The sequence below is a fragment of the Pseudorasbora parva genome, chromosome 9 (assembly GCF_024679245.1).
Source record: "Pseudorasbora parva isolate DD20220531a chromosome 9, ASM2467924v1, whole genome shotgun sequence".
Taxonomy (NCBI): domain Eukaryota; kingdom Metazoa; phylum Chordata; class Actinopteri; order Cypriniformes; family Gobionidae; genus Pseudorasbora; species Pseudorasbora parva.
In genome coordinates this window covers 24,057,651-24,109,285 of record NC_090180.1, presented here as the reverse complement: position 1 = coordinate 24,109,285, position 51,635 = coordinate 24,057,651, and the positions used below count along the sequence as shown (strand labels likewise).

The 51,635-nt window shown below is 36.9% G+C and overlaps 2 protein-coding genes across 3 annotated transcripts; one reads left to right on the top strand and one right to left on the bottom strand.

The window, feature by feature from the left end:
• The first annotated feature begins 9,757 nt into the window (after window positions 1-9,757).
• Window positions 9,758-36,853, top strand: parla (presenilin associated, rhomboid-like a). Of its 2 annotated transcripts, none has more exons than XM_067454386.1 (10): window positions 9,758-10,271; window positions 10,584-10,752; window positions 11,214-11,327; window positions 11,417-11,546; window positions 15,670-15,765; window positions 17,664-17,813; window positions 17,911-17,981; window positions 21,044-21,145; window positions 21,238-21,335; window positions 36,088-36,853. In XM_067454386.1, exons 1-10 carry the CDS (start codon window positions 10,192-10,194, stop codon window positions 36,095-36,097), a joined length of 1,020 nt encoding a protein of 339 aa, XP_067310487.1. In that variant the 5' UTR covers window positions 9,758-10,191; the 3' UTR covers window positions 36,098-36,853. The 2 variants fall into 2 exon arrangements, with proteins under 2 accessions (XP_067310487.1, XP_067310486.1); XM_067454385.1 differs by lacking the exon at window positions 36,088-36,853 and adding an exon at window positions 24,491-27,029 and having other exon boundaries at window positions 9,761-10,271.
• crfb16 (cytokine receptor family member B16) lies at window positions 28,820-50,023 on the bottom strand. Its single transcript, XM_067454387.1, has 7 exons — window positions 49,819-50,023; window positions 46,722-46,845; window positions 37,826-38,013; window positions 37,607-37,731; window positions 34,701-34,848; window positions 34,390-34,538; window positions 28,820-29,432 (listed from the first exon to the last, which is right to left on the bottom strand). Exons 1-7 carry the CDS (start codon window positions 49,874-49,876, stop codon window positions 29,328-29,330), a joined length of 897 nt encoding a protein of 298 aa, XP_067310488.1. The 5' UTR covers window positions 49,877-50,023; the 3' UTR covers window positions 28,820-29,327.
• Between the last annotated feature and the right edge of the window lie 1,612 nt (window positions 50,024-51,635).

The window sequence follows — 51,635 nt, the reverse complement described above, 5'->3', positions numbered from 1 at the left end:
ACATTCACCTAAAAAATATTAAGTACATTTTAATATAAAAAGCAAAGAGTATTTGAAAATGCGCACAGATCCCACTTGTTCAGTGGTGGCAGAGACGGTCATTTTGGGATGTTGCTTTTATGTGGCTGACTTATTCTCAGTAAGTTTTGACTTTTAACTGAACGTGAGTTTTAATCACAATAACGGTAGCTAAAGCTAGCTCTTATTGAGAATTAATATAGTATTTTTATGTCACCATTATGGTGATTAGTGTTTTCTTTAGTTGGACAGTTTGATGACTTTTTAATGTTATAGTGTTTCTCTGCCTGCTGTATCTGGGTTTGCTATGGCAAGAAAAGCAAGACAAAACACGATCAGATGCTGTTGGCTGCTTGATGATCAGAATATGATCATTGTGTAGTGGCTTAATTCACCAGTCTTATAACTGAGTATGAGCAATATACTATTAACCTTGTTTTATTCTAGAAAAGATCCAGCACGGCTTTAGAAAAGTTGAATACATTTTATAACAGACTGTACACTAAGCACTTTGAACTCCTGCAAGCTTTTCTCACACACAGAGATCAAGATTCAGCCTATGAATCTCAACAATGGTGACATGCTTAATGCCACAATGCATTCTGGGTGCATCATGCAAAACTCATCCCTAGCTCCCAGAATGCATTGTGGCATGAAGCATGTCACCTTTTAAAATTAAATTTACTTGATTACTTTTAATAAATACAACCTGCTAAATTAAATATAATTAAGTAACAATAACTTAATGTCTTAAGTTAACTATAAATGTAACATTTGTAACTCAAATGTTACATTTATAGTTAAGTACATTTTACTTGATACTGGCAAGTAATGTGTACTTAATATCACAGTAGTAAAATTTACTAAGAAAAATTGAGTGCAAATTGTTACAAAGATTTTATCAAGTAAATCCTACAAGTTGTTTTTATCAGTGTCGGTTGTCTTCCCGGACATAAGTGACCAGACACCTAAAAATTAAACTTCCTTCATCCCAATAAAACCAATGCAATTTATTTTTCTTCAATAATATATTTTTTTTATCTTGAGATTATTTAATGTATTTTATAATATGTATGCAATAATTATGGTCTAGTTTTGCCATTGAAAATTATACACAGTTTTGTATTTTGTATTTATTTTTTGTTTAGAGTTTTTCAAAATAGAGACTAGTCCTTGAAAAAAATATTTGAAATCAGATCAGTGACCTCTTTTTGAATTATTTAAGAAATTTTGCAACCATGTTTAGATGGATTTGAATAACTATTTATTATAAGGTAAAAAAAAAAAAAAAAAAAAACATTTTAAAAAAACATTTTTTAGAAATAGTGATTTTTTTCGATTAATTTTTGTGTTTTTGCAGATTTCCCATTATGGTGGTAATTTTTGACCGAAGAGCACAAGTGGGAGTATTTTTTTTTTTTTTTTTTTTACAATCATGCAATCTCTTGGGTTGGTTTAGGGTAGTGGGGTTGGGGGTTCATATGCATAATACGCCATAAAGTGCGTATCATATGCACGTGAAAAACAGCGTATCATATGCACGCCAAAATGAGTTTTGGCGTATACATTCCACGACATTGCACACTTGTACTATTTATACACATTTTTCGTGAGATCTGGCTGAGGGACCAAATGTCCCCAAGGATAGTAAAACCTGAGATCACCTATATTGGTGAGCCTTTTCAAAAGGCTTGTGTGTGTGTGTGTGTGTGTGTGTGTGTGTGTGTGTGTGTGTGTGTGTGTGTGTGTGTGTGTGTGTGTGTGTGTGTGTTTGTTTGTGCGTGCGTGCGTGCGTGCGTGCGTGCGTGTGTGTGTGTGTGTGAGATAAAGGCATATCTGCGGAAGTAGTATCTCGTTCACAGATTGTTTGTGTACTGTGCATATGTGTGTATGAGTGGATGTGTCAGTATCACACTCTTGATGTTTTAGTTTGTCACCCTTTTACTGCTGTTTACTTGTTTTCAGCATTTTGGCCGAATTTTTGTGTTTTTGACGATTTCCCATTAATTTCATATGGTCGGTCAAACAATTAATTTGAGAAGGGGTTCAATCTTCAACTGGCTGGGAGGAGCCGCCACTGGGTGGTCATGTGACCTGTCAGTGGGTGGTGGGAGCTGCCAGTCTCATTCTGGGTGGTCACGTGATCTGCCGCTGGGCTGGCTGGTGGCTGCCAGTCTCTCAGCCGTTGCTGAGCTATGAGTATAAAATGTTCTCTTTCACTCTCGCTGCATGGAAATACAATATTTTAATATCATAAATATACTCTTAGGAATCTATTATTTTGTATGATTGATGATTTAGACTGGTTTCTCACTAATAAGGCAGTCAAATGTGCGTGATCATGACTGGGTGCTGACGCTTGACTGGCCACGTCCAACCAGCGGCTGTCGAGCTACGAGTATAACGCGTTCTCTATCACTGAAACTACAATGAAATACATACTTTTATTATTGTGAATATAATCTTAAGAATCCATTATTGTGAATGATAGACGTTTTAGACGGGTTTCTCACTAATAAGGCAGTCAAATGTGTGTGATCATGACTGGGTGCTTAATGACGCTTGACTGGCCACGTCCAACCAGCCGCTGTCGAGCTACGAGTAGATAACGCCTTCTCTATCACTGAAACTACAATGAAATACATACTTTTATGATTGTGAATATAATCTTAGGAATCCATTATTGTGAATGATAGACGTTTTAGACTGGTTTCTCACTAATAAGGCAGTCAAATGTGCGTGATCATGACTGGGTGCTTAATGACGCTTGACTGGCCACGTCCAACCAGCCGCTGTCGAGCTACGAGTATAACGCGTTCTTTATCACTGAAACTACAATGAAAAACATACTTTTATGATTGTGAATATAATCTTAGGAATCCATTATTGTGAATGATAGACGTTTTAGACTGGTTTCTCACTAATAAGGCAGTCAAATGTGCGTGATCATGACTGGGTGCTTAATGACGCTTGACTGGCCACGTCCAACCAGCGGCTGTCGAGCTACGAGTATAACGCGTTCTCTATCACTGAAACTACAATGAAAAACATACTTTAATGATTGTGAATATAATCGTAGGAATCTATTATTGTGAATGATAGACGTTTTATACGGGTTTCTCACTAATAAGGCAGTCAAATGTGATCATGACTGGGTGCTTAACAAAGCTTGACTGGCCACGTCCAACCAGCCGCTGTCGAGCGAAACATTCGTTTTAAAGGGGAATTTCCAAATATTTAATTTGTCTGTTTTAATGCGGGTCACTATTTTATATCATCTGTATTAATCATTTTCTTAACAAACGTTAGCCTATATAGGCTATGCAAGTTTTTTTTAATGGCTATATTTTATTGTTGTTTAATTATTTTCATAAAAAGGCTAATAACGAGAGAAAAAAATCGTTTTTTAAAGTATAATTAAAAAGGAAATTGTGAGTTAGGCAATATCATATGAATGCTATTTTCCACAACAAAATGTTACAGGTCAAAGTAGTCTTTCTTTCTTTCTTTCTTTCTTTCTTTCTTTCTTTCTTTCCATTTATATATATATATATATATATATATATATATATATATATATATATATATATATATATATATATATATATATAATATATATATATATATATTTTTTTTTTTTTTCTCACACATTTCATATTTTTGCAATTCAAATATTATTTTTAGAACACAAATCTAAAAATCTCATTACATTATTTGGGCAATTGTGATTATAGCAGGGGCGTAGCTTGGGGGGGGGGGGAGTGACGATTCTAAGGGCCCATGCACTTTTGGGGCTTCCAGAGATCATTTTTATTAGTAGTAACAGTACTAGTAGTAATTAAATATAAATTGTAAATGTAAAAAATCTACCAGAGTAAAAAAAAAAAAAAAAGATGTCTTATTTCTGCATTTCTGGCAAAAAATTTCTCCCCCCATTTAGGCTAGTATGGCTACTGCATGGTTCGGTGCTGTTCTGCGTTGGTGATCAAAACCGAGGCTACAGCGATAGATAGTCTATTCAATAGGTTTTTCACCACTGAAAATAAAAAGAATGTAGAACATCAAATAATCTAAAAAAAAAAATAATAAAAGAAAATAAAACGTTCCGCGGGCTTTGTTCACAGCTGCTGAGCGCGAATTCCAGCACAACGCTTCAGTTAACGGTCACAAAGTGCAAGATTAGATGTGTAAGTTAATTAACTAAACAGCTGTGACAGAGGTTAAACAAGCGACAGAAACAATCAGTTTGCAAAGACTGTGTAAACCAAGGCTCAGCTTTGAGAAGGGAAATATGCAGGGGATATACACAACCGGTCAAAAGTTTGAGAAGGGTAAGATGTTTTTGTAAAAAGTATCTTCTGCTCACCAAGGCTACATTTATTTGATCCAAAATACAGCAAAAACATTATTAGTGTAATATTTTTAGAATGTTAAATATATTTTTTTCTAGTTGAATAGGCCAACAAATATATTTAAATTATTGTGATCAAAGCTGAATTTATCCTCATTACTCCAGTCTAACGATACATAATCATTCAGAAATCATTCTAATATGAGGATTTGAAGGATTCCACAAACATTTATGACTATTATCAGTGCTGAAAACAGTTTTCTCAGGATAATTTAATGAATAGAAAGTTCAAAAGAACAGCATTTATCTAAAATATAAAGCTTTTGCAACATTAATAATGTCTATAATCTCACTTAATCATTTTAATGCATCCTTGCTGAATAAATCATTAATTCATTTATTTAAGTTCTTTCTCAAAAATAATAATAATAATTAATCAAATAATCCAAAAATCAAAATCATTAATGCTTCTTGAGCAGTGAATCATCATATGAGAATTATTAGTGAAGGATCATGTGACACTGAAGACTGGAGTAATGATGATAAACTCAGCTTTGATCACAGGAATAAATTATATATTCCCATACTAGAGAAGTTATTTTACATTTGAATAATATTTCACAATATTATAGCTTTTTTTGTATTTTAATAACATAAATGCTGCATTAGTGAGCAGAAGAGACTTATTTAAAAGCATTTTTAAAAATCCTTACCATTCTCAAACTTTTGTTTGAGTAGTGTATAATTAATGGGCTGACAATGATTTTGGATCGCTATAGGTTGGCCTGTAGCCTATGTTTAGGGGGCCCAACCTCATATTCTTTCATATGAAATACATTATTTTATTATTGTGAATATAATCTTAGGAATATGTTCTTTTGTATAATAAACGTTTGAGAGGGGTTTCTCACTATTAAAGCAGTCAACGCGTTATGGGCCTTTCACACAGAACGCGGCAACGGCACCGCTGCGTTATAGCCTCGTAGCTCGACAGCGGCTGGTTGGACAGTCAAGCGTCATTAAGCACCCAGTCATGATCACGCTCATTTGACTGCCTTATTAGTGAGAAACCCGTCTAAAACGTCTATCATTCACAATAATGGATTCCTAAGATTATATTCACAATCATAAAAGTATGTTTTTCATTGTAGTTTCAGTGATAGAGAACGCGTTATAGGCTACTCGTAGCTCGACAGCGGCTGGTTGGACGTGGCCAGTCAGCCGTCATTAAGCACCCAGTCATGATCACACACATTTGACTGCCTTATTAGTGAGAAACCAGTCTAAAACGTCTATCATTTAACTAAATGGATTCCTAAGATTATATTCACAATCATAAAAGTATGTTTTTCATTGTAGTTTCAGTGATAGAGAACGCGTTATAGGCTACTCGTAGCTCGACAGCGGCTGGTTGGATGTGGCCAGTCAAGCGTCATTAAGCACCCAGTCATGATCACACACATTTGACTGCCTTATTAGTGAGAAACCAGTCTAAATCATCAATCATATAAAATAATAGATTCCTAAGATTATATTCACAATCATAAAAGTATGTATTTCATTGTAGTTTCAGTGATAGAGAACGCGTTATACTCGACAGCGGCTGGTTGGACGCAGTCAAGCGTCATTAAGCACCCAGTCATGATCACGCACATTTGACTGCCTTATTAGTGAGAAACCAGTCTAAAACGTCTATCATTCAAAAAAATGGATTCCTAAGATTATATTCACAATCATAAAAGTATGTTTTTCATTGTAGTTTCAGTGATAGAGAACGCGTTATACTCGTAGCTCGACAGCGGCTGGTTGGACGTGGCCAGTCAAGCGTCAGCACCCAGTCATGATCACGCTCATTTGACTGCCTTATTAGTGAGAAACCCGTCTAAATCATCAATCATACAAAATAATAGATTCCTAAGATTATATTCACAATCATAAAAGTATGTATTTCATTGTAGTTTCAGTGATAGAGAACGCGTTATACTCGACAGCGGCTGGTTGGACGTGGCCAGTCAAGCGTCATTAAGCACCCAGTCATGATCACGCTCATTTGACTGCCTTATTAGTGAGAAACCCGTCTAAAACGTCTATCATTCACAATAATGGATTCTTAAGATTATATTCACAATAATAAAAGTATGTTTTTCATTGTAGTTTCAGTGATAGAGAACGCGTTATACTCGACAGCGGCTGGTTGGACGTGGCCAGTCAAGCGTCAGCACCCAGTCATGATCACGCTCATTTGACTGCCTTATTAGTGAGAAACCCGTCTAAAACGTCTATCATTCACAATAATAGATTCCTAAGAGTATATTTTTGATATTAAAATATTGTATTTCCATGCAGCGAGAGTGAAAGAGAACATGTTATACTCATAGCTCAGCAGCGGCTGAGAGACTGGCAGCCACCAGCAGATCACGTGACCACCCAGAATGAGACTGGCAGCTCCCACCACCCACTGACAGGTCACATGACCACCCAGTGGCGGCTCCTCCCAGCCAGTTGAAGATTGAACCCCTGCTGATTAATTTCCTATGGTCAGTCGGACTGAAGTCAATGAACCCTTTTTTTTCTCTTTTTTTTACGACCAATTAGCATGCTCGAATGAACCATCTTTTTGCGTGTTTACATACCAATGCTTGTTTTTCTTTTTTGTAAACAAACTAATTGAATGGTGCCATCAAAATTACAAATTCAATTTTAACGTAGGCCTATAGAAAATAAGAAACATTAGGAAACCATGGTGTATTTTTAAACCCAGTTTTCTCACCATGGTGTATTAGTGGTATTAGTAGTAGTAGTACAGTACTAGTATTAGTATTAGTAGTAGTAGTAGTAGTAGTAGTAGTAGTGTTGTAGTCCTCGAGATCGGTCTTGGTCTCGAGACCGGTCTCGAGACCACTTTTTAAAGGTCTTGGTCTCGTCTCGGTATCGACCGCATTTTTACTCGGTCTCGTCTCGGTCTCGGGCAAAGATGACTCGGGATTTTGTCTCAAGACCGGTCAAGACCACAGCTGAAGGCATATAAATTGCAGAGAACTCCACTCTGCGCGCACTCTCTCTGTCTTCAAAATAAGCACATAAGCTCTCTCTCATACTTCACATATTAATCCAAATCAAAAGTTCAGAAAACCGAATCTATGTTGAACGCTGCGCGTTCGGACAACTGTTTTAAAGTACCGCTCGGTGTGAATTGCACTCAAAAAACGTCAAAAAGCTAAACAGCTGACATAAATCATACATTAAATAAACAGGAAACAATTTCTATCCAGTTATGAAGTGTTTTCTGTGTGACAAACCTTCCGCGATGTTCTAACAGCCGTGATTCACACACAACGGCTCTGCTAATGTCCGATTCACGACCAAATGACTCATTTGAACCGAATCATTTTAACGACGGTAATCAGAACTGATCTGTTCAACAATGAACTGAACGAATCAGTTTAATAATTTACTCAGAACATCTCAGAAATGAGAACGCAAGTGTGCTTACCCAATTTAGCAAGAGTGGAGAGTAAGATTTATTAGTTTTAACTATCCACAGTATTTCAGCTTATGTATGTTGAATGTGTAGTAAAATAAATAGTCTAAAATCATTTAGTTTCGACTGGAGTGAGGTGAAAACAGAACAAAGTTGTTTGTTAGCTAGCTGATCATTTTATTAAATTGTAAATGGCAGAAAATTTGGCTATTTTTTAACTGTTAATGCTATTTCTAATATTGATATGATTATATACCAAAACAATTCAACCTGTTGGAACAAAAAAAAACATCAAGATAAGAGATCATACATAATATGAGATATAAACATAAGATAATAAAAAATGATTGCTTCATTGCATTTAAAAAAAGTGTGTGAGTGTGAGTGAGTGTGTGTGTGTGTGTGTGTGTGTGTGTGTGTGTGTGTGTGTGTGTGTGTGTGTGTGTGTGTGTGTGTGTTAGCCACCACCAAAGACCATTTTTGACCCAGGAAAAACCCTGCACATGTGAGATATTTGTTAAATCAAACTGTAGTTAATCAAAAAAATGCAAGTACAGGGTTTCTTTTCCTTGTTGTTGCACAATAAAGCTGCACAATAACATTTTCAATTTGAAAAATGAAAAATATTTTCATATATACAATAATTTGCTTAAGCAGCATACTAATGCATATCTGTATGATACATATTCCACCTCCTGTTATTCACATTTATTTAACATATAATGGACTGTGTCTGAGATTAATACCTCATCCAGATTAGCATTCTTAAAAGATTAATTCCCACAAAGCTGCAATGCCTTTTGATTATTTGATCAAAACTTCTCTCATGGTACACTTTCACACCCACACATACGAGAGAAGTGCCAATCATATGCATATTCCACATTTTATCATAAGTGTGGGGACATGCACTGGTCTTGGTCTTGACTCGGTCTCGGCCTGTCTTGGTCTTAGTCTTGACTCGGTCTCGGCCCTTCAAAGTCTTGGTCTTGACTCGGTCTCGGCCCTTCAAAGTCTTGGTCTTGTCTTGGTCTCGGTTAAGGTGGTCTTGACTACAACACTAAGTAGTAGTACATTTGCTGATTAGTTAAGTGATACATAAATGTTCAACTGAATAAGTAGAAGTTGGAAGACAAAAATACTTTGTATTTTAATACTTTGTAGTTTAGTATAGTTTAGTTTATTGATTTATATAGCCCATTTAAAACAACCAAGGTTGTCATCAAAGTGCCGTACATTGAAACAAACTCGAAACAGAATTACACATTAGATACACATTGATGGTACATGGGAAAGCATTTACACCATCAGTTAAAACATAAAGAATATAAATTAGTTTTTAAGGATGCTTTAACAGTAGCAACAGAGGGGGAAGATCTAATAGGCTACTAAGAGGAAGACGGTTCCGTCGAGGAGCCACTAAAGAGAAAGCCCGGTCACCTTAGTCTCATAACGAGCGAGGAATAGAAAATAGAAGTTGATTCGAAGAGCGTAGGCATCTTGAGTTATTGTGAATAACAAGAAGATCACTAATGTACTGAGGTGCAAGCCCATGCAGGGCTTTAAAAACAAAAAGCTAAATATTTAAATCAATCCGTGACCTAACCAGTAGCCATGAAGAGGCTAGCATAGGAGTGTTGTGCTGATGCTTTTTAGTGCCAGTTAGTAGTCTGGCTGCTGCATTCTGAACCATTTGCAAACGATTAGCCTACAGCTGAATTAGGCAAACCCAGGTACAGCGAATTACAATAGTCCAGCTTCGAGGTGATAAATGCTGGTAGGCTAAATTGTACAGGTAAATTGTTACCTGTTGAGGCAGAGTAAAGTAAGTATTGGGGCATATAGTCCTTCATCTAGTCAAGACTGAAGAGCTTCGGTGTTGAGATACAGCTCTGGAAAAATAAGAGACAATTTAACATGGATTTCTGAAAGTTAAGTTGTCTCTTAATTTTATTCCAGAGGTGTATATGGTCTGCGCAGACATGACGCAGCTACAGCGTCCTTGAAAAGCTCGGGTTGTTAGCCGAACGAGTGCTGCAGTGCAATGAACGAATTGCTGTCTGAGACGACTCGTTGTTCCCGAGTCATATTAAAGATTCGTTCAAAATGAACGATTCGTTCATGAACGACACAGTGCAATCCATTGATTCTGCTGGTTTTTAAGGTTTTAATACATTTGGTTTGGGTAGTAGTGTGATCTTTGAACATTACGTTTATGTAAGTCAAGCTTTAAAGTGAGCTGCCTACGGATTGTGCCACGTGATTCTTGACGCTGCGAAAACAACAACGTTACAACGCATTACAAAACATTGTCTCGACAGTGCATCTGCAAACCAGGGGCATGGCATGGAGGGGTTGCTTCATGAAATGGGTCAAAATAAACTTGACAAATGCACAATTCCTGTCTCCAAAAAGCTCGAGGTAACTACCTTGCATGTCGTGCATGTAACTTAGTTGTCACGCTGTGCTAAGAAAGAGATATCAAGGGTTAATTAGTTATCATACACCTCCAATGTTGCACAGTTAGATGACTGTAGTAGTTGTTTTACTCGAGCTTTTAAGTGGTTTATGTACATGTATGTTGTTCTATACTAAGTGTTGTTGTGACTTACTCACTAGATAGCATATAGCTTCTTGGCAAACTTAAGGTCAAATTGCTGCATTTAATGTTATTGGAAAATTACATTAAGGTCATGGGAAAAGTACTGAAAACATATCAATTCTGCTTGGTAGATTAACCAGCCAGCAAAGATGTGGCTTCAAGAAAGCTCAGAGACAAACAGAGAAAAAAACAGGTCTGCAAGAGGAGACTGATGCTGGTCCAAAGCAACCTACACCTTCTGTGCCGCTGACACCCAGAAAACCAGACAGACTCCTCGGGCCCCTGGTGTTCACAGTGGGGGTAGGTCTTTCTTCTTACCGCCAGGGTCCCACGATCATGAAAAACCTGAAGTGTTATGATTACAATTTAAACTAAAATTGTCACTTTTCGGTTTGCATGGAAATTAGTAAAATCCTAAATGGTGATTAGAAGTTTTCATTCTCTACTTGTGTAGTTTAAAACATGCATGTGATTTGGTCTGTAAAGTGTCTCATTGGAAAACACTTGCACACTTAATGATTACTAAATAATCATAATACTCAAAATATGGCTTACAAATTATACTGGACATTATCAAATAATGGCCAGTATTCTATGAATTTCTTTAGAAGCCATTTTACAGAGATCTAATTTATTGACTCCTGTGACAATTTTTGTCAAAACATGTGAGAATCTCATTATGGAGATGAGAGCTATTGATTATTCATCTGATTATTCATATGGTTATTGTTTCTGTAGAGGCTGTTCTAACACCATTTCAGATTACAGGCTGCTCCTTTGGTACGGCTGCCATCTTGCAGTATGAATCAGTAAAGTCACGAGTGCAAATGGCCATGGAGGAGGCCAAAGATGAGAAGCTGGATAAACTCAGAGAGGTATCAGTGTAGAAGAGCAACAGAACAATTTTATAAGACCAGAAAAATTACTAGTCATGTTCATCATACAGCGGTTGCATTCTGTTCAGGGTCATAACCAAACATACTGGCATAACTGGTGGAATCAGCTGTCACACTTCCAGAAGCAGGTGATTCTTGTCATGTCGGTGGTCGATGATTGGTGGAGTGGGCTCAGTGAAGGACAAAAGATGGTCACAGGTCAGTTCTACTTTTCACTTTTTTTTAGCCCTGGTTTAGCAGGGTTAGCATTGCTTTTGCGCTGTTGTCCCTGCATTGTGGTACCAAACTTGCACAGTGGGATACGATGCAGTGTTAGAATGTTACGACTAGATGCTTAGCAACCAACAACCAATAGTGTGCCTAATATTCATATGCTTTAGACAGCCACAGAAACACTGTGCATTGTATAAACAGTAGATCAGCCAGGGCTGTAGGCAGGGTTTTATAATAAGGTCCCAAATGTGAGCTAGTTATCTAGTTAGGCTTCCTCCGAGAAGAAAAAAATTCTTAGATCACATATGTGAAAAAAATGGGATAACAATAGCTTTAAAATCAGTGGGCAGTAGAATATTTTTTAATACCTCATCTCCACCACACTTTCTTTTTCTCTCATGCTCCTTAGCTTGGCTTGTATCTTCCCCTCATAAAGCTAAGCTTTGACTGATAGTCTTTTCATTTTTGTCTGTCAGTGAAGAAAGACATAGGTTTAACTAATATTTATAGGTTTTATGAATCGTGTTTTTTAGGTTAATTTAGGTAACTAAAGCCCTATTCGGATGCTAATTGTTTCACGTGGGGTCGTAAGGTATTTTCATTATTTACAGGGGCTAGTCTGTGATTTTATTGCCGTCTGAATCCAGAATGTCAGTGTTTTTCTCCCACCACCCGCTTAAAAATCCTTGGCCGAATTACCTAGTGTTTTTTGACAAACACCAAGGTCGTGTGGTAATTTAATTGCTGTCTGAAACCACGTTTTCAAAAAAATATTGCTTCAAAATTAACTGTTTATATACTTTTTGACCACAGCTGAGCACTTTATCGTTACGTTTCCCTGTAATTTGGATGCATTTTAAAGATCTAGCCTACACTTTTATTATTGAAATGCTGGAAAGTATTCCACTCAAAAGAGAAAGAAAAAAACATCAAAACGTAAACATTTAAAATTTCTGCCGTTATTATGCCAGTAATTAACATTATATAGGTTAAATTTGCAGCATTGTATTAACTTATTTCCGCTCATTTTCACATTTTTAAAATGTCATCTTCCTTTTTTTAACCAGATTTAAATAATTAAATAATTAATAATTTCCTATTATTAAAATGAAATATAATTTTATTCTTATTCCAAGCAATCATTCGGACAGTCATTCGACTGACCGCCATCCGAATGCACAAGTTTTATCATTTACGAGGTGGCATGCAAATTCATTTTTACGGACGTCAGCATGAGAAACAATTACAGTCCAAATAGGGCTTAAGTTATTTTACTGAAGGCTACTGGTAACTAAAGCCCTATTCGGACGGTAATTGTTTCTCATGTGGATGTCCGTAAAAATACATTTGCATGCCACCTCAGTGATAAAACTCATGCATTCGGATGGTGATTTATTCACAGTGGGGGAGCGAGTTTTGTGATCCTGCACACCTGGGAACACTGTGGTCAGTTGAATGATTGTCTCCAGTAAAAATGTTATATACTTAATAAGAATAATAAGAATACAATCATTTTTGATTTAATAATAGGAAATGATTAATTATTTAAATCTTCTGTTTAAAAATAGGAAGATGTCATTTTAAAATGTGGAAATGAGCAGAAATAAGTTAATACAATGCTGCAAATTTAACCTATATAATGCCAATTACTACCGTAATAAGTAATAACAGCTCACTTCAAATGTTTGTGTTTTTCTTCTCTTTCTCTTTTGAACTGTGATGAAAGATGATTCTTGTAAATACTTTTCAGCATTTCATTAATTAAAGGGTAGGCTTTAGATCTTTAAAATGCATCCAAATTACAGCGAAGCGCAACAATACGGTTCCGCAGTGGTCAAAAAAGGATATAAACAGTTCATTTTGAAGCAATCTTTTCTTAAACTCAGAGATGTGGATTCGGACGGCAATTAAATTACCACACAACCTTGGAGTTTGTCATAAAACAATAGTCGGCATGGGATTTTTATTTGGGTGGTGGGAGAAAAACACTGACATTCTGGATTCGGACGGCAATAAAATCACAGACTAGCCCCTGTAAATAATGAAAATACCTTACGACCCCATGAGAAACAATTGCCATCTGAATAGGGCTTAAATTAATACACAATATGTACACATTCATTATTAAACCTATGCCTAATATGATGGAAACAGTTTCGTTAATGTTTCTTGTCCCCTCACATTGATAGTTACTAATTATTACATTACATAAATCATGTAAATTTCTAATCTATTTTCTGTTCTATTTTCAATTCTAAATAGGGAAATTATACAAAAGTTTATTAGTTTGCCTGATCATTTTTGCTGGTCATTTAACATTTCTATTTTATTCTATCACTGTCAACGCAAATATGCAAATGAGGATGTTAACCCAGGTTTTAGGAATGTACAGTCTAAAACTTGCAGCACATGAATACCCAAGAGTTATTGTTATCCCCAGGGAAATGATAAGCATTGTAAAGCAAGATAACCAAGGGTTTTATACGGTGGCCGGGAAGTGCAAAACAACATTACAAAGTGTGAAACACTTTTACGAAGCTTGAGACAAATTTACATTTTGGAAAACAATTTTACCTATCATAAAACACAATTACAAGGGCAAAACGGCCAATGGAATTGTCACAATTCACCGGTGGAGAGCCCTCTGGTGGCTTTGGATTACCCTTTAATAAATACTGCGTTTGGATCTCCATCCCTTCTGTCTCAAAGCAGTTCGTTACAGGAATAGTGACTGCTGATTGGACAAGACTCTGAAAAGGAGAGTGGTGTTCAAATTGCTCAAATAATAAATAATATATTTTATTTATAACGCACTTTTCATTTAGAAGAATAAGGACAATAAGGACATTTTATTATGCAAAGGTCATAATAAAATAAAAATCGAACTCTAAGCCTACAATTAACTTGATTTTGGGTGGAGAAGCTGCGAACAGACAACTATAAATAGCATGTGTGTTGCTCGGATACGCACTGCTGCTGAACTTTTTTTTTTTTTTAAATTGCGAAAATTTGAGCTATTTGAACACATCATTTGAATTACTAATGATTCATTAAGGTTGTGATTTGCCGCCACCCACTGGTGGTTTTAGTTTCATATTTAACGTAGCCTATAATTTCATTTAAAAATAATTTCATATATAATTTTTAAATTAAATTATAGGCTACGTTAAATATGAAACTAAAACCACCAGTGGAGTGGCGGCAAAACACAACCATAATGAATCATTAGTAATTTAAACGATGTGTTCAAATAGCTCAAATTTTCGCCCAACAAATTGTTACAAAGCCACAGCAAATCGGCGGTGCATATCCGAGCAACACACATGCTATTTATAGTTGTCTGTTCGCAGCTTCTCCACCCAAAATCAAGTTAATTTTAGGCTACTGTTAGTTTAAATTTTATTTATTTTATTTTATTATGACCTTTGCACTTTGAGATTTTTCGGAATGAAAAGTATGTTATAAATATATTATTTATTATTTGAGCCCTTTGAACACTACTCTCCTTCTTATCAGAGTGGGTTCTTTAGTAATTTTGTCTGACCCAACCAGATAGTGGTAGGCAGATTTAAAATTAAGTTTTTCTCTCTCCATAATTGCACTAAATTACCCAGTAAAATAGACGGCTTTAACATTACACATGCACACGCAAATCAATTTTCTCCTGCCGCGGCTGTATAATTTCTGTGTCATGATTGACATATGTCTTGTCCAATCAGCGGACAGTATTCCATTCACCGTGTCACTTCCGATATGTGGTATATTCCCTTTCCGTTAAGAATTGGTCATTGTAAATTTGTTTTAGGACTGGTAAAATAGTTTTGCATCTTGTTAATTTGTTTTCTTAAATGTAAATTTGTTTCGTCCTTGGTAAAATTGTTTTGCCAATGTAATTGTGTTTCATGGTAGATAAAAATGTTTTCCAAAATGTAAATTTCTCAAGCTTCGTAAAAGTGTTTCACACTTGGTAATGTTGTTTTGCACTTCCCGGCCACCGTAGTTTTACGTTGACAGTTTCAGGTGTGCAAAGCCCTCTTCTGTACACCCAAACTAATGTCTGCTTTCTGCTTTTTACAAGTTCACAACCCATTATCATCTTGTTATTTAGGTATCCTAGCCCTAAATACTCTGGTTCTGTGTTGTTGGAGAATACCTTCAATGCAACGCTCCTTGGTCAAGTACTTCACATCTAACCCTGCCTCCAGTAAGTGAGTGCTGAGAGTTGTTCAATGTGGTTCACTGAGAAATTTCTTAAAGTGATTGTTCACCAAGAATGAAAATTAATTAATATGTTGGAAAATAAATTTGTCTGTACAATGAAAGTCACTGGGTTCCAGTGTTCTGGATCCTACTGCCTTTTATTGTTAGCAGTTCGGTCTGGACTTGAGCCGTAGACAGGGTTTTTCCTACATTGAAAATTTTTTGGCGGCCGCCAAAGCCTTATTTGATGAGTTATTGTGGTTCACTGAGAAATTTCTTAAAGTGATTGTTCACCAAGAATGAAAATTAATCATTTACACCTGTAAGACTTTGTTTCTTCTGCATAACACAAAAGAAGATATGTTGGAAAATAAATTTGTCTGTACAATGAAAGTCACTGGGTTCCAGTGTTCTGGATCCTACTGCCTTTTATTGTTAGCAGTTCGGTCTGGACTTGAGCCGTAGACAGGGTTTTTCCTACATTGAAAATTTTTTGGCGGCCGCCAAAGCCTTATTTGATGAGTTATTGTGATTTACAAATTGATATACATTACTAATGCACATGACAGGCTGCATGTTAACTAAGTAACTGAGAACGAGCAGAGAGCCCGCGTGCGCACTCTGTCTTCAAAACAATCACCGTCTGAGCTCTCACTCGCACATATAAATCAAAATCAACTGAACTGACACAATGGTAAAAGCTCGGAAGACTGACTCCATGCTTCACGTGGCGCATTCACACAATATTTTCTCTGAATTACTGCTGGATGTGAATTGTGCTCAAAAATCGCACCTCTTTTGACAGACGTTTTGCACACGCAGCTGACATAAACCATACTTTCTAATAAACTGAAAAATAACCTTATGAAGTTTTTTCTGTGATGACACAAACCTTTTGCTTTGTTTCAACAGTCTAGGTTCTCATATAATGTGTCCGCTATTGTCCGATTCGTTAACTAATAACTCATTTGAACCGATTCATTTTACTGAATTGATCTGTCCAACACTGAACTCATGAATCGGTGTGTAATCATTTACTCACAACCCCTCTGAAATGAGAATGCTATTTGTGTGTGTGTGTGTGCGCATGTGTGTGTGTTTGTGTGCACGTGTGTGTGTGCGCATGCGCGCATGCATGCGTGTGTGTGGATGACCATGTCTGGTCAGCCACCACCGAAGATGATTTCTGACCCAGGAATAACCCTGCTTAGAGGAGTAATTATGCCCGAACAGAAACGTTTCAGACCAATCAAATCGTCAGGGCTGGCTTTATACATTGATGGACAGATGAGCAACAGTAACGTAATCATCCACATCATCAAAGGTGCTTGGGTTGAATTTGTTCTAATGCTAAATGGAGAACTTGTTCGTATAAGCATTCACCTTTACTATTCTCCGGGGGAAAAAAATGCTGTTTGGGGGGTAAAATGTATGTTATTCGCATTCCTGGATATATAACACATTATTGAGGTCGCTTCAACCCATGGACATGGAAAACAACCCACGGGAAAACCGCAGACTTGGCAACACAGTACAGTTGAGTTCTGTTGACATTTGACAACTAATATGCATTGCTCTGTTGCTCTGATTGGTTGTAGGACTATCCAATTGAGGTCTTTCCTGGTTCGGTTGAAACACGCCCCATAATTACGGCCCAGTGGAGCAGTATGACGACTTTAGGCTATTTCATTGTATGGGCAAATATAATGGAACATTTCTTCAAAATATCTTTTGTGTTCCCCAGAAGAAGAAAAAAGTCTTGACAGCATTTTCATTTTGGGGTGAACTATTGCTTTAAGCGTATTTATTTTGACAGATACCATTGGTTTGTATCTAGCCACCTTTTCTGGTGAGATGTTCCTGTTTTGCCACCAACCTTCAGCCTGCTTTGTTTTATTTCAGAGACACGTTGCCTTCCCATGGTTCTCTCTTCCTTCAGCCATTACTCCATCATTCACATGTTGACCAACATGTATGTGCTATGGACCTTCTCTACTAGCATTGTCTCTCTGCTTGGGAGAGAGCAATTTTTGGCCCTTTATCTGTCTGGAGGTAATACTGATTGATTAATAAACACCAACAAAATATTATCTGTCTGTATTTAAGTACATACAGTTCTGGTCTAATTTGAAAGATGTATTTTCTTAAGGTGTTATCTCGACATTTGTTGGTTACGTGTTTAAGACAGCTACTGGTCGTCTGGGCCCTTCGCTTGGAGCGGTGAGTTTCCTGCATCAACAAGTATTAAAGGAATAGTTCGCTCAAGAAATGAAAATTCTGTCATTATTGGTTGCTTGGTTACAATATAAACATTCTTCCACATTTTTTAAAAACTTTTTGTTCAGCAGAAGAAATAAATTCCTACAGGTTTAGAACAACTTGAGTGTGAGTAAATAATGACAGAATTTTCATTTTTGGATGAACTATCTTTTTAAGTTTGAAATCCATTATAAATGAATAAATTGGATGCATATAAGTCAATGTATTCTCAAATCCACAATGTTAACAGCACCCATAGTGATTTTTGTTGCGTCCAGTGCAGGTGTTTTTACCAGAAAACATCTGCTGTTAATGAACTAATAACCATAACAATAACATAACATACATTAGCAAATGCACTTGCTATAATAAAAGCTCTTTTCTGCTTTGTACTTCTGCTTTTACTGCAGATATTGTAATAAAATGCTAACAATGCTCCTCATTTGTAAGTCACTTTGGATAAAAGCATTTGCTTAATTAATAGAAGCTACATGTACTGTAAATGTATGTTTAAAAAAAAAACTGGAGGGCCACATGTGTGCTAGGGGATCAGAGAAAAAAATATGTTACAGAATATTTAAGAGCTGTGAAAGTTAATTCTTTACCCTCCATTGATGAAATGTTCTGGCTTTCTGTGTTTTTACTGTTATACATTAGGGGTACTCTGGCACATCTTCTAAAAGAGTACAGAATCTCTGGATCAAAACACTGAAAAAGAAACCGAAACCAGCGATATAATATGTAATTTGTAAAAAAAAAATAAAAAAATAAAAAAATGTGATCAACATACAAACAGCATATAAATCGAAACAGCCTAATGTTAATTAATAAAATGTCGACCCAGTAAGTGGTATAAGATTATGCATGCTTTGGGGTGTTGATGAGCTTCATATATATTCTATATTTTGAATCCGATCCAGATGTAGCTTTTAACCAAAACACAATTTTCTTGTTTGTTTGTTGCTATTTTTGCTTGTTTGTTTTTTAATGAAACGGTACGTTAAGCTAGAGTAAAACTCTGCTTATTTTGAGGGGGGGTATACACAATATTGCCAAAAGTATAGAGGGAATGCATCGATGTCACTTTCCCGCTGGAACACGCCCCCTCACGCCGGCTTCACACTGCACGCGTAAGCAGGGCGTAGGCAGTGCTGAAGCAGCGCGTGTGTAAAGCAGTAGCAGCGCGCGCACTTTTTGCTTTTACACAGGCAGCGTTTGTCGCGCGCAGATGTCACGCGCAGTTGTGTACAGAGTACTCTATAATGGATAAGTTTGCATTTCTCTTTAATGTATTTGAAATGGAAATTTAAAAAGATTTATCATGAAGCTAACTTTATTTTAGTTTTTTTTTTTTTCCGTTTAGCCTAGTGTGAGTTTTTGATAGAAGAAAGGCCATCGCACTATATGTCCAAGAAAAGCACACTGCTAAAATGAGAAACTTCAGGAAATTGTCTTGAAATATTGGATAGGCATCAAATTTACATGCATTACCCATCATAAACCTCTTAAAGATAATTCATAAATGACTGTAATAACTAAGAGGAAACTTCTTGATGATATATTATAGGCTAAATGAGCAAATTATCTAAAAACGTTTTTTTTAAAAATGACAAAATAACGCACATCATAGTCTATCTACATTTCTATACTGTATGTGTGCTATATTAATGTGTGTATATTCTATTTACCTATCCATAGTTGTTCGTTCGTGAGACAACGAAAGATTTTCAAAAACACTTTAAAATGACTTACCATCAGCACCAAGAGCCACTCACGCTCACCAACTTCGCCCCATGCTTTTTCCTTCACTTACAAGTCTTTATAAAGCAAATTGTGTGGATCATAGAGAACTGTGAGCTTCTCAACCTTCACGATGAGATGAGTGTCGTGTCATGCACTCTGAAGAACACTGCCTGTAACACCACGTGCTTTTGTTTATCGTTATAGTTATAATATATACATATAGTTATAATATATACATAATTTAATTAATATTTACTGGCATACATTATTTAAAATTAGTTTTGTAGTTCAGGCAAAAACTTATGGCAGTGACTTGTCATATGGTGACTGAGAAACACACGGAACACTTCACTAAATTATTTCATGGTTAAATGTGTTATTTTTCATGTTAATCAGTTTAATTTTGATCAGAACAATGTACTGTGGCTTTAATTCATCGTGAGCAGCGCGTCTTAAATAGAGCCGGCCCCGAAACGATCGCGGCACTGATGCTTCTGCTCTTCTCCTGCAACGCGCCGCTGCGCTGCCTCTGCTGCCGGTGTGAATGCACTCATCTGTTAACATGAGCGCCGAAAAAAATACGCGCTGCTTACGCCCTGCTTTCGTGTGCAGTGTGAAGCCGGCGTCAGCCCGGGCTGAGTGGCAGAAGAGCAGTTGCGTGACTGGAGTTAATGGGGCTTGATTTTATACACCTTTGGCCTTGGCAGTGATTGGTACACCTGCATTCAGTGATTTGGAGGGGTGTCCCAATACTTTTGGCAATATAGTGTATATTCCCCTCAAAATATGCAGATTTCTTTTTAAATGTTAAAAATAATTGCAATTTGTATCACAAATGTATAGATGTACAAAATATACAGTTGTTGTAATTATTAATATTATTAATAATATATCATAGTTAATATTAAACACTGTTAGTGTTTCAGTGCTATAAAACCCCCTTTAAAGGTGCCCTAGAATGAAAAATTGAATAAACCTTGCCATAGTGAAATAATAAGAGTTCAGTACATGGACATCACATACTGTGAGTCTCAAACACCATTGCCTGCTTCATATGTAAATGTTGTGCATGAAAAACACCACGGAAAAATAAGTGATTCTCAACATAATGCCAACCGTGACGCAATCGTTGGGGATCATTAATATGTCGCCCCCAACATTTGCATATGTCCGAACATGTAAGCCACATGCCCTCTATGTAGATATCAGAGAACAATTTAACATATTGTTTCAACTTATTCTAGGGCACCTTAAAGTGAGTATTGATTTGTGTCTTGCAGTCAGGGGCCGTCATGACGGTACTGGCAGCAGTCTGCACCAAGATTCCTGAAGCTAAGCTGGGCATTGTCTTGCTTCCTATGGTCAGCTTCACTGCAGGAAACGTAAGTGTAAAATAATTCAGGTATATCTTGTTCTTTTGTATGTGTAGCGTGTGATACTACTATAGCAGTAATGTTTTTTTCATATGTTCTAGGCTTTAAAAGCTCTTGTTGCTTTGGATACAGCTGGTCTTCTTTTGGGCTGGAGGTTTTTTGATCATGCAGCCCATCTTGGTGGAGCTTTGTTTGGAATGTGAGTGCTTCATTGTTTTTTCCCACCACTGATTTGAACATGTTCATTATTTCACAACAGTGCCTTTTTAGGAGATGTAGTGATCTCCACATTTTTCTTTAGATGTTATCAGCTTGCTTCCTGAATTGAATTAAAGACCTCATGAAATCAAAATTAGTCAGAAACCGTGGTTTACAGTGAATTTTGAACAGCTTGTTAGGCATTATACAGAGCGTAAGCCCTAAACTCCTTTACCTGTTCTAAATTCACTGTTTACCACAGGGCTTACTGCTTTTATTCAATGATTATTCCACATACATGGCAAGATTTCGTAAAATAAACACACAGACACAAGAATGTTTTGCTATTAAAAAATAAATATTATTATTCCACCAAGCAATGTAGCTCTTCAGATGCAACACACAGATGCAGTGGCACAGGACTAATGATGTGATGGTGGCACAGGTTTGTGTTTGTAGAATAATTTACGAGTGCTTCAAATGCGGCTCAACCAATCAAAATCAAGGACCGGAGCAATCTGTTTTTTAATTGGAATTTTGTCACAAGATAGTCCAGCTTTTAACCATCTGTATGCTAGAGCAGTGGTTTGCAATCCTGCTCCTAGGGACCCACTCTGGTAATTTTGAATATGTTTCAATACAAATATTTTTGTTCAATCAAATGTTCTATGGATTAAAAAAAGGAGGAGCCCCTCCCAAACTTTAATGTTTCAATATAAGGAAAATAGTTGAACTCATCAAGTGATTTCCATAAGGTGTTTTGGCATTTGGACTTTGTTAGGTTCTCTCTCACCTTTTTCCTTAAAAGGGGTGAAGAACTGAGAAATCAACTTTCAATTGAGACTTTGATATAAAAAGTTCATCATGATATAAGAATGTCCTGTAGGTTTCGGAGCTGAAAACGTCCTTGTTTGTTAAAGAAAAGCTTGTATTGACACCAGGCTATTGGTGTAACGATTCGCACGTTTTCTCGATGTATCTATGACAAATCCACATCGATCTTGAAACGTGTATTTTGAATCGTAAATCGTTCATTTCGGACAATTCTCGATGTAAAATGCTATGTATCAGATGAATTGCGATTAAATAACAATTCAGTGCTTTAAAATAAACATCTGATTATTTGTTCTACATGTGTGGATTAATAGAGACGTTGTGCTGCGTCATCCGCTCCCTCACAGTCACAACTCTCCTTCACAGACAGTGCTGAGCTCTTTACCGCCTTCACTGGGTTGCGCTCGCACTCCATACTAGCTCATTTATATAAAATAAAATACTGAAGTTTCACGGAAATGGGTCATACCTGAGCATTTGAAATACAACCCTACTTATTCAAGGATGCACATTTATTGCATGGACAGAGCAAACACATTGTAAGTGTCTAAAATGCATACGCACTGTTCTAAAGAATTATACATGAAGTTTTACTTAATATCGTTTAACTGAATATACGAAGCAAACTGCTACATTAACAACACTAAAATAAGCACGTGCGGTTTATCTATCAATAAAGTAAAGTGTGTAAATAGTTCATTAAATATTTAATCTTTGTTAACATTAGTTAATAAAAATCCAGCTGTTCATGGTTTGTTCATGTTAGTTCATATGTGCATTAACTAATGTTACCAAGATTTTAATAATGCATTAGTAAATGGTAAAATTAATATTAACAAAGATAAATGCACGCTTTATAAGTGAAGTTCATGTCAACTAATGAACCTTATTGTAAAGTATTACTGGGTTTGTTGCCCACTCTCTGACCTCTAAAGGCTGTTGTGTAATTCACACCCTGCCTAAGACACATTAGGGGAAGCATTTCAATAATTCTATCTATACATATAAGAAAATGCATAATCAAATCGAATTAATCGAATCGTATCAAATTGTAATGTAAATTGTCTTGAATCGAATCGTTCTAAATTAGCAAAAATCGTTCTTGAATCAAAAACGTATGAATCCTAAATCGAATTGATTCGCTGCCTACCCAAAGATTCACAGCCCTACACCAGGCCCTTAAAAACAAGAGACCATTGACGTCATAGAATGCAGAAATGCCTCCTCAACAGATAAATATGTACTCCTGCATCTGTGGCCACTCCACACGACTCATGCAGCTTAACGGACAACGCTACCAAGCATTAAACATGCCGAAGATAGCACGATATTGCTGTGCCTGGTTGCAGAAGAACACAGTCCCTTGAACTTTATTTTTAATGAAGTTCCAGCTCACGTGCTTAAGACATGTTTGCATGTTTGTTTGCTTCAATTCAATGCGGAATTGTTGGTAAACAAGACAGGTCAAGCTTGATTTCCAGACATATTGAGATTAAAACACAATACTGTGCCTTCTATATTGGATCTGACAGGAATGGTGCAACACACATCATGTTTTTATATGTGAAAGTATTGCATTGTTACAGATTGTTTTGATTATGTGTACGTGTCTAATAGAACATACCTTATAGCACGCTGTCACAGGCTAGAGAATCCTTTATTTGTATGTCCATTGCCATTCGGGATCAGACTCAGACATGTATGGGCTAGGGCTCGCAAAGCCCAACATCACGGGGCTGTGTTTTCCAGATGTGCTACCAAAATGTAAGCTTGTCGGCAGGCCAGTGAATCTTAGTGAAATAACATTCCTTCCTTGACCTGCGATGTTTACTCTCTTGACTTGATATTTGAAGGGCGGTTTGCACTTATATCCACCGGTCGGGTGGGCCAAGTTAAATAAATAAATAAATAATTCTAATCAATCGCGTTTCGATGCGAGATAAATCATTGTGTTTGTTTGACAAAGACATTTTGCGAGCCCTGTTTGAGAATCATTCCGGTTTCCACTTTCAAAACAATCACTCACGTGACCTGACAGGGGAACAGAAGCTCATTAAATATGCAAATCTTATCCAATCCTAGCCGTGGGCGTTTACTTCCAAGTCTACAGTGCGACACGCCCATAAAAGTAGAGTGTGCAGGAGAGAGCCTTAAAACCACGGTAAAAATAGCCTATTTAGATGATAGATTATATTCAATATTCATTATTCTTATTTATTTAAATACACGCAAACGTCATAAATTGACCTCAGACAACAGTATAATTTTTTTTTAAGAGCCAGTTCATGACATCTTTAATTTCCTTTCCTCCCTTTCTTTTAGGTGGTACATTATGTATGGTAATGAAATTATCTGGAGGAAGCGTGAGCCACTGGTAAAATTCTGGCATGAATTAACAAACAAGCCAACCGGCAGACCCCGACCAGGTGGAGGAGGTCGTGGTCAAGTTTAGGATTATTCATCTACCTCAAAATCACTGGACCCGCTTATTTCTGAAACAGAAATTTAAAGTACAAACATATGTCTATCCCTTCAACTTCAAGACTGTCGTCCTTTAAAAGGCAAAAAGGTTGTAAGAATAAGCTTATAAAAAGAACCCTCATCACGTTTCGTAGCAGCACTATTGTTTGAGGACAAACTCATTGATCTCCTCTACATGTAGCTTAGTATTTTTGTTTATAGTGAAGTTTGAGATCATATAAAAAATCTTGGATTCAAAATGTAATGTAAAACCTGGAAATAAGCAACGTTTTGTGATTTTGAAAAAATGTAAAACAATGACCAGCAGCTTTATTATATAAAATGAATCTGAAATATTTTAGGTTATGCACTATTACATGGTCACTAATCAAATAAACAAATTTCTGACATTAAGCATGTTAACTAGTCTGTACAAGATATCGGATTATCTGAGAATGAATGTTCCAAAAGAGAATCTGACTTCCTTTGAAGTATAAGTCAGATGTTCTTTGGAACATTCTAAAATATCAAGTCTTAAGCTCCGTTTCCACCTAAATTACCCGGAACAATTTGTACCAGGAACTTTTTTACAGGAACTTTTCTCCCCCCCGGACCTGCAACTGTCTGCATTTCCACCGCGATCTAAAAAGATTAGGCAAATTAGTCCGGTGATGTAGGACTGCGCGTGACTGCTCCTCCAAGTCAGTGACGGACAGTAATCATTTTTGCGGTCGCAAATGATATTTTATGATTATGATATTTTTTGTACCGATTGAAAGATTTAGTGGACTGTTTACATGAGATGTTATCTAAACCGATCTGGTGTTTACATGTGATGAATTTCAATCGCAATCATTTTGTCACATGCAGTTTGTCTGCTGCATCAAAAATGTCCACACTGTTTTCTGCACCAGCTGGAATATGTTAACTTTAGCCATAGCAACTCTTAACGGCCACCAGGCCAGTATACAGTATTTTTTAAGCTATTTATTTGTTGTAAAGTGTAATAATCATCTCAGAAAAAAAAAATCTTCTGTCAGGTGCAGTTAAAGTAAAAACTGCCTGGGGCAATATACGCTGTGTCATTATTCCAACATTTAAGTTACCCCTCAGAAAAATTAGCTTTCCTCTCTTGTCAACATGAGCATGACACGCGCTGTCACGTCATGTAGAAATCGGTCAGGTCGTTTACATGGTGAAAAATAGACTGTAAAAAAATGAATAACTAGTATGGAAGAGATTCAAGCTGTGCTGCTTTTGCTGGTTATCTGTAGGTTTACTTAAGAGGAAATTAACAATGACAGAAAAGAGCACTAATATGGAGATTCAGCAGAATGCAGCATATTCAGAAAGCTTGTAAAGCTAGATTTAAAATGACAATGTATATTATTATCAGCTATTATGGACATTGCACGTGAGATGGCTAAGATGAACGCGCGCCATCAGACAGAGAGCAAGACTGATATTTACTGAACGTAGACCGAACCTTGCAAAAGACTTTTAAAAATGCCGGTTGAAATAAAATGCTGCGTGAGCTAAACCAATCAGCATGTTCAGCGCCTATGTCCCGCCCTCGAAAGTTCCTGAACTTTGAAAAAGTACTACCTCGTGAGCAGGGCCGTTTGGAGGGGGAAATATTTACCCGGAACTTTGTTTAGACCCTGGTTCCTGCAGTCACAACACACAGAGTACCACCCCAAAGTTCCTGGTTCCTGGGTAAAGTTCCTGTGGTGGAAACGCGGCTTAATGTGAAATTCAAACCCAGGGCATCTACAGTCAAACCAAAATTTATTCAGACACTTACAACATTTTCTCACATTTTCACAATTTATTCGCTATAGTTTAGAAAATGGTAATAAAATATGACAGAATCTCAGAGTTAAACTGTATCAGAACAAATTCATATTGATAATGTCAGATAACTTTGATAGAAAGGTATGTAATGGATTACAATCAACCAATCAGCTCTTATCTGTTAAATTTCAGTACACAATTAGTACCAATTTTGGTCAACCTATTACCAATCGAGGCTTAATTTTGTTCAGTCCGTGGTGTAAAAGGTTGCATTAGCAAAAACACCTAATGCTTAGTTCACACTGCCTAATTTTATCCTCTATTTTGACTCGCCGACAGGTTTTTCAAAATTGCTGACAAATGCCCGACATCATAGGCAATTCGGTGCACGTGAGTGACAATCACGTGTGAATGATCAAAGACGCGATTAAAGAGAATAGCTGACGAGTCGCCCAATTGCGTAGGTTTGGTCTCAGCTTTGGTGGGGACATCCCATCAGGTTTGCTTAGATTATATAGTCTATTATTTGTTATGTTACTGTTAATGCTACATAGTTTATTAATATGTCTATTAATTTATGAGGCTCTTCAGTTCAAATTATCCAGTACCAAAAGAAGAATAAAACAAAATACTCTTTAATTTCCAAGTTCATAAATGATTTTCAAAATTGATTTGGAAAAAACCAACACACGCACACACACAAAATTTCTTATTTTTAATATAAAAAGTGATTGTGGACTGGATATTTTTTTACCTCTTATCACAGTATTGGGCATGTCAAAGATTAGTAACAACTTTTTCTCCCTCATTTACAGTTCGTGGCTGTTTTTGCCCCATTGACTTCCATTATAGCCACATTTTTTTGATTGGAAAGCAATGACACCATATAATCATGTATTCTTGATTTTTGGTGGTTTTCCCTGTTGGGAAGTGGTAAAAAGTGTAACGTTTACAGTTGATAACCAGGTGGCACCATTAACCCTTTAGATAGGCCTGTGCTAAAAAAAAAAAAAAAAAAAAAAGAAAAGAAGAAAAAAAGCTTATTTTCTAGCTTTTGTAGAGAATATAATAACAGCATATAAATGAGGGAGAATTTTTTTTAAATTCTGATGCTGCACAAAAACTAACAATGCATCAAAGCCAGTGTTGTTACTAATCTTTGACATATCCAAAACTGTGATAAAAGGTCAAAAATATCCAGTAAGCAATCACTTTTTATATTGGAAAAAAAGTTATTTTGTGTGTATGTTATTTTCAAAATCAGTTTTTGAAAATAATTTATGAACTTGGCAATTAAAGAGTGATAAGAGTGACAATTAAACAATAACATCTATGTTTACAAGTATGTAAACTTGCAACAGAACACATTTTTTATTATTTTACATTTAATTATTTTATTTATTTCTAAAGAAATCTTTAGTACCCTATATTGGTGCACTTTAAAGGGATAGTTCACCCAAAAATGAAAATTCTGTCATCACTCTCCCTCATGATGTTCCAAACCTGTATGAGTTTCTTTCTTCTGCTGAACACAAAAGAAGATATTTTGAAGAAAGTTTATAACCAGGCTGCTTTAGGGGCACCATTTACTTCCATAAGGAATGTGTCTTCCTATGTATTTAACATAGCAAAGAAATGCATACAGGTTTGGGACAACTTGAGGGTGAGGAAATGATTTAAGCAGTCACTTTAAGCTTTAAGTAACTTTCCGTACAATTCTGAAATTATTATTATTTTTTTTAAATTTTCTTTATTAATTTACTATTATGAATATATTATGTAATTATTTGTCCCATTTTAATCAAAATATTTTTTAAATGTCAAACTGATAAATGATAAATTAATAAAATTAATTAGGCTATAATCTATTAATTAACCGGTTTAATGTCTAGAAAAATAAGTCTGCCAAGCTTTGATAATGTATGGAATATTATATTAATATATTATCCATTAAAAAACAATATGCCTACGCCTAGAAGCACGGATGTGTCTGATGTTTTTTCAATTTTTCTGTGTTGTCCAATGTTTTTCCAATGGCCAATATTTTTTGGGTATAATATGTCACATTTTACTTTTATTTTGCTATCCTCACTTACATAAATTAACTAAAGTGTCCTGCACCCACTAGTAAACAAATGTATCTGGTGTCTAAATAAAATCTTTAAAATATAAATCTATTTATTAGCAAAAGTTATTGAATGGACTTCCATGAAAAGATTTCTATTCTCACCTCAGGAGAGAAAAGTGTCAAAATATTTTGAGACAATAAATGTATATACAGATGCCATGATCACTTCTTTATTGCTGACTGCAGATTTTCTGCAGCCTTAAAATAGCCGTTTACTGTCATAAAAAAAGCAATAACTTATAAAAGCACTACACCTTAAGAAAAAAATAGCATTTTGTATACTTAATATACAATACTTACAATACAATACACAAAGAACATAAAAACAGGAAGTTAGACAGTTATCAGCAGAATAATACTCAAAATTGGGGATCATAGAATTTTAGAGACATCGAGAATGCAATCATTCTGATTGCCAGTTGTTTATTATTATTATTATTTGTAAATGGTGACTCGGGTCACACAGAGTTGAGCATGTATGAGCAAATATGATTATTTATTTGTTATTCTTTTTTGACAGTTATTACGAAACTTCAAAAAAACAGAGATGCTAATACAATTTCCTCATTGTGCATACAGTGTGACATCAATAACCTTCAGTTGTCTCATTTTCCACCAAGAGGCGATCTGAATCAACGCCCAGCCCAAAACATCTCACTCACCGTTTCTTCTGTCTAAATAGAGCAGAAGGTCAGAACTGCAGTCCATTATGACATCGGGTACTTTGTGTAATTCAATTTGAATTTTCAGCTCATGTCTTTCTGTGTTCCACTTCACTTAAACTGTTCCGTTCGCCTGCACTGTTTCCAGCAAAAGTGGGTCTGTGGGCTCCAGTGAAACATCAGTACAAAGGATGGGTGTGTTGGTGGGCCAGTCGTCAATCTGAAGAAGAAGAAAAAAAAACATCAAGTGGTCATTCTTTCTATAGTTATGGTATAGGTGCGTTTTCTTTGTTCCATTTTAACTGGGTCAGATATACTTTAACTTTACTGTGCAAAACAAAAACTGTGTTTTTTAAAGGAAATAAAAATAAGCTAATTTAGATGTCTGAACAGGAGAGTTAGGTGCTATTAATTGCTAAGTAAACTAATTTCTGTAATTTAATTACTTTTGTCAATGTCTGTCTTTAGTACCTATAGTAATATATTGCATCCTTAACATCTCCGAAAAGTCTTATATTTATAAAAGAAAGATACACTGTACAGAGTTTTTCCGAATAAAACCGAGTGGGTGGAGGCATATCGTGTAGGTGGGGCTAAAGAATCACAAGTGTGCAGCTATTGCGTTGAGAGCGTATGAAAGCTGTGACATCCTTGAATGTGAGGAAGAAAACATTATACAAAAAAACCATGCTATCAATCAGATTCAGCCATACATAGAAGATGAATCTGATCCGGAGGCTGAAATTGAACAAGAGATTTGGCGTGCTGCTTTCGCTCTCTCGGTCTGGTCGACGTGTGAAGTGCCCGTACGGCCAGTACAAGGAAATTCCACCCTTGTTGATGTCACGCTGACCCATACTCGAAAAAAACTTTCCCAAACTTGGAAGTGTATAATTGGAGGCCAAGATGGCGGCGATGTAAGTGATAGTGGCCCTCATTTATCAAAAGTGCGTAAACCAAATTTCCAGCGTACACCTTGCGTACACCCAAACCCACGGTGACTTTGAGATTTATCAATATGGATGTTGGCGTATGGCACGCCCAAATCCTACATCAGCTCAGGAGGTGGTGTACGCACGTTTGAGTTAGTGTGAAAATGCACAGAAAAACAATTCCTAACATCACAAAACGCACTGACAAGATATGCTATATTATGACCCACTGTTAAAAACCACAACAACAACATTCAGTGTTTATTTTTGTGCAACATGAACGTCAATGTTTAATTTTTGTGACTTTACCAAAGCGTTGATTTTTAGGCATATGTATTCCTCCAGTCGCGAGCCTGTGCGCTTTATCTGACGTTTCAGGCCCGCAGCTGCGCACGGACTGGGACTAAAATAATTCAGACTGACAAAATAAAAAATGACCTTCTTCTTTTAAATAATAATAAAATCAATAAAAAAAGACATTCTTCTTCTAAATAACAAGCGTCATTAAGAATAATAATCATAGGCTAATAATAATAATAAGAATCTTACAAATTGTCATGTAATTATTAATGTGAATGAATCTTACTCCACATCACATAATCATCACTGTCGTACACCCCAATACATGCCGTGATACGAAATTAAATGATGTTTCTTAAAAAACTAAGTTCGGGAGAAGCACGTTCAAATGATCTACCTAATCATGATGTCATTCCAACCAGCTGTCAACAATCAGTAATCAACATGTCTACCAATCAGCTCAAGTGGAGGATCACATAAATACCCAGTCAACTCACCAACGTTCCTTGACAAAGTTTGCAGCATCCCTCCACCACCCCTTCTACCTCACACGCACCTGGTTAACTTTCCTAACCAGAAATACGGGGGGAGTACTCTGGGTTCGGGCCAAATACCGAGCTCGGAGCCCTCTCCTCGGACAGCACGCCAAATACGCATACCATTTATTCTATCTGAATTATTTGTAAGTGTGAACTCGTGAAATGCTATTTTTTTCAAAACGTGCTGTAAAATAATGCAGTGATGGTAATTTATCATCCAAACTTTAAACTGCTGGAGTGCACTTCTCAACCTCCACACTATTAACAGTACTCGTTATTTGTGTCCATATTTTGTTTTTGTGGGTGCCTTTAATTCCACTCTTTAAACTCTCAAAACAATTTCGGGGTTTTTTTTCACTTCCCTGGTGATCTCGATGGGCACGTCTCAATCATCTCACTAGTTCAGTTGTCAGGGCACTGATCAGGGAGTGCATTGACTTATGTCCTAATCAGTGCCCTGACTAGTGGACTAGTGAGATGATTGAGCGCGCCCGATCTCCGCGTCGGAGAAGTTTCGCTTCTTTGCCGTCTTCTGTTTGTCCATGGCGTAAAATGAGGGCGTGGGGGAGGCGGAGACTTGAATATAAAGGGGCGTGTTATTCTAATGACGATCGTTTTCAGCCGCCGCATTTATCAAGGGCAGGTATTGCGTACACCTGGATTGCAGAGGTGTGCACAGCTTCATAAATCAGGCGGTGAGAGGAGTGTAAGCATAATCTTACGCCAACATATACACCAGTTTCTACGCAAGATTGATAAATGAGGGCCAGTGTGTTTTTCTCTTTATGGAACTAAAGGTGAAGAGTTGAAATAAATTGCTACATGAACTGGTGATAACGTGAAAAATTAAGTTAAACCAGTCATACAAATTTGATTTGGCATTTTTATTCATGGGGAAAAGAGGTCGTTTTCCTCAAGATTGAACAAGGTCGAGTTGAACAAGATTGACTTGACACCATGTCTTTCAGTTTGAGGATTCAGCATCAACTGTGAATACCACTGTATTGAAACTTGAATCTTTCTCGTATTGAAAGATACCGAATCACAATGGTTTGACACATGTCTGAATTTTGAATTGTTGTTACATCCCTCTCGGATACTCCTCAGAAGCCAGCTGCAAAAATAAAATAAAATAAATGTGCGGAATCTAGAAAAAGAATTTAAAAAAAAACATGAAAATGAATCTAAAAAAAATGGGTTTAAATCCTTTTCAGTTGTAACTTTAATGGTGCACTATGTAGTATTTTTGCAGTAAAATATCCAAAAACCACTAGGCCAGTGTTATATATTTTGTTCAGTGGAGTACTTACAATATCCCAAATGTTTCCAACTATTTGTAAATTGTGAGAAAATTGCTATTTAAACTGGAGACGTTTCAGCATAGCGTTTGAGTGAGTTGCCTGTCAATCACGTCATATCTGCGTTACCCTCGGTTTCATTCTGCAGAAGCGCTTTTCTCTTAGCAGTGTGAACAAGTCACAGCAGCGCTGAGCGAACACACGGAGCAAGGGGCGTCATACTGGGGGGATAAAGGGTACCGAGCATAGACCGTAAAAAAATATGGACGACTCGACATCATCCGTTTCCGCTTGCCATATTTGAAGCTTTCAGGCGGCCTTGCACGGCGTTGACATCTTGGGACCGAGTCTGCGCAGTAGCGATTTCGGGACCGGAGTTGCGCAGTAGAGCGCAGGAAGTAGAGCAGGAAGTACAGCTGCGATATCAAAAGCCCGCCCACACTCTCACAGATGCAGAACAATTAATTATGTTGGTGTGAAATAAACAGTTATGGAAATGTAGAAATTAAAGCTAAAGCTCTAATCTGCTCCCAAAAATTTCGAAAAAAGTCCGTTAGTGCCTCAGTGACAACTTCACTCAGAGAAGCCGTCAGTCTCAGCTGTCAATCATGACGTCACACCCCCGTTTTTATAGCATCAAATAACTAACTCAAACTAAACTTATTTTTAAAACGAACACCTGAAATGAAATCATCGTGATGATAACTGCCTTCAGTGACATAAACTACCTTTGGGGGAAATTTTTTGAAGTGTAATTGTATTTTTTAGTTTGCCTCGCGTCCATTAGAAATCACAGAGGGGCGGCTATACTGGGACCGGTCACCGGGGGGTGATCGAGGCGCGAAAGCTTCAGTAAATGAGAGGGAGACTGCAGGCTTGGTACCGAGTACCCAGGGCCCAAGGCAGGGGGGGGCCCCTTAGAAGTCAGTTTTCTATACATACATATACATAAATCAGATTATGGCTTATTTTGTTTAAGTTTTAAGTTTTTTTTATGATAAAAATGCAATACCACACCCATTGGTATCACTATGGTATTTGGTACGGGGGCCCAGCAAGATGATTTGTACCCAGGGCCCAAAATTTAGTGCTATGCCGCTGAGTAACATCATACCATCATCTTAAACTAACTTAAATTTATCTAATATGATAAACAGAGCTACTTTACCTTATAATCATGACCGGAAAAAACGGAAGTGTGCACACCCGGCTACTGTGTCCCGTCCTGTCATAATAAAAGTCCCGGTACTCGCAAGCCGTGTGTTTTTATAACATTCGCTCCAGCGGCCATGCTCAGCTCCACAACACTCGGTCCTGCTCTGCTTCACACTACAGTAACGTTAATAACCGCATCCATGAACATGATTTCTGCCCTAGTCCTATTTTCCACCGGCTGTGAGGTGAAGACCACATGTCCCAAAATACTGCGCTCACACTTGGCATCATCAAACTACGCCTTTGTTTAGAATAGGCGCTCTCCAGTGGACGGAAAGTTGCATAGTGCACCTTTAAACATTACATATTTGCGGGACAGTCTAAAAAGAAAAGTTTTTGGGAAACGGGAAACAGATGTTCAGTTTTGGAGGACACAATGGGCAAACTCAATTTTCTTTAGCCATGGCAGCAGCCACTCGGCTGGGACTGCTATTATGTTACATCGGTTTAAGGGGACTATATTATAAACTTTGTGCTGTAATAAAACAAGATAACGCCACCTTTATAGCTTGTTGTGTATATGGACACAACTCTTGTGCATCCAGTAGGGTAATGTTCTCTCATCTAGAGAATAAACTTAAAAAGTTTCACAAAAAATATAATAACACATTTTTTTGGAGGAGAAGATTTTAATCCTATAAAATCTGAGAATTTCAATCCTATATATGTTTGTGTATATATATATGTATGTGTGTATATATATATATATATATATATATATATATATATATATATATATATATATATATATATATATATATATATATATATATATATATATATATATATATATGTAATTTTATTATTATTTATTTTTTTAAGTCAGTTCATGATACCTTAATAAGTAACTTACCCAACACTGCTGGATAGGAACTGATCATAAACACACTTACCAGTACACTTGGAATGGGCTCCCTGTGGCAAATTTGTTTGATCTGTGGACCAAAATGTGTTGCCGACCATCCCAGAATAAAGGCCATGGCAACCGATACTATTACAGAGATGCTCACTATCATTGGCTTCACAAAGTCAGATGTCTGCTCTAGAAAGGAAATCACAGGTCAATGTGAACAAGGATGATGTATAATATTTGTCATCTTGTCAATTATCTTCAGTCATCTTCAAAAAAATCTTCCTAATGCATTATTCTGTACTCATGGAATGATATCTACTAAAACCAATTCCTTTATCACAGATCACTCACCAGGTATGATGATACACTGCGTGTCAATGCTGAAGTTCTTGTTAATGGCTTCTACTACTGCTTCTGCTCTGAAGCACATCTTCTCTTGCCCTCGATGGGCAGCAATGGATAAATGATAGGGATAAGATCTGATCACATTAATTAAGGCCTGCAACGACATAATAGACCTTAGTCAGGACAGATGCTTTATAATTAATTTTCTTTATGCTTACCTTCACTTTATTTTACACAAAGGAAGATGAGTGATAAATGTACAGTCTGTTTGTAACAGTTATGTTTAATTTTCATGGACTTTTAGTTTCTATTCCTCAGTTACCTGTTTCCTTTGTTCTAGTTTCCTGCCATTATCTGTTGTCATGGAGGTTACTTTAATGAGCATAGCTGTCTTCATTTAGTCCATTATCTCTGTGTAATTATGCTGCGTTCCAGGCAGGTTTTTCAGCCCATAAGTTACAACTTCAAACCATGACTCGCGACTTTGCAGCGTTCCAGGCAAAGTCATGCCAAACTGCCTGAGCGCGAGGAATCGCGATAGCTATGTAAACAAAACATGCCGGTCCGTATGTTGCTTATGCTCATTTACAATAATTTATATCGCCAAATATGCTTATTTGAGGGAATGTGGGAAGAAAAAATGCCATATAAAGTAAGAGAAGCTGTTATACCTTTAATCTTTATGTTTTTGTATATTTGGAAATGTATTTGGTATTAATATATTCTTGCACTCAATAAACTGAAAACAAGCTAATGCTAGAATAGCTGCTGATAAATGCATAACTTTTGCTGATAAATAACGTTAGAGCAATACCTTATTTTAATAAATGATTTAGTGTTTAATGTATCACTTCCATAAACACAGCATCCATAGGGGCTGCCATTTTTGTTTCACGGGCTATGTGATGTCAGAACTAGTAACTGGGAGTACATTGATCTAGTGGAGTTCACAAGTGGGAAGTCCCGGGTTTGACGGCCGTTCCAGTGCACTTTCACGGGTATAAAGTTGGAAAAATGCGGGTCACAGGTTGCCTGGAACGCGGCATGTCAAGCTATCTGATGTTTGTTTAATAAATATTTACTTTATTTTGTAAATCTATCTTAATTGGACATGAAGCGTGACAGAATACTGGACCCAAAAAAGATGCCCATCAATGGCCCACCCATCAACTTTAAAGGTAGAAGGAAGGAAGGATTTGCCAGGGTGGCCGTCTGGAAAGGTATATGGAGGAGTTTATTAACTTCTGTCACCGCACTGCCTGTGATGACATCACCCTAATGGCTTTGGTGTGGGCTGCGTAAAGAGATATGATTCGTTTTGCCTAGAAGAGACCCTTGTTAGAGGAGTACATGCACTTCACACTATGGATTGATGGGTCCTTATTCACTATAGGGGAAGCTGAAGATACCATCGCCATTGTTCATCCCTGAAACGTCTGTGCCCTCATCATCGTTGGTCCTACCCAGCATAAAGACCGTTTAATCACCCAGTATGGACATTGTGTTATTATTGCTGACACATCCCAACCTCACTCACCTTCCTCGACTGCAAAATTCAGCCAGCCCTTCAGCCCTGCCTCAGCTGGTTCCCTTCAGCCCCTCAACTTCTCCCCTTATGCCTTGCTCTATGGATATGCCTCAGATCTCACAGTTGTCAGTCGTCAGCTTCGCCCAGGCAGGCGGATCCCCCGGTTGCTGGTCCCATCACTTTACCTTGCCCCAACCTGTCAGCTCAGGTGACCTTCAGACTCCACCAGGCTCCCTCGTCCCTCCTGCTGTACCTTGGTCAACCATGACCCTGCCTGCACTATGGACTTACGAGTTATCTGTTGCACTCTGTCTCTCCATCGCTTGGCCTTCCATCGAGCTCTGCCTTGGTCCTCTGTTGGACCTGTTCCGCATCAGTCCTCCAGAACTCTGGTTCCGCCTCAGCCTCCCGCACCATTCGTGTCGGCCGTCTCCATCTGCACCCCTGTGCTCCACCTCCATTGGCTTCTCTTCCATTTGTCGTCCCCCAGAGGTCATAAGACAAGACTCCATCATGACTTCTCCCTCCATTGACTCTGTACCACCAGCCCTTCGCCCACCCAAATTAACCACTTCTTAAGCCATTTTACAGCGAGAGGCTGTACCTTCCCAGAAGGGGGCATTCTGTACAGGTATGTTCAGTAAGTTTTAATTTCATGGACTTTAAGTTTGTATTCCTCAGTTACCCATTTCCTTTGTTCTAATTTCCTGCCATTATCTGTTGTCATGGAGATTAATTTAACAAGCACATCTGTCTTCATTTAGTTCATTATCTCTATGTATTTAAGTCCCTCAGTTTGTTTCAGTCCTTGTCCAGTAATGTTCATGTTGGAAGCTATGAGACTTTTAATGAAATATATACTTTGACAAAATAATCTAACCGTCTTCTTTATTGGACAGAAGCATGACACTGTTCAGTATGTTGTACATTTCACATTTCCTTTTTATTTATTTGTTTGTTTATGATTATTGGAAAAATGTATCAATGCTGACACCACGTTATACTTAAGCAATATCACTTTTATGTTTCTATATGTTTCACTTTTATGTTTTCTATTACTTTAATGCTGTGATTATCACCTTTAAGCTGGCAGCATGATTGATTTTATCAAGTTCATTGCAACCAGAAGTGAATATTGAGTAACCTATACATTTTTAGACACAATATTTTTTAGTTATTGTCTATTTTAGTTTCGCCAAAGAAGTTCCAAAACAGGGCAAAATCAGGAACTGTTTCATCTCTGGTAGTGACACTAACACCCTCAATTGTGAAGTAATGCCATCTAAGGTCCACATCATTTATTAGCAAAGCCAGACATACAGAGAGATAATAGAATAACACAATTTTAAATTAAATAACCAAATTAAAGTATGAATATACTCACATTCTGTTCGTCCCCCTCCTTCCAGACTTTAAGGTTTACGGTCATATCAGAAAGTGTTGTACTGAAGCCCACCTGGATGGGATCACCCTCCACATTTACTGTCATTTTCGGAGCCAGCAAAACTGCTATAAAAGACCACAAATGGACATTTGTCACAAATTATCCATTTCAGACATCTCTAATTTTGTATTAGTAAAAATAATGCCAATAATGCTCAACTGTCTCTCCTGTTGAAGGTCGCTGGTAGATGTGTCCATGTTTTTTTGCCATCACAGTTTGTCTTTATGCGGATGCTGTAGTCACAGTTGGAGGCCAGGTCATGAGTGAGATCACACCTGGTTTTACTGATCTCTTGGCAGTCATATGCATTCACCCAAGTTCCATTAAGTTTGTATAACTCATACTCTCTACATTGAGATATACACAATGTATATATAGATTATTATATATAATATAATATAATATAATATAATATAATATAATATACACTGCCCAACCAAAAAAGGGCAAAAAATAGGCAAAGTCTATGATTGAATAATTATTGCAGTGATTATGTTTCTAACATGTTATATGTTTAGCAACAATTCTTCAGTTCTTCTAACCCTTAATTTCATTAACAACCATGTAGGAAGACACATAATATTCATACGCCTTATTCCCGGATGACAATTTCAAGTTCTTTAGGCTCAAATTTTGAAGGAATGCTTGAGATGGAGAATGAAGAATCATCTTTACAGAGTGCAGGACTCTTGCATTATAAATACAAGATCTTAACCAAAAACTGATGCACCTATTGATGGAAATATCATTACAACATTTATAGCATAAATGAAACATAATCACTGCAATAATGATTTAATCATTCTGAAGCATTTGCAGTAACACTTGTCAAGTCAAGTCACCTTTATTTATACATGCTATACTTTATTTACAATGCTGATTGTTTCTAAGCAGCTTCACAGTGTTAAGCAGGAAAATAATGCAACAGAATTTGATTCAGCTATACATCCGCTCTGGGGGAATTTCAATTTTCATATAGTTTCAATACGGGCAGATCAGTAATATAGTTGAAAATGTAATGTCCCCAACTGGCATTTACAGGGGTGAGTTTAATTGGCATGTAGACATCAGGGATGCATTGGTCATATCTAGGCACAGGTCCACCATCTGATCTGGATACTGCTCGGATCTGGCCAACTGTAGTAAAACTCAGGATAAATAGACTAACATTACTAAACTAACATTAGCGTAGATGCAATTCTTCTTATGATGTAACGAGTACATCAGGTGTAATGGGAAGTGCTCCAGGTTCCGACTGACCAGTTAATGCAGCCTAAAACAATAATTTAACTGATTTGAATAATATAAATTGATAATGTTCTTTGTGTATGCCATAGTAAAGAGATGTGTTCTTTTGTCTAGATTTAAACTGACAGTGTGTCTGCTTCCCAAACAATGCTAGGAAGACTGTTCCAGAGTGTAGGTGCTAAATAAGAAAAGGATGGTCCGTCTGCAGTTGATTTTATTAGCAGTATTATCAGCTGGCCAGAATTTTGAGACCGCAATAGACGTGATGGATATAATGCGTTAAGAGCTCGCTTAAGTACTGGGGAGCTTAAATGGGGGGGTGAAATGCTGTTTCATGCATACTGAGCTTTTTACACTGTTAAAGACTTGAATTCCTATCCTAACCATGGACAAAGTTTCAAACACTAAGTTGGACGTTTGGTGGAGTATTTCTGTGTCAAAAATACTCCTTCCGGTTTCTCACAAGTTTCGGAGAGTTTTTTTCGAGTATGGGTCCGCTTGACGTCGACAGAGCGGAAGGTCCTTGTATAATATATAATTGTATGGGCCGTACGGGCTCTTCTCCCGGAAGGGTGCGCGCGCGTGACTAGAGCGAGAGAGGAAATGCACGACCCATAAACACTGCTCTCAGGTGCAGATCCAGTCCGTGCAACATGTCTGTCGTGCCGCGCTCCACTTTATTCCTATGGGTGACGTCAAACGACTTTAATGTGCCCGCACAGCATTCCGGGAAGGCAGCGCTGCATTTGAACCGATTTGAAAGCAGAAATGATGAGAAGCGTCACATCACGCTTCAGTCGTGTTGCAAAAGTGGATCTCCACGGTCTCTGCTGTCACAGGACTTCACCAAATCAACAAGATGTTGTTTTTGATGGAGCGGTCCCAGCGATAAAGGTTCACGGTTGTGCTTTGGAAGCAGGCGGTGAGTAAAACTGCTTTAAATGTCTAGTTATGTTGTTGGCTATCGTCGCGTAAGTAAACATCAGTAAACAACACGATCGTGTATAGTTAATTTATCAATGGAGCATGCAATGTATGGTGTGTGTTTAAATACATTTGTTTAGCTGACCAATATTTCAGTCAGTTTGTTTATGGGGACGTTCTCACAGCGTGCTTCTTGATTCAAATGCGCTAACGTTACTCCATTGTTTTTTTTTAATCTGTCTGACGTGTAAAAGCGTTTTGCTTGCTCCTGCTAAGGTTTAATCTCATACAATCAAATCATGTCATCATAAACCACGAGTAAACAAACGCAAATGTTGACAAGTCACTAAAAATCCTACAGTACATACCACAGAGACGGACGTCCTGCTGCTGCTGTTTCTCCTGTTCAATTTATTTCAGCCTCCGGATCTGATTCTGGATCATATATGTATTAGTTGAATCTGATTGATAGCCATAGTTTATTTGGGGTAACGTTTTCTTTTCCACGCATGATGATGTCAGCTTTCAGAAGCTCTCGTGCTGTAGCTGTGCGCTTGTCATTCTTTAGCTCCGCCCACACAATACGCCTCCAGCCGCTTGTTTTTTTCTGGATAGACTCGGTACAGCCTATCTTTCTTTTATAAATATAATAAAACTAAAGACTTTTCGGGGATATGAAGGATGCAATACTACTCTATAGGTACTCAAGATTAACATGCCCCCCCCCCCTCCTCAACCATTTAGTGCTTTGAAAGTAATAAGAAAGATTTTAAAATGTATACAATGTTTAATAGTGCAGTGTTGACAGAACAGGGCTAATATTGTCATACTTCCTGGTTCTAGTAGGTTCTAGGTTCTCAAGTGCTGTGTTTTGGAACAGCAGCAATTTATTTGAGCGAGCAGGGCAACCACCCAGTAGAGCATTACAATAATTTAGCATTAAGGACTATTAAATCGACTTAAGGATCATCAACGCATAAACTAACAGCATTTTGCATTGAAAGCATACGCCGTAATTTAGATATATTTTTAAGATGCTAGAAATGTGGCTTTCAAATGAAAGATTGGTATCAAAGAGCACACCCAGGTTCCTAACTGAAGACAAGGACTTGATAGAGCAGTCATCAAGTGTTAGACAGTATTCCAGGTTACTACTTGTGGAGTTTTATTCTCCAATAATTAAAAATTATGTTTTTTTCTGTATTAAGTTACAGAAAATGTATCGTCATGCATTTTTTTTAATATTAGTTATGCATTCCGTTAATCTTGTGAATTGGTAAGTTTCGTCAGGGTGTGAAGAAATATAGAGCTGAGTATCATCAGCATAACAAAGAATTGCACCAATTGCGTTTGGTGCGCACCAAACAAGCGGACCAAGACCACTAAAAAGATGGGTCTGAAACCAACCGAACCCGGGTGTCGTCAATCTGTCGTCAATCGAACCCGGGTGCGCACCAAAAGTGCAATGAGCACCCTAATTCTGTAGGACGTTGCGTTTTTTTGATAAGTGGTTTAATAATAGCCAATAGCTAAATTAAGTATACACGATATTAGATAATGATCTGAGATGTCATCGCTCTACAGCCGAATTTCAATGGTATCAACATTTTTTCCATGTGACAGTATTAGGTCTAAAGTATGATTACGGCGATAAGTGGGTCCTGACATGTGTTGCCTAATGCCAATAAAGTTAAGAATGTCTCTAAATGCCAATCCCAATGTGTCTTTTATTGTCTACACAGATATTAAAATCACCAACAATTAGTACTCAATCTGCAGCCAGTACTAACTCTGATAGTAAATTAGCAAATTCTTTGGTAAAGTCTGTATGGTTCCCAGGCTAACTGTATAAAGTACCGAACACAAATGTCAAATATAATTTATACTACATAACGTTATGTTATGTAAAGAACGAAAACTTTAAAATAGTTATATTTAAAACTAGATTTCTGAGTAATACTGAAGGTATTATTATAAATTATATCAACCCCCCCCCCCCCCCCCCCGTGTCTTTCAGACGTGGCTCGTGTCTCGTGTTAATCACCAGGTTTTAGCCAGGTTTCTGTCAAACACAGCACATCTAGATAATGTTCTGTAATTATATAACTAACAAGTGCTTTTGGGGAAAGGCATTGAAAATTCAGCAACCCGAACTTTATCATTTGTTCATCAGTATTATATCAGTTTTTTATTTGTTGGACATCAATTTAATGCTTACTGTTAAGTGGTTTTGATGTTTTATATACAGTGCCTTGCGAAAATATTCGGCCCCCTTGAACTTTGTGACCTTTTGCCACATTTCAGGCTTCAAACATAATGATATAAAACTGTAATTTTCTTGAGAAGAATCAATAACAAGTGGGACACAATCATGAAGTGGAATTAAATTTATTGGATATTTCAAACAATAAATCAAAAACTGAATTTTTTTTGCTGCGATTACAGCTGTAAGTCGCTTGGGGTATTATATATATATACATATATGTCTCTATCAGTTTTACACATCAAGAGACTGAAATTTTTGCCCATTCCTCCTTGCAGAATAGCTCAAGCTCAGTGAGGTTGGATGGAGAGCGTTTGTGAACAGCAGTTTTTAGTTCTTTCCACAGATTCTCGATTGGATTCAGGTCTGGACTTTGACTTGGCCATTCTAACACCTGGATATGTTTATTTTTTAAACATTCCATTGTAGATTTTGCTTTATGTTTTAAATCATTGTCTTGTTGGAAGACACATCTCCGTCCCAGTCTCAGGTCTTTTGCAGACTCCATCAGGTTTTCTTCCAGAATGGTCCTGTATTTGGCTCCATCCATCTTCCCATCAATTTTAACCATCTTCCCTGTCCCTGCTAAAGAAAAGCAGACCCAAACCATGATGCTTCCACCACCATGTTTGACAGTGGTGATGGTGTGTTCAGGGTGATGAGCTGTGTTGCTTTTACGCCAAACATAACGTTTTGCATTTGCCAAAAAGTTCAATTTTCCTTCCTTCTTCCACGTTTGGTGTGTCTCCAGGGTGGCTTGAGGCAAACTTTAAACAACACTTTTTATTGATATCTTTAAAAAATGGCTTTCTTCTTGCCACTCTTCCATAAAGGCCAGATTTGTGCAGTATACGACTGATTGTTGTCCTATGGACAGAGTCTCCCACCTCAGCTGTAGATCTCTGCAGTTCATCCGGAGTGATCATGGGCCTCTTGGCTGCATCTCTGATCAGTCTTCTCCTTGTATGAGCTGAAAGTTTAGAGGGACGGCCAGGTCTTGGTAGATTTGCAGTGGTCTGATACTCCTTCCATTTCAATATTATCACTTGCATAGTGCTCCTTGGGATGTTTAAAGCTTGGGAAATCTTTTTGTATCCAAATCCGAATTTAAACTTCTCCAAAACAGTATCTCAGACCTGCCTGGCTCCTCGTTCTTCATGATGCTCTCTGCGCTTTAAACAGACCTCTGAGACTATCACAGCGCAGGTGAATTTATATGAAGACTATTTATCATCATTAGTCATTTAGGTCAACATTGGATCATTCAGAGATCCTCACTGAACTTCTGGAGAAAGTTTGCTGCACTGAAAGTAAAGGGGCCGAATAATTTTGCACGCCCCTTTTTTCAGTTTTTGATTTGTTAAAAAAGTTTGAAATATCCAATAAATTTGGATATAAATAACCAGCAGCCATATCACCCTGTAGGGCAAGACTGGTTTTCCACTGAAGCTTAAGCAGGGCTGAGCCTGGTCAGTACCTGGATGGGAGACCAACTGAGAAAACCAGGTTGCTGCTGGTAGAGGTGTTAGTGAGGCCAGCAGGGGGTGCTCACCCTGTGGTCTGTGTGGGTCCTAACACCCCAGTATAGTGATGGGGACACTATACTGTCAAAAGAGCACCGTCTTTCAGATGAGACGTTAAACCGAGGTCCTGACTCTCTGTGGTCATTAAAAATCCCAGGATGTCTTTCGGAAAAAGAGTAGGGGTGTAAACCCGGCATCCTGGCCAAATTTGCCCATTGGCCCCTGTCCATCATGGCCTCCTAATAATCCCCATATCCTGATTGGCTTCATCACTCTGTCTCCTCTCCACCAATCAGCTGGTGTGTGGTGAGCGTTCTGGCGCAATATGGCTGCCGTCGCATCATCCAGGTGGATGCTGCACATTGGTGGTGGCTGAGGAGATTCCCCCCTTCTATGTAAAGCGCTTTGAGTGCCTTGAAAAGCGCTATATAAATTGAACACATTATTATTATTATTATTATTATTATAAATTTAATTCCACTTCATGATTGTGTCCCACTTGTTGTTGATTCTTCACAAAAAATTACAGTTTTATATCTTTATGTTTGAAGCCTGAAATGTTAGCCTAGAAATCTAGACGCACCCTAGCGGCAGAAAAAAACTAATCTGCCCGCAAGTGTCGTCTAGCAACTCTCAATACCCTTCTGAGCTGTAATCGCCAAACTCTTGCCAGGCCAATCACATCGTGTATAGAGTTGGTGGACGGGGCCATAAAGACGACGGCCGAGTTGTGTTTGCGTGCTACTAGTATACACAGAAACTGGCGAACGGCGGTCTGTCGAATCAGCTTTGACCACGACTCTGGAAGACTTGGAGTTAAGCTTTTCTCTGAGAAAAGAACAAAGAACGGCACTGAAGTCATTCTTAAAAAGGGAAGATGTGTTCGGAGTTTTGCCAACCAGATACGGCGAATGTTTAATCTATCAACAAGCTCTGTTTCACCTTCGTTGCTCTCGTTGGTTGTAGCTCTATCCTATCGCGTGCAGAGGGAGTTTGAAAGACAATAGTTTATCCCGCCTCTCGGATTGAGCCTTGTCTATGGTGAGTTTTCAGACCAAACATCTGATGTGGGGTCTGGCTTGTCAGGCTACGGAAATGTGGCAAAAGGTTGCAGAGTTCAAGGGGGCCGAATACTTTCGCAAGGCACAGTATATATATATATATATATATATATATATATATATATATATATATATATATATATATATATATATATATATATATATATATATATATATATATGAGTGATGATCTGCTAAGTATCTCATCACTCCGGCAAACAAGGAGGGGCCAGAGCAACAAAGCTTATGACATCGTACTTGCTTAATTAAATGTTAATTTTGGTGATCTCCGACTGGCGAAGTCGAACATTATTAATGCCGACGTGAATAATAATCTTAGAGAATTTACGATTAGCATTAGCCAGCATTTTTTTTATTTGTTTTGATGTCAGGCGCTCTGGCTCCCAGTAAACATGTGACTATGGTCACTGGTGTCTCTATTTTCACGTTCCATGTAATAGAATCGGCAATAACTATGGCACTTTCAACAGGATTTTCAGTGGATGCATTACTGAGTGGGGAGAACATGTTTGATGTTCTAATTGGAATGGAAGAGCAGTTTTTTGATCCGCGATTATACCGTCTCAATGTCACCAATTTTGCCTTGCTGCACGGGCTATACAGCTGGAACCGAACAGTGTACAGAGAGCACTAAGCTAGTTGCATCCAAAGCAGTGTCTAAAGCTTTTACATTTGTTGTAAAGCTTTTTTTACATTCTCACTACTAACTACAAAAAAGTTGCATACTGCATTATAAAGGTATTCATAATGGACATTATAAAGCATATATTTACATAAGTAATTGTAACCAACGTTAAAATGCATTAGAATATTTTCAGATTGTGAAATTGGTTGTTTTTCATGTATTTAATGCATTATAATTTCTAAATCTGGGTTCAGTGAATAGATACATATTATAATGTATTATTCATGAGACCAATACATTATGAAGTGGATTACAAGGTATAATTTCTGCACTAAAAATACTTTTATAATGCATTATACATAAAGGCTTTAAGTAAAGTTTTGGCTTATTAAATCCAAGCAGCAACTTTTTTTGCCTTTTTTGTGTGTGTGTGTGTGTGTGTGTGTGTTTGTGTGTGTGTGTGTGTGTGTGTGTGTGTGTGTGTGTGTGTGTGTGTGTGTGTGTGTGTGTGTGTGTGTGTGTGTGTGTGTGTGTGTGTGTGTTTTGCTGTTACTTCTTGATGCCTAACATGTTTTTGCTTTAAATTATTGGCAGAGACTAAAGAATACTTGTTTTGCCAGAATGTTTTTGATAACATCATCAAACGTCATATTGTTCAAAATAGTGCAGTCTAAAATGTAAACTGACACTGTCATCAAACTGAAAGGGATCAACATTAAACTTGAGATTAATAATGACAGTTGCCTTCTATAGAGCTGCTTTCCAGCCATTGATACATTTTTCAACACATCTTTTCTTGTTTATTTTTGTAAAGCTTCTTTGAAGCTATCAATATTGTAAAATTGCTATAAAAAACGTGACTTGACTTTATTTAACTATATTTAATATATACTTAAATAAACCAACAGTAATATATATATATATATATATATATATATATATATATATATATATATATATATATATATATATATATATATATATATATATATATATATATATATTAAATAAATATATAAGTGTTAAATTGCAAATATTATTATTATTTATTTTATTTTATTTTTTGCAAAAAATTAATTGAAAACACCTTATAATTTACATAATGTACTGCTGGATACAGAAATTGTTTAATCTACAGAAGCACAAATAAGCATGCAAGTCTCTTGAAGGACAGGTTAGTCACCAATAGCTCAGTAAGCTAAAACATTACCGGCAGTTTGTGGTCTTGGTCCTATTGATTTCATTGTTTTCATCTGACTTTTATTGTGCATCATAATATAATATTCTGACATATTGTACACAATGCATTTTTAAAAAGCTGGATTAGCATATTAGCTTTATTCCTAAAAGCAAAAACATAAAAAATAAATAGCACTTGAAATATGCGTACCCTTGAAATTGCACAGAGTAGTTGACAGTGGAACAGTTCGCCTGCAAGGGGCTCCATTTCAGAATGTGCTTCATGTTTACAGAATGCATTGAGCTGTTAAGAGGTGTGGATAGTGTTCTGGAATCTGAAATGCATGAACAATGTTAACATTTGACATACATTTGGGGAAAAATCAATTAAATGTGGTCGTTATGATTATTATTATTATTTTTTTTTTTAACTTCACTTTCTGTACTTGCAAAAACATTCACACATACTGATCATACTGAGTGTTCAGAGCTGTGGCAGCAATGATTCACACTCTTTGCATCTGTTAAAAGCATTGTAAGAATGTCAGACCTTAAATTCATTGCATAAACCTGTTCAAACTTTCAGGACCATAAATACCAGTGCAGTGCAAAATTGACATAATCCCTTTTTATACAGTAGCAGTGCTGCAGATGATTTGCCAATTACTGTTATTGATTTATTTCTTGAAAAAAAAAATAATAATAATAATAATAATAATTCTACCAAAGCTAAAGAAGCTAGTTGTCAAATTACAGTGTGGGAGGGAATTTCTTTTATGTGAGCATACTTAAAATTATGTGACTGTTTAATGATTATATGAAATTTAGGCATCAGAAAAGTATGTTAATACATTGATATGGTACTATACAAGTTATACTATTAGGCAGAGGTAAAGCTGAAAACCATACTTGAGTAAAAGAACAGATACACTACAGTGAAAATGACTCCGTTGCAATGCACCAATTCCAATATGACTTGAGTAAAAGTCAGAGACTTTTTAAACAAGAATCAGTTGATTTGTAAGGAGAGCAATCATGTTTATTTTTCTAAAATCAAAATAAAACTGAACACCTCGAAATTGCAATAAATCAAAGTCAACCCAACCCAGACAACCCAACCCAACCCTTGGATGTCTGCAAACTCAAGTGCAGTTAAGTTAAAAAGGTGCATGAGTAAACCAATATACTTCAAAAATATATTTTCTAAATAACTGATAAATGCTTAGTTCTGTCATGAAACTTCAAATGCCACAGGCTGATTGAATCCTTAACACAAGCTGATGATATTTACAAGTCAAATTAAATCATATGGTAATTGCTTGGCACAAGCTGATTGGTCCATGTTGCATCTGAAGCCAATAAGCTTGCTGCTCATCATTTAAATAGCTATTTACCAATCTCTATAGCAGTTTGCAGCACCTATTCAGAGATTGTCTAAAACCCTCCTCTTTTCCCAGAGCCACCTGTATTGATCTGCAAGGGATAAGTAATAATAATAATTTGTTACATTTATATAATGATTTTCTAGGCACTCAAAGCGTTTTACATATAGAAGGGGGGAATCTCCTCAACCACCATCGATGTGCAACATCCACCTGGATGATGTGACGGCAGCCATATTGCACCAGAACGCCCACCACACACCAGCTTATGGTGGAGAGGAGACAAATATATGCTATTTGTGCATCATCAGCATGTCTCACAGCAAATTTCAGATTGTTCAGCAAAGTTGAAAAATTATGACATTTTTGGAGTGGATTTTTTTAACTATGACAACAGTTTGTGTTATGGGATACTCCCTGGCTGTGTTGTATTTTGGAGTTTGTTCATTCATTGATGTTCCGTAATGTGTTTTAACACTGCATATAGATTTAAATTTTGAGAAATGCACCACATCACAACCCTGGTTCTGCAGTACAAAGGAATAAGGGACTTATGTTATGTTTGTATCAGAGAATTGCATTATCATAATTTAAATGAGTTTACTGTGAAGTTGTTCCTTTTTTACTTCGTCTGATGTATAAGTATCTACCTCAGGTTACACAACTGTACCGCAGGCTTGATTTTATAAAATGCAGTGATGTTGACAGTGTTTTATATAATTTTACTAAACATTCTTATTTGGCACTCTGTTAATGGCCTACATTTATTAAATGTAAATGTTTTGCTGTAAAGATTTTACAGTATTTTATGACAACAATTGTTTTCTAAAGAATTTCAAAGCCAAATTTATGGATTTGCGCAAATAAAGGCAGCAAATCAAGAGTGTGGTGTTCAGTGTACTCATTTCCACATAAACATTATTGTGTTAAATAAATGTTAACTTTAAGAAGTGTTAAATTAAATATTTTTAAGTGTTAATTTTTTACACTGGTAATAATAACTACATTTAAGAGTTACAGTTACTCTCCGTAGGATTAGTATTAGTAGAGTTATTTTAACTAACAGGTAGTTTATTCCAAAAAACTGAATTTGCTTAATACATGCTCACAGTAGTGTGTCGTGTATTTATTGACAGTAGCAAGTTACTGTACTTGCTCTGCAGCAGCAATAAAAAATAATCATCAGCAGCAGAAATAAAATTATTATATAAATAATGTTATGTCAGCCTATATTTGCACTGAACTTGCTGGTTTTGGCCTCATCACCGGCTGCAGCCATGTCTTCATCTCCTATATAATAAAACACCTGCGATTCACAACCTGCTAATGCACTCACATTCACGTAATAAGCCTTGTTGACAAGTTTGGGTGAGTAAAGGCAAAATGTGCAAGATTCAATGCCCTGTAAATGTCAGTATTGCTATCGAAATACAGTGTTGCAGAAAAAAGTTGGATACCAAGCAAAAATGTAACAAATTATTGCATTACTTATCACAAATGTATTGGAGTAAAGAGTACATAGTCAAGCAGGGTAAAAGTTGTTTCGATACTCAGTAAAAAGTAGCCAAAAAGATACTAAAGTACAGTTTGTACTTTACAGTGTACTAATTACATTTACTCCAATACTTTACACCACTGATATGCCAAACTCAATTCCAATGTTCCACTAAAAGGACCCCTGACCAATAAATAAATACAGTGGATTTCTTGAGGGGAAAAAAATCTCTTTAAAACGTTTCGTGTAGGACTATGCCACACATTTCTTTTAACATATTCTGTGACCTGTATGTATATAACTGTCAGTCATTAGGTCATGAGATTGACTGAAATGTTGTGATAACATTATTATGCAGTCAAGAAAGATATTAAAAACTGTATGACATATCCCATTGCAGTAATGCTCAGTTGCTGAGAGGTTATACTTACAGTTAATGGTAAAGTGCAGAAGCAGAGGAAACAGGCTCTTAATCAAACCGCCGCTCATAACCTCCTGTTCTCACGTCTCTGTGAATGCCAGCACTGGTCAAGCCCCGGATCCCCTTTCCTTTGCAACCTGAAAGGGTCCAGGGTTTTCAAACTGTCCCTTTTCAAGTAAAACAGTCCCTGAGAATTCCGTAGAGGGGTTAGAGGTGTCTTTGTTATATGTGCCTGTAAACATGCCTAAATAAGAAAAGACATGGGAAACGAAAGGCGTAGTGAACAGCATGACTCGTTGGGCGAGATACCTTACACACTGGAAGAAACCCGTAGGACCTGTTTGAAAATTACAGTTGAATGTGATTTATGAAACTATGTCAAACTCAAGGAGGTGAGTCCCTTTGAAAGAGATGTTAATTAGGCTATATGTGCTGAGAATGTTAAATTGTTTGAAATTAGATTTTTGCTAGATTAATTTAATCTGGCTAGTTTGATATAATCTAAGATTAAATATACTTTAAAGAGTTTTTCTAACTTCCATTCAACATATATTCTTAGAAAAAAATGAGTGGCATTATTGGTTGGTAAGATAATGATCACAAGCCCATGAATGGAATTTCCAGTGAAACACTTTTGTAAGAAAGGGTCTGTTAAGAAGATAGGTGTCAGTAAATAATATGGATTGGAGAGAAAGACAACCCCTGTAGTCAGATACTGGGAAAGACTGGTACTGAAGCAAGGACAACAAAGAATTAAATCATTTTTGATGTCATTTGACTGTTGTATATCAAGTAACTTGCAAAGTAAAATCCTAATGAATATTTTTTTGAACTAGATGTCGTATGGTCAAATAACAAAATGTTTTATAATGATTTATAACAATTTATAACAATAATTTTGTCACATGCCTGTCCTGTCTTGTGTGCACATGTGGGTTTCGTCAGTATGGCCTTTGTGCTTCTGTCATTGTCTGATCCCTCCCCCCTTGTTATTTGATTAGTGTTTGATTTCTCCCACCTGTTCCCTCTTCATTTCTTCACTTTATAAGCTCCTTGTGTTTGTCAGTCTTTTTGGAATCCTTGTTATGTCTACGTATCCTGTTTCCCTGTGTTGGTGTGTTTTGAGTTTGTTTTTGGAACCAGTTGTTAGTGATGGCTAAATGAGGCTTCCTGAACCACTGAGGCTTTCCAGCCCATTGGTTCACCAAAAGGTTAATTTACCTGAAGCCTCATGAAACAGTGTGCTGCCTAGTGACACCTGCTGTGCAAAGCAATGCATCGCACACAAATCTATTCATCCTGAGCAACCAAATTATCATAGTGTGGGCACACCCTTTTTCTATTGCCTGTGTATTAATAAAGTATTTTACTCTGCTTGTATTAACCTATGTACACACAACTCACACAAACACACAACTTTGTGTTCAACTATTCAGTAGTTCTTTGGGTTAGTGATGACAGTGAATGCCCAGAATGATTGTAAATAAATTATTGTGAGTGCAGTGCTTATGGGACTGGAATTGTGGAACAGCAAACTGCAACAGGGATGGGAAAAGCTTTCCCTAATACAGTCTTATAATAATATTAAAAATAATAATAATAGCAATAATATATATATATAATAATAACACTAGGCCTACTACTACTAATATAGGCTATATATATATATATATATATATATATATATATATATATATATATATATATATACACGGGTGCACATAACTGGTACGCAGGTACGCATGCGCAACAAAAATCACAAATGCGTAGGCCCACTTGTGTTACTACGCGCCTTTGCGTACTTAACCGATTCTTATCTAATCTAAT

What these genes read in the sequence shown, in the direction of transcription:
- parla (XM_067454385.1), top strand. Translation starts at nt 10,192, where the DNA reads ATGGCATGGAGGGGTTGCTTCATGAAATGGGTCAAAATAAACTTGACA. An exon ending in AGCTGGATAAACTCAGAGAG is followed by an intron (nt 11,328 to 11,416) that starts GTATCAGTGTAG and finishes CATTCTGTTCAG; the next exon opens with GGTCATAACCAAACATACTG. An exon ending in GGTGGAGCTTTGTTTGGAAT is followed by an intron (nt 21,336 to 24,490) that starts GTGAGTGCTTCA and finishes CCTTTCTTTTAG; the next exon opens with GTGGTACATTATGTATGGTA.
- crfb16 (XM_067454387.1), bottom strand. Translation starts at nt 49,876, where the DNA reads ATGAGCGGCGGTTTGATTAAGAGCCTGTTTCCTCTGCTTCTGCACTTT. An exon ending in TACTCTGTGCAATTTCAAGG is followed by an intron (nt 38,014 to 46,721) that starts GTACGCATATTT and finishes ATCTCAATGTAG; the next exon opens with AGAGTATGAGTTATACAAAC. An exon ending in AGCCCATTCCAAGTGTACTG is followed by an intron (nt 29,433 to 34,389) that starts GTAAGTGTGTTT and finishes CTTCTTCTTCAG; the next exon opens with ATTGACGACTGGCCCACCAA.